The sequence below is a fragment of the Hevea brasiliensis genome, chromosome 8 (assembly GCF_030052815.1).
Source record: "Hevea brasiliensis isolate MT/VB/25A 57/8 chromosome 8, ASM3005281v1, whole genome shotgun sequence".
In the NCBI taxonomy this organism is placed as follows: Eukaryota; Viridiplantae; Streptophyta; class Magnoliopsida; order Malpighiales; family Euphorbiaceae; genus Hevea; species Hevea brasiliensis.
The window spans coordinates 28,878,582-28,950,670 of NC_079500.1; positions in this window are offsets into that span (position 1 = coordinate 28,878,582).

A 72,089-nucleotide genomic window follows, 5' to 3' on the forward strand; every position below is an offset into this window, starting at 1 on the left:
AATTCATATACCATGGATAAAGGAGAAACTCTGAGACTTGCCATAATCTTGCGACTTAAGGCGTCAGCCCCCACATTTGCTTTCCCTGGCTGATAGTCTATTAAACAATCATAATCTTTAATGAGTTCTAACCATCTCCTCTGCCTCAAATTCAATTCTTTCTGGGAGCCTAAGTACTTCAAGCTCTTGTGATCTATGTAAATATAGCATTTCTCCCCATACAAATAGTGTCTCTAGATCTTCAGAGCAAAAATAATAGCTGCTAGCTCCAGATCATGTGTTGGGTAGTTCCTCTCATGCGGTTTCAGCTGGCGTGATGCATAAGCAATGACATTCCGATCTTGCATCAGTACACAGCCTAACCCATTGTGAGAAGCATCACTATAAACTGTGTATTCTTTACCCGGGGTAGGTAAAGTAAGAACTGGAGCTTCAGTTAAACACCTCTTCAACTCATCAAAACTTTACTGGCATTTATCTGTCCATTGAAATTTCACATCTTTCCAAAGCAGCTTGGTTAGTGGAGAAGATAACATAGAAAACCCTTTCACAAACCGACGGTAATATCTAGCTAAACCCAGAAAACTATGAATTTCTATGATATTCCTGGGCGGCTTCCAATTAAGGATAGCTTCTACCTTGCTGGAATCTACCTTGATCCCTTCAGCTGACACAACATGTCCCAAAAAGGAGATTTCTTTCAGCCAAAATTCACATTTTGATAATTTGGTGTATGGCTGTTTCTCCCTTAAAGTCTGCAGTACAATCCGCAGATGTCTGTCATGCTCCTCTACATTCCTCGAATATATCAAAATGTCATCAATAAACACCACCATAAATTGATCGAGATATGGTCTGAAGATAGTGTTCATCAGATCCATAAAAGCAGCTGGAGCATTTGTTAACCTGAATGGCATTACTAGAAACTCATAGTGGCCATACCGAGTTCTGAAAGCAGTTTTTGGAATACTCTGCTCTTGCACCTTCAACTGATAATAATCAGATCGCAAATCAATTTTGGAGAATACAGCTGCACCCTTCAACTGATCAAACAGATCATCAATGCGAGGCAATGGATATCTGTTCTTTATTGTCACCTTATTCAACTGCCGGTAATCTATACATAAGCGGAGAGTACCATCCTTCTTCTTAACAAACAACACTGGTGCTCCCCAAGGTGACACACTAGGGCGGATGAAGCCCTTTTCAAGTAATTCTTGCAACTGTATTTTCAACTCCTTCAACTCTGCTGGTGCCATTCTGTATGGCGTTATGGAGATTGGATCCACACCAGGCATAACATTAATTTCAAACTGCACTTCTCTTTCCGGAGGTAATCCTGGCAATTCATCAGGAAACACATCTGGAAAGTCATGTACTATAGGGATGTCCTTCAATGCTGGACTCCCTACTTGGGTGTCTACCACATGTGCCAAGTATGCTTCACACCCCTTTCTAATCATTTTTCTGGCTAGTGCAGCAGAAATGATGTTTGATGGTAATAACTGCCTCTCCCCATGTATTACCACATCACTGTACTGAGGGAGGCCAAAAGTGACTGTCTTCAGCCTACAGTCAATCATAGCATGATGCCTAGCTAACCAATCCATGCCCAAGATGATATCATAATCTCTGAAGGGCATTTCAATGAAATCAGGCAGAAAAGTGTGTCCTTGGATCACCAAAGGACAATCTCTATACATTCTATTAACCCTGACCTCCTGTCCTAGCGGACTTGTTACTAGCACCTCAAAGTCCATTTTTGTACATGGAACAACAATGCAATCAATGATGCTAGCACTCACATAAGAATGGGTAGAACCCGAATCAAATAACACAAACACATCTTGATTAAAAGTTGAGAAGGTACCAGCCACAACATCAGATGTCTCGGCCTCTTCTCTCTGTCTCATTGCATAGACTCTGACTGGAGCACTGTCTTGCTCTGAATGTTTCACTGTGCCTTGGCTGCCTGCTGGGCCACCTCTACCCCTGCCTCTACCTCTGCTGGGTGGTTGTGAACTTCTGGTGACAGGGCTCTGAATTGACCCCTCTGCAGTAGTAGGAGGTTGTCCAACTCTGAGACTACTGGTGCAGTCCTTGGCAAATTGTCCTGTGCTTCCACAGTTATAACAGGCTCCAATAGCCTTATAGCATATCCCACCATGATATCTTCCATAAGTTTCACATTGGCGGGAAGGGTAGGAACCTCCGGTACTCTGCTGACCAGATAGAGGAGGTTTCTGTCCTGAATATCTTCCCCTACCCGACTTCTTGCCACCTCTGCAATGTCCCCATGATTCTTCCTCTTTCCAGAGGGACCACTGGAACTCGATCTACCGATTTTCCCTCTTTCTCTGTCTTCTCCGATTTCTTTTTCTCAGAGCCGCCTGCACTCAATTCTTTCCAACTCTAAGGCTTGAGAAACAAGTTCGAGAGAAGTTAGTGTTTGAATCGACCACTTGTAATCGATATTGGGCTTCAAGCGGTTTCAAACCTCTTGCATCTCTCCTATTTGGTAGCAAACTGCATAATGGCTCAGTGAAAATTCCCTTTCATACTCACCACCGATCTGCTCCCTGTTTGGACTTAGGAATTCTTGTAGCTTCCGGTCTACATAAGCATCGGGGACATATTTCGTCAATTCCCGAGAAAGTCATTCCATGTTAGCACTGCAGTTCTACTGCATCGTGGGGAATGGTTTTCCACCAACATAAGCATCCCCAGAGCAAAGATACCGAGTATTCAAATCGAGCTCCTCTATGCAAGGTGCAATTTCTTGAATACCCTATCCATCCTTTCTAACCATTCGGCCTCTAGAGGATCTCTGTCCCCTTGAACTCAGAGCCCCATACTTCATCAATTTGTCATCTTGCCTAGTAGGAGATCGTGGTTGTACCACCGTGTGTATTGGGACTTGAGTAGGCACATTACCGACCATTTGTTGGAACATTGTAGCCATCTCTGAGAGAATCGAGCAGGAATCATGCATCAGAGGGGTCTTTGAACCACTGACATTGTGTAGGCCTGGGGCATCCCCTTGCACCTCAGCCTCAATAGATTGATCGACTGAACGATCACCCTCTTCCATAGTCAATGTGAGGATTTTAAATCTCTTGAACAAATAACACAAGGAGATTTCCTCCCGTTAGTGCATATTTATAATGTAATGTACTATATGTATCAAACAATGATATTGAGCAGTTGTACTATGAAGAAAGAATATTCAAATAACAGGTGAAAACAGAATTTAAAAACCAGGCTCTGATACCACTTAAACATGTCACACCCTACCCCTCTATAAGGCATAACATGATCCCGTAGTATACCTAATGAATTACCAACTCCATCTACTGATAACCCATTAAATACACTACAAGGGATTTTAAAAACTTTTCTTACTTCTTTTACAGTGGTGAGCACTATTTACAGGTGTTAAAAACCTTTTTGAACTGAAGTGATAGAACTAACACATTTGAATTATTTGGAATTTCTGTAAAAATTTTGGCAGAGTGCCATCTGTATTTTGGATAAAACAGTTCTTCAGAAAACCTGTAAAAAGCACTTCAATATATTTCCAAATCTCAACTCCAACATATTTCTCAACACAACATATTTCTCAACTCAAATCCATAGTGATTTTTCAAAGACTGAGATACAAGAAATATAATACAATTTTTACAAGCCAAAATAACTCATAATTATTTTACAACTTAAATGTACAATTTGAATCTACAACTGCTCAAAACCAAGAACACTATGTACATACAGTGGTCATACATTACAGTACAAAATGCAAAATGTGGTATACTCATTATACCCGATAATCTCTCGCTGGATGTACTAGCAGCCTAGTCTGCTGCCCTGTCTGTCTGTCTACTGCGGCGACAAAGAATGAAAGCTATCACGAGACAATGTCTCAGTGGTGCACAACATTAACTAAATACAACTTTAAATCACAGTTCATAAATCATATAAATAATAGATACGTAAAACCATAGTTAAATTCAAGACAATGAATGTCATAAGGAATTTAACACAATATCACAATAAATCTCAATAATCAAAACGTAGTTAAATTCAAAAGATAGTGAATGTCAATAAGAATTTAAACTCCATTTCACAAATCATCAAAGCTCATAATAACACAATTTAGTCAAATAATTTACGAACACAGTGTTGCCAATTCATACACAACTTAAGCCATGACACAAAATTTCCGATCAATGCCGCGTTGTACACCACGACAAAGCAATCACAACCCCACTAATCGAAATCAATGAGGAAGGGAGCTAGCTATATAATGAGTACTCATCCGATTACCTCAACTGGTAAACCAGAGAGGGAGAAAAATAAACGATCACGACTCCATAAATGGAGAAGGAAAATAAACGATCATAACCCCATAAATGGAGAAGGAATGATATGATACTGTCATGCTAAGTGTGAACACAAAATCAATTCCAAACATTTTATTCAAATGATTCGTGAGAATCCAATAAATTTCTAAAGTCATAAATTCATTCACAAAATGGCAACACAATTCATAATTAACTTCAAATTTTCACAAATCACACTAAATTAATTTTTCCACAGTTTCAAATTATTTACAATGCTTTTCAAGCAATAAGTATCCATTCAAATACATTTCCATAATTGAAAATAATAATATACAAATAGTCATAATTTATTTCAATTGAAAATTTTAAAAGAAATAACTGTTGTGCACAAACCTCTGATAACTGTCTCCTGGCCTTGACTCAGTGTTTCCTTCCCTTTCCCTGAGTCTTTGCTAACAGAGAAACACAATTTGAAGTGTTTAAGTACTCATTTAAACTGTCTCTAACAATAATGCTTGATAATTAATTCACTGAATTCTAATATTTGCTTAGTCAACCTAAGATGTTGACCCTCGATACATTCTAGGTAAATTAGGTTTTAATGTTATTAATATGTCACATTCGATAGTATTTTAGAGTTGGTACATGTTACCAAGTTCATTTTCGTGTATACTGCATTTTCTTGCAATTTGCTGGATTCTGGAATACTAGTTTGACCTAGCCGGACAACCTAGTTCCCTCGATTTTCGGGTTTTGGTCAAAACTACAAACTTGTAGCTCTATGTCTTGTGGAACGTGGAGCAAAATTTCAGGTCATTCTGAGTTATGTAGACCAAGTTATGGTCATTTTACTATTGCTGGTCAAAATGCATCAAAATTGGTCACTTTAGGTCATTTTAGGTCATTTTAGGTTCGGCTAGTTTTTGGACCCGAACTTGTGCAAGCTGTTTGACTTGCTTATGGTCATTTCTGGCTTTGGTGTCTTCATAAGACTTGTAGATATGGGTCTTAACTATTCATGGTCAAAATTTCAGGTCAATTGGACCTGTTTTGAGTGAGTTATGGCCTAAACACTAATCACGCCCAAATGGTCAATTTTCAGGCCTCAATTGCACTTAATCCGGATTTGGTTATTTTTCAAGCTACCTTGCAAGCAGAATTTTGGCAAGCTTCCTTCATGAAAGTTGGCACATTTTGTGCCTAGTTTCACCTCCAATTGGTCTCATACCAATTGGAGCCACACACTTAAAGTTATAGGCCTAAAACACAAACTGCCTTATTGCATTTCTTTCATACACATCAAGGATCACTCCTAACACTTACCAAACTCAATATTCAAGTCAATTCTGGTTGTATTATGACCTAAACATAATTCACAACATATTATAGGTCATTTTGGCAGTTTACAATTACATTCAATGTGCACCATAAAGTGCAGAATTTATCAACTCATTTACAATAATTTAAGCATTTAACCATAACACTTTTACATGTCCAACTTCACACCATCATACATACACTCAAACTGCCATAACCACTATTACAATTCCATATTATTATTCCATAAACCAAGCATGAATTCCAGCATTCTTCAAGAATTAACAAACTGCCGCCATGGTACCTTTACATTCCATTAATTTTCAAGCTTCAAATTTCAATTTACATTTACATATACTAATTATACATCACCCAAACAATTTTCTACACAATATACATTTAATCAATCATTTAATTCACCATTTACAAGCAAAAATAAACTGTCTTTAAAGTGTTTCCATGGTTACCAAAAGTACACTTCCCCATTCAACATCAAACTTCAAAAATCTCTCTATAAATCAAACACCCATAACATCCTTACAAACTTTAATTAAACAATAATAAAAAACACAAACTTACCACTTTGGATGTGACACCTCTTACCCGTCTACAGTGTAGCCGAGCAAGTTATGCCACTCAGTGTGTCGGAACACCAATTCATGTTTCAATTTCAATTAATCCTTTTTAATTCATTTATTTATAATTTTTGATAAATCTAAATTTTTCCGCAAATTTTATAGAAAATCCAGCAGAGTGCCGGCTATAAATTGGAAAAACAGTTCTTCTGAACCTGTTAAAAACACTTCCAATAATATCATCACATTATTCTCAATCAACCTCCAATATATTCTCAACAATTTCACAATTCACTTCAGTATCTCAAAAATTCAATTCAATTCAAAACACAATCAACTCAATGAAAAATGCTCAATTTATTATTGAACATATTTCATAGATACTTACATCAAAAGCTTAATTACATGAATTTATAATATACATTACAGAAGGTTACAAAATACAAAATATCAAAATATCATAATATCAAAGTGGCCTAATGTCCTACCAAATGCACTGCAATGTGAGGTGACTCTAAACTCTGAGTGCAGATATGAAGGCTCACCCTGTATGAGGCCTGCTGGACTCCCCAGCTATGTCTCCAGTACCTGCGCATGGCAAAAGCGACGCGCTAAGTAATTCTGCTTAGTGGTGACAATATAAAATAAAATAAAATCAAATCAAATCAAAACATGTGTACAGAATGTATATTTACATTTTTGGGTGAACTAAGTCTCAAATGTTTATTGCAATATTATTCAATTGAAGTTTGGTAAGATTTATTAATACTGCCCGAGTAACGTATACTAGTTGACTGGGCTGGATAAACGTAACTGCATCGGGTACTAAGTACCTCGGACCATCACACCATCGGTCACATTGTGTCTCCCGGTGTGCAACAGAACAGCTAATAAGCTGTGATAATTATCGGGGATTAAACCCGAGTATAACAACTCAATTTCATAGCCAAAGGCTATTATATCACAGAATGGCATGGGAAGCCATGAAATACAGAATGGCATGAAACCATATGCAGTACTGCTAACAGAACCCTATTGGAATGCCAACTTATCCAAACCAACCACATTAGGCCTACTAGGGCATTTAACACTTTCATTTATGTAATTCTTTGAAATTGAATTTTTATGATTACTATTTATTTCATTGGTCAACCAAAATGTTGACTTTTGCATTAACAATAGGTAAATTAGTTTAAATATCATCAACATACCACATTTTGCATTTTAAACTTGTTGGTATTGGTTGCCAATACCATCTCTAAGTTTAATGTGAATTGGATAAAATTTTCAGTTTTCAAGCTTTGGATTTACTGTTCCATTAGTCATTTTTGTAGTGGGAATTTGGAAAAATGATCAACATGAAAGTTGTTCCTCATTTTGTCTAGTTGAATTTCCTTTTTTGAATCACTCTATTTGGAGTTTTGTAACTCAAGTTATGGCCTAAAAACCATAACTGGCCGGATTGGGCAGAACCCAAAATTCTGGGTAAAATTGTTTTTGCCAGATTTTGTAACTCAAGTTTGGTTGACAATTTGACTAGGTTATGGTCATAATTTGGGTCAGGTTTCTTCATGAAAGTTGTTTTTCTATATCTCAACTTGTTTCTGGTAAAATTTCAGGTCAATTGGACCTTGCTACATTGAGTTATGGCCAAATGACCAAATACTATTCATTTGGTCATTTTGCCCAGGCAGATTGCAGGTCACCCGGATTGGAGCAAGGTTTTGGTCCACTTAGTTTGGTCTTATGGGCATGGTTTCTTCACCAAAGTTGTGCCATTTTGTGTCTAGTTTCATGTCCAATTGGCCAAACACCAAATGAACCTCTACAATTCAAGTTATGGCTGTCTAAACAGGCTGGACTCACATCCAAACCTGTAGGTCACACAAGGCAGCCACTCCAACCTCAAATCCCACAACCCAATTCACTTCATTTTTTATTCAAACCAAACCAAATGGTCACTAATTGACCATTAAAACCTAATCCCATCATCACAAGATCAAAGTCTCATTCTTCAACCCAAACCCTAACTCAACATTTCAAAACCATGCATTATCATTGCATTTATCAATTCACTTATAAGATACACATTAAGGGTAGCCATACTAGCATGTTAGCTCTCCAAAAATCATCACCATATTACCCTAACCATGGCTGCCAAAATTTAGGTTTAGCATACCAATGGTGTTTCATCAAATTTCTTTGTCATTTACACCCATTTATAGTTCTTAAACATAAAATTTAAGTGAAATTCAAGCTTTAGGTCACTAACCTCTTTTAGCTCAAATCCCAGCCAACCAAAACTTTAATTTTTCTTCAAAATTTTGCTGGCCAAAGCTTCCTCAAGGTGTGGGGTGAATTTTTTGTGAAGACAACTAGGGCTTTTGGTGGAAGAAAGCTAGGGAAATGGAGGTTTAGAAGTTTGTTAATGGTGGTTATGGTGGAATGCTTCACGGCAAGAGGAAGAAGAAAGAAAGAAAAGTCTGATTTTCTTCATTTTCCAGCCCATTTGACCTCTTTTAAGTTAGTTTATGCCATGTGTCACCATGTAATTGGGTGAAGGCACACTAATGACATCATGTGATGTCATAAATTCCCATTTAATTCATTTTTTTTCTTTTCTTTTCTACTCATTTTTAATTCAATTTTTAGTAATATATATTCACATTTTATTTCATAATAATTATTTAATTAACTGGACAAGTCGGCCAAAAATCATCTCTGAAGACGAAATGACCAAAATGCCCTCCGTTTGGCTTAACGGGCCAAAATTGTCTGTACCGATTGAAAAATTTTTCTAAGCATTTCCTTGGAATTCTAATTTCATAAGAACCTCAATAACCCTTCTCTGGAGTCCCAATAATTATTTTATAATTTTTCCCCCGAGTCTAGGGCTCCTAGTTGCGAGAACTGCAACTTCTCACTAGATTACCCATCGCTAGGGCACCGGCTCATTTAACTTGGTTGTATTTTATTTCTAAAATTTTTACTAAATTTTTTTTATTAATATTTGAGTTAATTATGGTTCCTCACTTTAGTTTAAATATTTTTCCGGACATTCTAGCTGTCTGGACCGACACTGGTCACCGGAACAGTAGAATGTACGGAGTTGCTACCGGGAGGGTGTTACATTGGAAATTCTTCAAAACCTCACCAAAACTTCTTAAAATTGCTATCAAACTCTTCCTAGTGATGTGGGGATAAACTTTAATGAAGCAACCTTGGTGTTTGGAGGTGGAATGGAGGAGATGTGGGAGCTTGAATCACATGCGGCAATGGAGGATTTGGGAGCTCTTCACTACGGCAATGGTGGTTTTGAAGGTTGAAGATGAAGTGTGAGTGGAGTAATCTGCCCACTTAATGCATATTATAATCCTTAGTGGTCCACTCACATAAATTAAATTATATTATATGTTTTAATTGATAATTACTCCATTTACCCTCCATTTTTGATATTTACATTAGGTACCCCTAAATTAATTTTTCATTATATTTTTCAAGTGTAATATTATTTATTTTTAATGAAAATTTAGGTCAAAAGACAACTCGGGATGTCAAATGACCACAATGCCCCTGTTTGGGTTGCATTCCCAATTTTTCGGTAACACTGGGTTTTATCCGTTTTTCGATTTCTCACTTTTCTTTATACTAATTATTTAATTTTTCTTTGATATTTCTAATGATATTTATACTTTAATAAATATTTATTTGAGTCCTAAAAATATTTTTCAGGGTTCCCCGCAGTCCAGGGCTAGTCAACGGTCCACGCCGTGACTTCCCAGTGCGGTCACCCATCGCTAGGGTTCTCGGCTCGCTTAACTTGATTGCATTTCTTTACAATTATTTTTCCTTTGTTTTTCTTGTATTTTCTTTTCTTGTATTTCATTATTTTATGTCTCCTCACTCATATTGAAGTGTAGTTCTAGGCATCCTAGCTGTCCGGACAACACTGGTCACTGGAACAGTAGAAAGCACTACCGAACATAGGGGTGTTACATGTGACACATTGGTGTGTGAGTGCTCTAAATTATCGTTTGTGTGAGTATTGTTTGAATTTCGTTGAATATGTTTGTATCTATTGCATTTCATACTTAGAGATGCATTAGCCTTAGATAGTTATAGAAATTGTATTTAAAATCGATATCTTACTCTATAAGTCGAATGCTCACTCCTGTTCAATAATTTTTCCCTTAGTGACAGGAGGGCTCTTTGAGATTAATCTGCTTTTTTTCTCACAGGTTTACCAGCAAAAGTTTTATTATGATTTTATTTCCTTATTTTCTAATTTAGAACTCCGCGTGTGCTACTAGTATTCTAATCTTGATTAGGATTGTAATAATTTATTTCTTTGAAATTGTAAATATATTATATGGGTATGTTGGAATGTTTGAGATGAGTATTTATCTTGGATATGGGAGCTGAGCTCCCATTTGATTATTTATTATTTTAAGGATTATGAGGGTGAGCTGAGCTCCCCAAATTGAGTTATTTTGTGATTACAGGTCAGGTGAGTTAATACTTGTTATACCCCTCATCCGACTACAGTGTAGCCGAGCAAGGCATGCTACATTTGGTGCTGGAGCACTCTATTTTATCTTACTTTATTTCTTTAAAAATTTTGTTCTCGTTATATTTTAATATCAATTATCTTTCTATGGAGAAACCAGCGGAGTTTTCCCTGTTTCTATTACCATTTGGCGTATTTCAATATTCACCTGTTTGAAAATTTTAATAATATTTTAAAATAAAAATCTCATCCATACTAATCATAATCATCTGATCAGTTTAAATATTCTCTATATAATTCAATTTCACATTCATTTCTATACTTTATCATTCATGCTCCATTCACACATCAAAATTCTCATATTTTCATTAATTTACATAATTTACAAAATCATTACATAATCTCATAATTTACATGATGTATAAATTGATTACATATGAAATAGCCAAACTAATGTGAGGCCTATCTACATGCATTGCTGTGGAGATGACAAACTTATATACTTCTGACACTTCTACAGATCAGAACTCCAAAATCTCTGTTTAATATTCGCTGGGCTTTACCTTCAGTACCTGCGCGAGGAAATAAATCCATCGCACTAAGCATTGCTGCTTAGTGGTGCAATAATATAACAAGAAAATAATATATACAAAATACAGATGGAAATAAAACCTAACTTGCATAATCAAGAATTATTTTCATTTCATATGGAATTCCTAATATTAATTATCTTTTGTCATATTATAATATTCTTTGGAATCGCTTGTTTCCTAAATTTCATGTAGTGATATACAAAATATGAAATATATTAGTATATTACATTTCTATTCATGTTCTTTCAGAAGATGCAGTTGTAATTATTTATTTAAATGATATCTATTTTGCTAATCTTTTTATCCTTTCACTCAACATTTCCTAGGTGATTGGATCATTTCATAGTAAATAAAATTTTAAAACTAATTCTAGTTTCTTTCTTATTCATTCATTTAATTTACATTATTCTTAACAAATTTCACTGCCCAAATAACCTATGACAGGCTGACTAAACTGGATAACGGGTCATTGGCACTGGACACCGCGGTGCCTCGGGCTGTCATACCATGGGACGCTAAACGTCAACCACGTATGCAGTCAAAATGGCTAAAAAGCCATGATAACACATAATCGGGCATAAAAGCTATAAGTACGGGCATAAAGCCATGAATGCGAGCATAAAGCCATGAATACAGACATAAAGCCTTTCGCAGTACTGCTAAAACAATACCCTATTGACATACCAATCTATCCATTCTGACACATATGTATAGGCAATACAAGGGCACATAATACCATTAAATGTTCATAAGTTTCATTATTTTATTATAGGTTCTAATTATAATTTTTAGCATTTTAATCTTTTTCTTAATAGAAACATAAATCTCTAAGTCTAATATTTACATAATTTATACGTTCATCATAATTTATATAGTCATTATATTATCCATATTGATCACAATTCAAAACAATGGTTCACATGTACCATTGTATTCAAAACATTTTTCCTTTCTCATTTATACATTCGAAAATCTACTTATGTAATTACAAATTTTTATATTTCAAGTTGAATTATTAATATTTTATGAATTCTATTTGTGATGGGTATATAAGCCCTAACTACCTATTCCCATCAATTAGGTGACTTACTTTTCATGTTTCAAGCAACCCATGAACATTTCATGGATTTCAAATTTATGGCCTTAATTTCCCTCTAATAATTTTGACTAAGATGCATAATCCACATTTGTCATACAATTCTAAGCATTTAAGCTTATAATTGATTCTAGGTCTTCATCTTAATTTGCTAATCATTTTGATTACTATTCATCTTACTAGTCAACCAAAATGTTGACTTTTTCATACTTAATGGACATGTTAATTCTAATTACACCAAAATCCCACATTTTGAGTTTTACATTTGTTAGTATTAATTCTCAATTGCAATTTAAAGTCCCCTAGATGCATTTCTAAATTTTCAGTTTGATTACTTAAGTTTACTGTTCTATTGGACAATTCTATAGTGAAAACTGGGCTAACTTTTCTTCATCAAAGTTGTTCCTTATTGTGCCTTCTTTAATTCCCTTGTTGATTCACTGCATTTGGAGTTTTTAGCTTAAGTTATGGCCATTTTACCATAACTGGCCGGATTGACCTGTACCCAGAATTTCTGGTCAAAATTGGTTCTGCCATATTTGGTATCTTGAATTTGATGGACAATTTTATTAAGTTATGGTCACAATTTAGAGTTATGTTCTTCACGAAAGTTGTTCTAAATTGTCTAATCTTTCCATTGATATAAAATTCAGGCCATTTGGATATTTCTACACTGAGTTATGGCCAAATGAACAAACACTGTTTATTTGGTCACTTTTACCAGGTCCAGAATTGGTTACCCGAATTTGGCCAATTTTTAGGCCATCCTAAGTTTGTTTTCTGGGCAAGATTTCTTCATCAAAGTTATGAAATTTTATGTCTAGTTTCATTTCCAATTGGCCTTGAACCAATTGGAGTAACATAGCTCAAGTTATAACCCTAGGAATACACTGGACTCAAGTCCAGTACTCTAGCACAATGGGGGCAGCATACCACTTTCACTTTCAAGGCCACAATTACTTCCAATTTAGGGTCAAACTTCATCAAATTGTCACTAATTGACCATTAGAACTCCAATTAACCATTCAAGCACAATATCTCCAATTTTCATACTAACCCTAATTGATCAAATCTCATTCTCATGCAAACTAAAAAAGATTCAACTCCATTCAACTCCAATTCATATGTATACATTAATTGACATTAATATACAAACTTAATTGCAACTAAACCATCCAAACCCTAACCCTCTCTTGGCTGCCACAATTCATACATACTCCTACATAAGTGTTTTATTCAATTTTTTAACAATTTCTCATTCACTTTAACTTCCTAACATGGAATAAAAAGATAGATGTAAGAGTTAGCACTAACCTTATGTTGATCACTCTTCCAAGCTTGTAAAAACTTCTTAATTTCTTCTTTCAATTGCTGCCTAGAGGTGGTTTATGGTATAAGGAGGAGTTTTAATGAAACAACCTTTGGAATTTATGGTGATTTTTCAAGAGAATTTCTAGTAAGAAGTTTGCATGAAAATGGTGTGAGGAGAGAGAAGGGAGAAACGGCTGAATGAAGGAGATGAGATGCAGATTGTTGTTTCATTTAATCCCATTTTATCTCTTTTTAATAACTTTAAATTTGCTTGTTGTGTTGTGATTGGTGGAGGCCGTCTTAATGACATCATGTGATGTCAAAATTCCAATTTTCTTCATTTTTCTTTTCTTTTCTTTTCTTTTCTTTTCTACTCATTTTTAATTAAATTTTTATCAATATTTATTCATATTTTATGTCATAATAATTATTTACTTAACTGAACAAGTTGGCCAAAAATCATCTCTGAAGATGAAATGACCAAAATGCCTTCCGTTTGGCTTATTGAGCCAAAATTGTCTATACCGATCGAAAAATTTTTCTAAGCCTTTTCTTGGCATTCTAATGCCATAGAAACCTTAATGACTCTTCTCTGGAGTCTCAAATATTATTTCATAAATTTTCCCCTGCGTTTAGGGCTTCTAGTTGTGAAAACAACAACTTCCCACTGGGTTACCCATCGTTAGGGCACCGGCTCATTTAACTAGGTTGTATTTTATTTTTAAAATTTTTCCTAAATTTTTTTTACCATTATTTGAGTTATTTATGACTCCTAACTCTAGTCTAAATATTTTTTTTAGACGTTCTAGCTATCCAGACTGACACCGGTCACCGGAACAGTAAAATGTACAGAATTGCTACAGTGAGGGTGTTACAATACTCTCTATTGGATAGTCTAATTTATGGTCAGACTTTGTTCATTTGTTTTCTTAAAATTAGACTATGTTTATGGGCTTTATGGTTGGGCTAGGAATAGTTAGGCTTACTAGGGGCTTTGGAGGCCTTATGTTGACCCAAGTCCTAGTGTCAGTCTAGCCTAGAATTTGGGTCATGACACCTATAGCAAGATTTTCATGACAGCTCAAAGGATGGTGGAATTACCATCTCATTGCCCAACAACAAATGGAAATCTTAGGGTCAATCAAAACTAATGAAGATGGAAGACCCACACTTGATGAATTAGAACAAAGAATTCTAGATGTTATAGCCACCCTAATTGTTACAATCCTTGCATTTTGTAGGTGATCCTTCTCATCTCAAAGATAAAAACACTGAGTTACTTTCAAACCTTAGATGCGAAAAGCTCAGTAACTTCCAATACTATAAAAATACCTTTCTCATTAGGGTAATACTTAGGAAAGATTTAAACCAGCCTTGTTGGAAAAGAAAAATTTCTAGTAGGACTTCTAACCCTTTTAGGAAAAAAATTCAGAAGTAAAATAACAAAAGCTTTTGGAAGCCTAATCCCTTACAATTTACTAACCTATGGTGAAGTAATTAGTCTCACCTAAAAAGAAAGTTTAAAGATTTATCAGGATTTGAAATTACATAAACACTTGAAGTGGGAAATCAGGAAAACTCATGAAGAACTAGGATCTTTCTGCAAATAGTTCAATATAGGTATAAAAAACCCAACTTCAAATTGTGGAAGAACTTATAGCAGAAAACCTATAAAAAATCATCCCACAAAAAACCTTCAAAACTCTAGCAAGACTCTTATTGCAACCAAAAAAAAAAACCAGTAAAAAAATTCAAAAAAGAACTCTAGGACTAACAAAACTAATCCTAGATCTAAAACAGACTTCTAAAATATCACCTGTTACAAATATGATAAGAAATGCCATATCTCTAAATATTGCAAAATAAATAGCAAATTGCAAGAACTTAAACTAGAAGAAGAAGTAATTAGCAAAATAACCTCTCTTTTAGTCAAAACAACTGAGAATGAAACCAGCTCTTCAAAACTCATTGAAGACAATGAACCCTTACAAGTAGACGAGTTAGTAACTTCCTCTTTTAGTTTTAACTCTAGTTCAAAATCTGAACCGGATACAAAACAAGTCAACATGATTTCAAAGGACCAAGAATTTATATTAGAAGTCCTAAAACATATTGAAAATTCCCTAATAAAAAGAGTTTTTTGACAAACTCCTCAAATCTTTTAAAGAAAAACCAACACAAATAACTTCCCTGCTACCTTCTGTAAGTATAAACACTTATGATCTAACATCCATACTTGAAAGAAAGAAAACTTCAAAATAACTAGTGACCACTAAAAGTCTCCAAGAAAAGATAAAAATAAAAGTTAAACTCAAAACTTTGAAAGAAAGACAAATACAAGATTCAAAAATTCTCCAAACTTTACTTTTAAAAAAAACTTAAGAAGAATCTGAAGATGAAGAGGAAACTCAAAACTTAGAAAATTGGGAAAATGTTCTAGAAGATTTTCTCTTTGCCTTAAAATAAATTACTTATAGAAAATATTTAGTACAAATTACAATTATTTTTTCGAGAAATTTCAAAATTAATACAAGTGCCCATTTTGATATAGGAGCATATGTAAATTGTATGAAAGAAGAAATTGTTCTAAAATGATTTCATGGAAAAACCAATGAAAAGCTTTCAATTGCAAAAAATTCAAAAATGTCTATTAGCTACAAGACTAAAGCATCTATAGTTAATAATGACTTTTTTATTAAAACATCTTTTGTTTTAGTAAGAGATATATATCATAGTGTAACATTAGGGGCTACTTTCATTAACTTGACAACTCCTTACAAAGTTAACTATGATAGTATTTCTTTCAACACAAAAGGAAAAAAAAAACCTTATTTTCTCTTTTATAGAAAAACCAAAAACTAAGAATTTCAATCTTATAAAAGCCTACTCTATTTATGAGAATGAGATTAGTGTTTTAATAAAAGGAAAACAAAAACATTTGCAGTTTTTGAAACAAGCTGTTTCCTTACAAAAAATAAAACATCAGTTACAAAATAACTTGATAAAACAAAAAAATTTCTGATTTCAAAAACCAAATAAAAAATTATATTTGTTTTGATTTGCCAATAACTTTTTGGAATAGAAAACAACATATGGTTGATTTACCATATGAAAATGATTTTGATGAAAAATAAATCCCTACAAAAGTGAGACCAATCCAAATGAATACTGATCTTGAACAACATTACCGAATGTAAATTCAAGGTCTAGAATCAAAAGGATTGATTACAAAACCCAAATCACCCTAGAGTTGTACAGCTTTTTATATAAACAAAAATTCAAAAATAAAAAGAGGAACTCCAAGATTAGTGATCAATTACAAACCTCTAAACAAAGCTCTTAAATGGATTAGGAACCTTATTCTAAATAAGAAAGACCTTTTACAAAAATTACACTCTATATTTGTATTTTCAAAATTTGACATGAAATCAGGATTTTGGCAAATACAAATTGATCCAAAAGATAGATATAAAACTACATTCACAATGCCCTTTGGATAATATGAATGGGTAGTCATGCCATTTAATTTAAAAATTGCTCCATCAGAATTCCAAATGATTATGAATGAAATTTCTAATCCATATTCTAAATTTTGCATTGTCTATATAGATGATGTCCTCATCTTTTCCAATTCTATTGAGCAACATTTCAAACACTTCAAAACATTCTTCCATATTTCCAAAAAGATTGGATTAGTTATCTCTAAATCAAAAATTTCTCCTTTTCAAACTAGAGTTAGATTCCTTACATTATATCACCCAAGGAACTATAAAACCCATTTGAGAGATTTTTAGAATTTGCAAATAAATTCTCTGATAAAATCTTAAATAAAACTCAGTTTTAGAAATTTTTAGGAAGTCTCAACTATGTCTTAGATTTCTGTCCAAATATTAACCATCTAGTAAAACCTTTGCATGATAGGTTAAAGAAAAACCCTATTCCCTGGACAAAACAGCACATAAAAGTTATTCACTAAATCAAGAAATAGATCCAAAATATTCCTTGCTTATATCTCGCAGATCCTTCAACTCCTAAGATAGTCAAAACAGATGCCTCAGAGTTAGGATATGATGGTATTTTAAAACAAGTCAAAATGGGAGGGAATGCATAGTATAATTTCATTTTTCACATTGAAATGATTGCCAAAAGAATTATTTAACTATTTAAAAAGAAATTCTTTTCAATTGTTATATGCATTACAAAATTTCAAGTGATTTACTCAATTAAAAGTTTTTTACTTCACATCAATTTTAAATTAACAAAAGAAATTTTACAAAAAAATATTCAAAACATTACCTCTAAACAAACTTTTGCAAGATGACAAGCAATCCTTAGTATTTTTAATTTTGATATTAAGTTTATTAAAAAAGATATAGATTTTATTCCAGACTTTCTAACCAAAGAGTTTCTTTAAAACAAAGCCTAATGGTTCAGAAAAACAAAGAAAAAGCCACAGTTCAAAACCCAGAAAATCCAAACACAAAACCAACTTCTTTTAGCCAACCTATCAAATCATGGATTGATATGGTAAATGAAGAAGAGGAAGCCCTTATAAACAAATCACCAGAAAAACAATTGCAAATCCAAGAATGGATAGAATCACTATCCAAGTCTCCAAAACTACTTCTGGCATTACAAAACATCTCACAGGTTCAGACTCTATAGACTCAGCAAAGTATGATTTTTAAACCTATTTCAAAAATTTTGGAGAAAGGAGAAAGTTCCTCTCCAAAAATCTTTTCTCAAAATAGTTTGCTAAACAATTCTCAAATTGTTTTGTACCAAAAAAAAAATTCAAAAAAGGTTTCTGAATATTTCTTAAAACCACATTTTCAAAGCATATTGACCATAGAGGATGAATTTTATGACAAAAACCTCTCTGTAGCAATTTCAAATATTTTTCCTCAAGGTTGGTATTTTAAGCCATGGGATTTAACAAAACCCAACCTTACTACATGACAATTCTTGAAGTAACTGAGTCAGTTAAATTCAAACACTTTTTCAATGATAAAAACCATGTTGAACCCAGCTTATTCAACCTGCCAGATTCAAAAAATCCTTCACCCTATAGAATGCTGCCAAAACCTTTCAAAATCCAAAGTTTTCCCTCTAGTTTCAAAACTTAGTTAAACCATTGCTCATCCTTCAACTATTGGGATTATCGGCAAGCCTGATTTTAATACCTTCCTCATGCAAAACTATAAGAATAGCCACTCTTAGTTATTCTATTTCATAACCAATATTGATATTACAAAAATCCTTCCTAGTTTGTTCAATAGTGGAATTACTTTGGAGCTATTTTAGACCTTTTCACACCAAAAATACAAGAAAGTTTCACCTTGTTTAAACAGTATTTCAAACCCTCAGAAAAAGAGAAAAGGTTCTCACTCCTTTTTTTCTGCACAAAATTCTTTCTACCTTGGGTCCTTGTTTGGTTCCTTGAGTACCATTAGCAAGATGATATCAATATCCTAGCTAGGAGATTCGAGGTAAAATTATGGGACTCCTTTAATGTCCTAGAAAAATTTTTAAAACTAACTGTTCAAGACTGGCTCAAAACCCAAGACCTCTTGCAAGGACCATCAAGTTCAAATTCAAACTTCTTGGCTCAAAAATCTCAAGCTTCAGCCAAACTTACAGTAGCAAAAGCTGAAAGAGAATAATTTGCAATTATGAAATAACTTCTACAAAGTAGGTCTGATTCGTTTGTAGCAGATTTAGATTTAGAACCCATTATTAGCCTCAGTGATGAAAATGAAGATAACTGTTATGGAATCTTTTCTCAAATTAGATTATCTTTTTCCCAAAAAAAAAAAAAAAAGAAGTATAAAAGCATGCTTGAAGTATATATAAATATCAGAGCTATTCCTTATATATATATAATTTTAAAAACTAATTGGTATTGATCATTTAATAAATTACATTAATATTTTTTTTTTAAATATAGAAATATATAAAATGATTAGAATTTTATTATAATTAGTTTACTATAGATAAGAGATTACTAATGCTATTTATAAAAGTAACATAGTACTTATGTTGTTAATAATAGTACAAAAAGAGATTTAACCCTAAATTTCTATATTTAAATAGTATATCCAAATAAATCATAAACTATATAAATAATAGAAAAAAAAGGGTAGTTTAAAATATATATATATATATATATATATATATATATATATATATATATATATATATATATATTTAGGACTATCAAACTAAACAAATAAAAAAATTTAAAAATACAAATCAACTTTAATTAATAGTAAAATAAAATAATATAATTTGGTATTATGATAATGAGCAAATAAATTTAATTAGTTATTGAAAATCAATGCATTAACGATAATATTATATCAAATATAAAAAATAATAAAAAAAATTAAATTACGAGCATGTACAACAGACATAAACAACATGCAATCCACATTAAAAAAAAAAACTAGTATATATAAAGTATGAATGAGAGGCAAACTTATGAATCATCAAAATGCTTACTTTCTAAAATTATTTACAATATTACAAAATACATGTCACGACCCAACCTATGGGCCGGACCGACACTAGGATCTGGGCCAGCCTAAAGCCCCCGAGGCCCGTAGTAAGCCTAACTATTCACTTAACCCAACTCTAAGGCCCATTTGGGCCCAATTTCAAGAAATCAACAGGACAGAGTTCTGCCATAAAATGGACCTTTCAACGGGGAGTTTTTGACTCACCCGACCTGTAAACAAAATATAATATCAATTGGGGAGCTCAGCTCACCCTCCACATACTCATCATCATAAAAATAAATGGGAGCTCAGCTCCCTCATCCAATCCATCAATCATGCATAGAATATTTTTACAAGTCCACATAACAATTATATTACAGACCCAAATCATTTAAATATTTCTAACACATGCGGAAAAATCTAGGAGTAAATAAAATTACGCAAATATTGAATAACAACCTGCGAAGAAGAAAAGCAGGTTAACCATAATAAAATCCTCCTGTAGCCTGAAAAAAATATTGAACAGGAGTGAGCGTTCGACTCAGAGAGTAAAATATCAATTTTAACCATAATCTCTATAACTATCTAAAACTAATGCACCCTGTAGAGTGAAATGCAACATCAACAACATTTTCACATCATAACATTAAAAAGGTAATTTGGAGCACCCACGCACCCAGCAATATCAATCATATATATATGGGAGCTGATCCCCTATACAGCTCTCTTTATTCCAATTGTGCCAGCGAAGAACTCAGCTCGGACTTCCACTTAATAACCAAATCGGGGTCCCAGCGAAGAACTCAAGTCGTGTCGACCCCGAAGGACCGGGTCCCAGCGAAGATCTCAAGCCATGTCTACCCGTCCTATCCATAGTCCACACCACATCACACGCACTCCAACGCACGCACACTGCTCCAAATTACCATAACAACATACATGGCACTTTCACAGTTATGAATGCAACATAAATCATGCCTAAAGTTTACCTACATAGATATATGCATATAAGTGATGCATGGGCATGCTTGAACATAAAATAATAGTGAAATTACAATTAAAATTAATATTTTACTCACAGACTTGACAACGGTCACTGTGGCGGCTGAGCGGAGGAAGAAGGCTGTCCCGGCTCACCTGACAATTACATTACAATTATTTAATACAAATCAAGAAAAGACCAATTACGTCCTAGGTTGTACCAAAAATCCGGCAGAGTCTCCCCTATACCTAAGACCTACCCAACCTGCAAAAGGGCTCAAAACGCACTTCTATATTCACAATCCATATATTCACAACTCAATCACATCACACAGCCCCTCCTGGGCCCATCAAATCAATCATCCATCATAATATGTAAAATTTCAATTTAGTCCTCATAATTGATCATTTTTGCAAAAACTACACAAATAAGCTCTAAAAATTCTAAAACTTTGCACCGCGGTCTTTAGCAATATTACTAGGCTATTGCAAAAAGAATCGTAATTTTCTGAGCTACCACGAATATTTTATGAATTTTTAATCCTATTTAAGCACTAGAAAATTACGAAAAAGTAAGGTTCGGGTTTACCTTTGCCGATTCTGACTTCGGGAACGCGTTCGGGACATCTGACAATGGGGGTTTAGCCAAAACTTTGGTCCAATTCGGAGACTTTTCCAGAACAGTGCATGCGCCGAAATTTACTGAGACCAGTCAAGCACAAATTTCCGCAAATTGAGGATACCTACATGAAGCCCACAACACGGGGGTTAGTACATAAATTTTTCAGAATTTTCTAAGCTCATTTAATGCTCGGAAAAATACTGCGAAGTTCCGTGGGACCCACCGAAAAACGGTGTCGGAAAAATTCGAAATTTATGTCGCCGCGAAGCTCTCGACGAGTGGAGCGCTCTGGTACTCTCGGTTTTCTCGTGGGATTCACGGTTTGTGAGAAATCTAGCCCGAAAGTCAAAATGGGCTAAAACTTCCCGGGCAAAAATTGGACAAACCGCTCGATGGATTTCGGTGTTCTTGGTGTCTATGGAAAGCTCTCGACGAGTAGATGATTTTAGACACAAGACCCGGTCCAATTGGTGGCCGGATAGGTCGGATTTTGGCCGGGAAGTCCAGGCGTCGCGCGCGCTTTGCGCGTCCGTTCAGAGGCCGTTTTCCGGCGTTTCAGGCTGCGGCCGGCCGTGGGGGAGGACCTAGGTGGGGCGCCGGCGAGGTAGGAAGGCAAGGGAGGTGGCGGCGCGGCAAGGGGAGGAGGGAGGAGAGAGAAAAGAGAGAGAGAAGGGGAGGAGGTCGGGACGCGCGGAAGAAAAGAGAAGAAGAAAAAGGAGCCGGTCCGATTCGATTGGTCCGATCCGGTTCGGTTCAATTCGGCCGGTTCGATTCGGAATACAAAATTTTGAATTTTTACTCTGCCTTGGGACCGAAAACGAGGTCCAAAAATTTCGAAAAAATTTCAGAAAACTCAGAAAAATACGTAGACTCCAAATATATTTTTATTTTTGCCACGTAGTTTTTAAAAAAATTTTTAAAAATCATCAAAGTTTATATTTTTGGAAAATCGAACCAGATTTTTAAAATCCAAAAAATCTCAAAAAAATTCCTAAAATTTAAATAAAATTAAAATACCATAAATGCTCATAAAATAATAAAATTTGAAATTTTGGGGTGTTACAATACAAATAAAAGGAATTATAAAAAAAATAAAGAAACATGATTATTATATACCATATATTCTAATAGGATTAAAATTTAAATTTATATATTTTATATATTATAATTAAGTAATAAATTTTAATAATTAATTAAAAATCAACCTTCATAAAACATTCTTAATATATATATATATATATAAACATATTAATATATACAAACATAAAACTTATTTAAAACTTTTTTTTTTAAAATATGAATTTAAGATTTCTTAGTAAAATCTATGATTTTTTTTAGAAAAAAAAAACATAAATTTATAATTTCTTAATTAATTATTTTTCATAAAATTGATCAACTTTTTTTGAAAAAAACTTCGAAGCCAATTGTTTTTAGGAAATATGAATTTTTTTTCTCAAAATTTTATTTGAATTAGGTGGAAGTTAAGTACAAGTAGGTTAAGAATTTTAAATTTATATTAACTCTAAAATTAATTTATACAATAAAAAATTATATAATTATAAATAATATAAATAATGAAAGGTATTGTTGGCATTCCAAATATTCCCCCCTTCCTACATTTATATAATATATAGATTATTATTATTATTCTTATTTTTATTATTATTAAGCAGTTTAACTCAAATATTAAGAAAATAAAAATACTGTAAATTAATACAAGTACAAATCAAAAATTAAAACTATCATAAAATAATTTTTATTTTGATTGGAAGTAAAAAAATTTTTTACTCAAAATATTAATTTAATTCGAATTGTATACCCAATTTAAATTGATTCATAATTTAATTAAATCCAAACTTAATTTGAATTTGATATACTCAATTTATTTTTATTTTTTTAATAGAAATTTCACTACTCAATTGATAATATATTAATTCACAATATAAATTTAAATTACAAAAATTATGTTAAAATTTCTTTTTGAGTTTAAATTTTAAATCATCATCATTATTACCAAATTTTAAATTTTATTATACTTTTTGGTAATAGCAAAATTTTTAAAATAGAATTTACACTTGTATTTATAAAATAAATTTAATATGGCTTAAATTTTCCAAAATACTAATATGATTGTAATAGTTTATTTAAATTATATGAAAATCTTCTCCAATATGAGTTGGTCCAGTAGTTGATTTAGTAGTTGAAGGCATATAATCTCATCTAGCAGATTTAGGTTCGAATTCCACTCCTTCAATTCTCTATTTAAAAAAAAAAAACCTAAAAATTATATGGAAATCCATTTCATATATAGTAGAATTCAGAATTATAAAACATAGATAAAGTTTGTCAAAGAATTAATAATTAATTGACTGATTAAAATTATGCAAAAGAAATACAATATTAAATTTATGTATTCACAACAAATTTAAAATTATATTTTAATTATAAAATTTCTATAATAAATCTCACCTACTCATTTACATATTTGGTATTTTCTATTTCATAAAAATTCAATATTAAACTTAAATTACTAAAAGAATTAGGATATAATAGGCAAATATTTGTTTTAAAAAAAATTAAAGTTTAGAAAATTTAATACAATGAGCCTAACTTTCACGTAGTATTTTCATCCATTATATTTTATATATATATATATATATATATATATTATTTTTATTACATTTAAGTTAGTAATTAGATTAACATGGGCAAATTATATTTATTATTTTTTTCCAAAAAGTAAAAGTATAGAATTTGAACAATTTTAATTTAATGAGTTAATTTACATTTATTATTAATTTATTCTAATTTTTAATGTCTTCATCCATTATTATATCTTTTATTATATTATATTTAAATTTGTAATTAAATTAATATTATATATTAATAAAATAACGTATAACTTTCAAAAAAATTGTTCCAGTAAAAATAATTTTTAATTTATTAAATATTATATTATATAACACTATAATAATAATATATCATATATAAAAAAATTAACAAAAAATTATATATATATATATATATATATATATATATATATATATATATATATATATATATATATTTAAATAATGAGTATGCATGTCAGGCCCAACGTGCAATGCACATGGCAGAAAAAATTACTTTTTTAAAATGATTATAAATATGTAATAAATAAAATAGTCATATATATATTGATATAAATATAAGTTTTTTATTTTATTAAATATTTAATTTTTAATAATAATTTTATAATTATGCTAATAAAAAAGTTAATAGTAATTTTATGATCATGTTAAGATATTTTTGTCTACCTAATTATTCTCCTCCACTTTTATATATATATATATATATATATATATATATATATATATATATATATATATATATATATATATATGTTAAAAAATTAAAATAAAATATAATATTATAAGTTTTTAAATACTTAAAACCGTTAAAAAATAATTAGTAAAAGTAAGATTTAATGTTTAAGGTTTTTTTTTAAATAGTTTTATTATAATAAATTAAATAATTTGAATGTATTAATAATACTTTACAGAATTCAAATTATAGAATTATTATATTAAAAATTATAATAAATTTTAATATAAGTAAAATTATTATTAAAATAATATTAAAATTTTAATTATAATAATTATTGTAATATTAGAAAGTTATTAGCAATGACGATATCATCTCAGGGTTGCCCTAGAGAGACTTTCGTGGAAGAAATGGACCAGGAGTTTATCATCATCCGTCCTGGCAGACATCTTGGTAATGTAAGTAGCCAGGTGAATGCGAGGGTCTGAGTTCCCGGTGTATTTGTCGAAGTCCGGGACCTTGAATTTGGGCGGTAACACCACATCTGGTACCAGTCTCAGTGACGATACATCTACTGAACCGTACATATTCAGTCCCTCTATTGTTCTTAATCTTTCTTCTAAAGTAGATAACTTTCCATTCTCTCTTGTTTTACTTTCTCCTACTGGATGAGCTATTCTCCCAGTTGGGAAATAAGGGACAGGGTGAACCGGAGGGATCGGGATTGAGAGGTGTGGCTCGGTATTTGAGACAACCGAGGAGTAAGGGAAAGGTAGGTCATTATTTAGGAGGGTTAAATTGACAATGATTGTCAGATCCGGAATAGGTAGCTGAAAAGTAAAAGAGGTCGAAGCTTGGTGAGAATCAACCATCGTTGGGGGTGGGGGAGGTAGTGGCAAGTTTAGTTCTGATGCAGGTTTATTTTGGAACATCTCCCTCATCAGTTTCATGAGCTCTGAGACTTGGTCTCTTAATTCAGAAACTTGTCCTTGTAGGTTCTGGACTTGTTCCTGATCTTCCATTAGTTTCTTCGTTCGTGATCTTGTTTAAGTACACTCGTCTTGGTCGAACTGCTTGTTCGGTCAGGCTTGATTTGCTTGAAGCAATGTTGATTTCCTGTGTGAAAAATCATTAAATGAATTTCAAATTTCGTTAAAAATTAAATGTCCTAATTTGAACAAAGGATATAGTGGCATCTGAAAGCTAGGAATGGGATCTGCAGAAGAATAATTGCATCAATTTTATCATGGCATCGCTTGATAGTCTGACGATGAATGACCGGATCGAATGCGCGTCTATGATACTTATCCATATGGCACATTTATCTTTTCGCATAACTCCAGCGAGTATAGTTCCTACGGGAGTCATAGTATTCATTCACAATTTGCTAAACAATGGCCCAAAGCTATTTTATTAATCAAATAGTTCATACATAGCATTATTTACATTGGTCTAGGCTCAGGGAGACTCTTTATAATGCAATGACATCTTTTGAGATACTCATAAAGTCTTTCTTCTTGTCTGGCAGGGTCGAATATCTTCAGGGCATATTCGGATTCTGGCAAGAGCTCTTGTTTCCCTCGTGCTATCATTCTCTCCAGTTGGTCAACATTTTCTCTCAGCTCTTGATGGAGAGTAGCTTGTCTTTCTTTTTCTTTTCTTTCTTTAGCACACTCCTTCAGAATATCATTGATAAGTTGTGCTTGCTCTTTCAGTTCAAGCTTCTTCTTTTTACCCTCTTGTTTATACTCTTCCATGAGTATCTCTTGGTACTTCATTTTCTCTTGCAAATCGTTATTCTGAACTCATGCCTCCTTTATTGCGCCTTGGAGAAAGATCTTTTCCCTTTCCCCTTGCATTTCTTGCTCCTCAAACCTTGCTTTTTTAGTCATTGCCTCTCTCCTGAGCCTTTTTACCTCTCTTTTGAGGACCTGCTGTTGGTCCTCCAACTACCTTATCTGTTCTTGTAATTGCTGGTTCTCGGTATCCGATTTTTATAGGGAGGCGACCAAACGAGCATTAGCTTCTTCTGAAAGGATGTTCTAATGAGGGATGCTACCTCCAGGTTCAGTTGGCTTGGCAATTTGGTGTCCTTGATCCCTGCTGGCCCTCCATTTAAGATAATCTTTCGTGGTACTCGGACCTTTAGGAGATCTTTCCATCATAGTGACGTTCTCCCAGGATTTGCAGAATACTTTCAATTCTTCCTCGCTGCCAAGTTCATGATAGAAATGAACTTGATGGTATTCCTCAATGCTGAGCGCTGATTGGGTTGAACCAAACTGCCTCATTATCAAAGCCGGGGCGTAATTTGTGTATCCGGTCACTCCAATCAAAGACACCGAATGACTATTCTCTGTACTGAACAAAATTGGCCGACCTAACATCCACAATTTCCTCCAGCAGTAGTTGTGACTGTTGAAGTCTAGAATCTGGTCTTGCCATTGTAGCTCGTTCTTTGGACTGATCGCTAATCTAGCCATTTTCTCAATAAGCGGCTGGCTAGGATACCAAGTTAACCCCTTAGTCTCCAAAGGACACCTGTGACTGAGGATCCAGAGGTATAACAATTGAGAACAGCACTTAATAGATCCCCTGCCTTATTGTCGACAATAAGTAAGAGTTAATAGAGTTTCTGCAAGGATCGCCGGTACTGGGTTAACCTTCTGCTTTTCTACTGCCCATAACATCTCCGTGACACTGCAAGTTATAATTCCCAAAGGCCCAGGGAATAAGATCAGGCCATAGATCCCCAAAGCTAGTGCTAATGAAGCTCGCTCTCATTGTTCATCTCGGATGTACAGGTCTAACTGCTTCTTGAGGTAGGTCCAATACCATTCATGTGTGTTCCCTTTGACAGTTTCTCTTGCCTTTGCTTCCTCTGGGGGAACTCCTAACATATGCCCGAACCGTTTCCAAGTCTGCTTATGCTCGAGGTGTAGGTAGATCTGATTCTGTGCCACGTAAGAAATCTCCAACAGCGCCTGATATTCTTCCATAGTGGGGGTTGTATTGATGTCGTTGAAGGAGAACACCCCATACTTGGGATTCCAAATTGACAGCATGGCCTTTAGCGCCAGAATTTGAACTTTGATCCGTATCAAGGTCGCGATCCTTCTATATTTTTCCTCGAACTTCGCCTTGACGTGATCAGGAAGCAACTTCCAACTACTAGATAGACCCTCGAGACTGGTCATTCTGACTTCGACCTTGCTTGGGTCTAGTGGAGGTAACCGGCCAGCATCTCCCCTGGTGACATCACTTTATGGGGATACTGAACTATGAGGAGGTCCGGACCACGATTTAGCATTCTATTCTGGTCTAGGAACTTCTTTTGCTGACTGACTCGAAGATGCCATGTTAAAATTGACATTTATTCTTTTACAAACCCTGATTCTGTGATGCTTCTGGAGAAAACTCGTTAGCAGGACAAATTCAGGTAATTTTGAATTATACTGTTGGCGGGGTGATCCCTACACATCTATCAAAGTAGGAAGATGTGTAGATCCTCCTAACAGTATGATCCAAAATTACCCTCAAAAATAAAAATAAAAAAAAACATAAGAAAACAAAAACAGAGTAGGGTGAGAGCAAGTATGTCCCTTTTGTCCTAAAATAAGGAGAATCCTAGTACCGGGTAAGTGCTATCTAATTGAATAGTTCTATCTTATGAGGTAGTTTGTTACGGCTTCCAGCTACTGTGATAGTTTAGCTCAAGGTCTAATTTTCTAAAAGCCACAGGTTCCCAAATTGCCTCTATTATAAACAGTAGAGCCTCATTCCATCACCATGATACTAACGGGAGAAGTCCATGGGTATCACAGTAGATGGAATGAGTTTCAATCTGAGCAGAAGCCTTCACGAATACTAACGGGATAAAACCCACGGGTACCGCTACGTGACTCCCTCCTACTTCCCTAAAGGGTGTGAAAGCCCGGGTATAGGGCTGAAGTGTGTGAGGACATTGTGAAAGTACTCAGTGTGTGAAGGGAAGTATTTACCTCTTCCCTTCGTGGGGGAATCTTTTTCTCTTTTTTTTTTTATATTCTTTTGACGAAAGTTGCTGTGTGAGAATAAGACAAGCAAAAATGGTCAGGACAATAACAAATCAATATATCAAGATTTTTGAATTTTGCAAATTGCGATTTCAATTTATATAAGCATAAAACTAAATCTATTCTTGGACCTCTAAACCATAAAAAAAACCATGTCCCCAGTGGAGTCGCCAAGCTGTCGCAAGGTATTTTGCGGTCGCCTGGACGAAAGCTCTTCACTGAAGTGGGAAAAGTGAGGAGTCGCCACTTTAATTTTGAGGGAAATTAAAGAAAACCATTTGTGAAAATAAATTTAAAAGAAACCACTTCGAAAACAGAGATTCTAGGTTCGGGGTCCATATACGGGCGGGGAAGGTGTTAGGCACCCCGCCTCGTCCCTCAATGAGGGTAAACAGATTTAATGTTATGCTCTTTCATAAATTAAAAGGGTAATTAGGGGGGTTGGGATAGTGATGATGTTAATCCTTTGTGCAAAATAAAGGGATGTTTGATATTTCACTTATCTTGGGTTGCCCAGGAACACAAGTTCGTGAGATGGCCCTTTAGTGAATAAGTGTTTGAGTGAGGTTGTCTTGTGTATTGGGGTCATGTCATTTAGTTTGAATTTTGTTAAGAGAACTCGGGCAGGGAACTTCTCCCGATCTCTAGATATATTTTATTAAGAGTTTTGAGCGGGAGATTTCGAATAAGAACTCTCCTCCGATCTCCCTATTTTAATTTAGGCGAGAATTAGGTAAGAACTCTCCCTCGATCTCTTAGGGTGTTTGGTTTAAAATTTGATGAAGGATCTCGGATAAGAACTCTCCTCCGATCTCCGCATTTTTATTTGAATGAGGATTAGGTAAGAACTCTCCCCCGACCTCTTTGGTTCAAAAATTCAAATAGAGGATCTCGGATAAGAACTCTCCTTCGATCTCCACATTTTTATTTGAATGAGGATTAGGTAAAAACTCTCCTCCAACCTCTTAAAGTATTCGGCTTAAAGTTTTAATGAAGGATCTCGGATAAGAACTCTCCTCTGATCTCCGTGTTTTTATTTGAATGAGGATCGGGTAAGAACTCTCCCCCGACCTCTTAAAGTGTTCATGACATAAGACCGAACTTTTCACCGATCTCGTATATGACTACCTTGTCCGAACTTTTTGGCTGGCTACATCCGATCTCTCTAGGTTACTAGTCTGGGTTCTTATCTCAATTCCCGCTCTATTATGCTATTTCCTAGACTCGCTTAGTAGCCCGACCTCATGACTTTTCTCCTAATCCCTTATTCATTCTTTGATTATTTTTACTTATTCAAAAGAAACTATCACGTTAGGATATTGCTACTAAATTACCTATAAGTTACCCACAACCGGAACACCTATATTTGAAGGAAATAAAAAACTAAGGACAAATAAATAACGTGAACTTATGAAGGGAAAAAGTAAACTCAAGAGAATAAATATAGGTCGGAGGGATCTATATGGGATCCTTAGTATGATTGGATTTAATGAAAATTTCGAGAATAGAAGCAAAGAAAGTAAAACGCGAGCGGTCGGCAAAATGACAGTCTAGGCACTTACCTGTATGAGGTCGATGCTATCAAACTGACTCTGGAGATCACAAGTATTGTAGAGTTGAAAGTTGGTGATACAAGGACCAATGCTTACTTCGAGATTGCAAAAACCAGGTTAAGATGCAGTTGAACCGAAGTGATAGAAACTGGGTCAGAATGAGATCAAGCTGAAAGAATAATGTGTTGATGTTGGGGTGATGAAGACGAGACTGAACAGAAATGGTGTGGTAGAGTGACAAACAAACAGAAAATGAAGGATTTCAGGGTTCGAAAACTCTATCAATGGAGATACTCAAGAAAACTAGTTTCTAAAGTTTCTCAATTTTTATGCAAGCTTAGAATGGCAAAGCAGCAAAACTGAATTAAATTTCAGAGCCTTTCTACTATAATCACAACCACCCTTTTTTTGTCCGTCCCTTCTACATTATTGCATGTAGGTATTTATAGGGAACGGGTGCTACTAATGAAGGGTCAGGATCTCCCCTTGGAGAGATGGAAGGTTTGGATTTAAAAGGACATAATCCGACGTCTGACAATTAAAGGGAATCAAAACAGACGGCTGGGATCCAATTCAGAATATCTGTCCTTTCTCTTCTTAATCCAACGGCTCAGGGTCTTGCCTGTCAGGACAGATCCAAAAGCTGAGAATAAAAGGCGCCGGACCTGTCGTCTGCCTTTTGATCCAAGGGCTCCGGGTTCGTCCTTACAAGTATAATCAAGGGTGGAGATTGAGATGTACAGAACTGCCATAACTGTTTTTGGCGTCTGTCAGCAATGTGGGCGATTCTGCAAATGAGGCGTGCGGTGAAGATTTGCTCACGCCTGCAACGCTTTAACTACCTCGGCTTTGATTATGTAGAGAGTTATTGGAAGTCATCTCATCCTCTCTGTGCTTTCCGATCTCTATTACTTCCGCTCTCTCTATTATGACCCTCTTCTTTTCTTATCTGTCTCATATCGGGCCCCTCATCGCTTCCCAATCTCTCCCATTCCAGAACCTTCCTCTTTATCCGATCAGCCTTGGTCAAAGCAATTAATTCTTCGGTTAACGATGCATCCGCTTTGGTTTCTGTACGCAATAAATGCTCAGGCCCCATATATATGCACCAGCGAGAAAACTCCTCCACACTTCATTTCTCCTCCTTCTATTTCCCCATCTCTCCTGTTCTAGCTTCTCCGATGACAATTCCGATTATGGTGACTGCTTTTGATTTTTTTTCGACTGTTTTCTTTGCTCCTCAACTGAAAATTTATGATCCCGGCGATCGAAGAAACATGAGAACAATATCTAATGGCAGTGAAGGAACAGGACTAATTTACCGATCAGGATCGAAAATAGCGATCATGCCGATCTCGAATCGGTCCACCAGTATAATTGGTGTACCGATCTCGAGCAAGAGTACTGCTAATTTCCATCTTAATGTTGGTGACCGCCTCTTGAAGTTCATTTGGCTCCTCCCCACATCGAGCATCTAGACTGCAGCTCGGTTCTGGTCGATGACATCGACGATGACTCCACTCACCATCATGAGAGTCATAGTCACTCCATCTGAGCTGCACATCTATCCAATGCCTGTGGCTGGCTTTCTGATCAAACACATCTTTTGATTCAGTCACAAGACTAGGCTTTGACACAGGTCCTTACTAGGTAGGATGTAGTGCCGATCTTTAGAGATCGCCCAAATGATATAATTTGACCTTTTAAAGGTTCTCTTAATGATGTAATCCGATCTCTTGAGATCGCCCAAATGATGTAATCTAACCTTTTGGAAATGAAATGAAATTTTATTTGAAGGTCATTATTTAATTATTGCATTGGTTGTTTTCCGATCTCTGATGTGCATATCCGATCTGATCTTTAACTAAATCGTCATTAGCCGATCTGCGGCCCTGAAGATTCGCACAATCCGATAACCCTAACTAGCCGATCTCATTTTATTCGATTTTATTATTGTGTTTCTGGAACCTTCTAACGACATGTCAAGAAAGCGGGTCGATTCCGCTAGCTGAAGTGCCACTTGGGACTTTGTGAGTATTAAATGCTCAGACGGATATAAATAGGGGGAGGGTCAGTCAGTTGCTCTCTTATGTCACTTTCAGCACTTTGCTAGCAACTTCAAAATTCTCTCGTTCCTTCAAGTTTTTCCAGCACTGATCACATTTCGATAAGGGTTTTAATCCTTCTCTTAGTTAAACTTCTTTTATTTCATTGAAAATGAGTGGCGCCGAGGGTCAGGGAGCTACGAGCCCGCCTTCTGTCCACGTTTCGTGGACCTCGGAAGAGGGCGATATAATTAGATCGGGTGGTCAAACCAGCACGGCCCTCATTCTGGTAATCGGTCCGGCTGCCAGACCGAGGCGAGGGGGATCTTTAAGGAGAGACAACTTGCCCATTGATGAGCTGCCTTTAGTTCTGAGTGAAACGGATCTTCAAACTATAAGCCAGGAGTACAATCTGCGGATCGACTCATTTGAACTAATCAAATGCCACGGCGATCACCGGGCCGATCACTTCTTTGATGAGGGCGATCTCATCATGGTGTATGAAGAGCAACTGAAGGCTGGGCTCCGTTTTCCCTTAGACGAATTTTACAAGGCCGTTCTAAAATTTCACCATGTCTCGGTAGCCCAAGTACATCCGAACTCCTGGCGGACTCTAATAGCCTTCTGGGGCCTCTACCGAGCTAAGGGATTGGAACCCACGGCTAAAGTCTTTGCTGAGCTACATAGGTTCGCTCGCAGGAAGGATGATGAGTTCTGGTTCTTCCAAGCTAAGCCCAATTGTTCTCCCTTTACCGATCTCCCCTCTTCATTAAAGAAATCAGAAGAATCGATTCTTCATTTTGAGGAGCAAAGTTCGAAATGGCTTTGAGGGCATTCCATGGAGTTGGCAACATTTGGTCACTCCGATCCCAAAAAAGATCGCTCTAAATAAGGACGAAGACGCCGTGGTGAAAGAGTTGAAGTCTCAAGCGTCCACCCAGAAGTTCTCTTGCTTTGATGCGGTGATGGCCGAACTGAAGTATTGGATGATGCAGCTAATCACCGATGATGAATACAAGCTTCAGCTCTCTGACCTTGGCCCTGGTACCTTCTATATCTCTGATCTCTGAACCTTAGCGAACTCACTTACTTTTTTTTGTGCAGGTATAGTGGGCGGCGATGCTTCAAAAGAGAGCCAGAAGCGAAAGAGGGAGGTCTCTAGGAAGGTACGAGAAATGAAGATCGCCGCGGCATCACAGACGCTAAGGCGAGATTCAGGAGAAGCGCCGGGAGACTCGTCCCATCCTTCGGGACAACTGGTCCCAGAAGTAGAGGTAGCTCCTTCTCCCCCTCGATAAGAGGAACCACCACCTCCACCTATTCCTTCTAGTGCGAAAGGTGGGCCTTCTCAACCTACTGTGAGGACCCTGTCTCGAGGTGCCTAGGTCCTCATTCATTCCCTAGAGAAGAACCGATCAGTTCAGGAGAATCCGGGCTTGGCCAAAGTTCTGGGAGCTTCCATCTGCCTCCAGGAAGACAGAAACAGGCTGACCCGGGGTAGCATTAATGATCTCCTGGCTCAGACGATGAGTTTGAGCGTAGAGAGCCTGGTGAATCAGCATATAATCAGGGAAAAGGCTCATCTTTTGAGGCAAGAAATTCTAAAAGCGGTCCAGGATGCAGCTTCTGCCCAAGCCCAACTTTCATCTGCCCATGACTATATTGCTGAAATCGAAGGTCGGATGAAATCTTACGAGAATAAACTAGCCGAACAGGCTCATGAACTTGGGGAAGCTCGGTCGCTCCGAACTGTCGACGTCGCTCGCCTTACTGAGAAACTCAAAGTGAAGGAAGAAGAGGCTGTGACGAGGGAAGCTGGTGCTTATGTGAATGCACATAGCGATCTTCTGGCCGAGCTCGAGAGGCGTTATCCTGGGGAAGACTTCTCCTGGATGGTGGATCTTGCTCCCAGAGACGAAGAGGGGAGTGAGGAGGAAACCAAGAAAGAGAGAGAGGATGAGCGAAATGTTAATGTAAAACAGGCTGGGGGTGACCCTCCAGTCGAATGACTTGTACTTTTATTTTGAGATGAAATGAAATCCCTTTTGTTCAATTTGTTGATGAGATCGGAAAGTATCCAAATTGTATGAGTGCTTGATTGTTTGAATGTATTAGGACATCAAACTTAAAAGCGATTATTAATCTAAGTATAAGAGGTCGGAAAAACATTGTAACCATGAGATCGGCCTAAGCCGAGACCAAACACCGGATAGAACTTTAGATAATTAAAATTAGAAACTTGATTTGAATACTTAAGATCGGAAACACCATTAATTCGGATTGAAACCTTAACTTTATTAAACGATTTTCCACAATATTTATACGGGAGAGATCGAAAATAAGATGGGATGGCATGGAGACATGATATTGGTTTGATCTTACTTTGACGAGAGATCGGAAATGAGATTGGATGGCATGGAGACCTGATATTGGTTTGATCTCCTTTGTCGAGAGATCGGCAAGCATTCGACTAGATGCGGGATCGGTTTATTTCCTGATCGAGTCACTTGTAACCGAAGAATGTCGGCTGGGGGTTGATTTTCAAAGTTCATTGACTTCGGTGATCGGCCAAAATATAGTGTCAACAGTATTGATCATTAATAAATTACATTAATGTTTTTTTTTTTTCAAATATAGAAATATATAAAATGATTAGAATTTTATTATAATTAGTTTACTATAGATAAGAGATTACTAATGCTATTTATAAAAGTAACATAGTACTTATGTTGTTAATAATAGTACAAAATGAGATTTAATCCTAAATTTCTATATGTAAATAGTAGATCCAAATAAATCATAAAATATATAAATAATAGAAAAAAAAAGGATAGTTTGAAAACATGTATATATATAGTCTAATATATTTAGGACTAACAAACTAAACAAATAAAAAAATTTAAAAATACAAATCAACTTTAATTAATAGTAAAATAAAATAATATAATTTGGTATTATGACAATGAGCAAATAAATTTAATTAGTTATTGAAAATCAGTGCATTAACGATAATATTATATCAAATATAAAAAATAATAAAAAAATTAAATTACGGGCATGTACAACGGACATAAACAACATGCAACGCACGTTCAAAAAAACTAGTATATATAAAGTATGAATGAGAGGTAAACTTATGAATCATCAAAATGCTTACTTTCTAAAATTATTTACAATATTACAAAATACAAATAAAAGGAATTATGAAAAAATAAAGAAACATGATTATTATATACCATATATTCTAATATGATTAAAATTTAAATTTATATATTTTATATATTATAATTAAGTAATAAATTTTAATAATTAATTAAAAATCAACCTTCATAAAACATTGTTAATATATATATAAACATGTTAATATACACAAACATAAAACTTATTTAAAACTTTTTTTAAAACATATGAATTTAAGATTTCTTAGTAAAATCTATGATTTTTTTTAGAAAAAAAAACATAAATTTATAATTTCTTAATTAATTATTTTTCATAAAATTGATCAACTTTTTTTGAAAACAACTTCCAAGCCAATTGTTTTTAGGAAATATGAATTTTTTTCTCAAAATTTTATTTGAATTAGGTGGAAGTTAAGTACAAGTAGGTTAAGAATTTTAAATTTATATTAACTCTAAAATTAATTTATATAATAAAAAATTATATAATTATAAATAATATAAATAATGAAGGGTATTGTTGGCATTCCAAATATTCCCCCCTTCCTACTTTTATATAATATATAGATTATTATTATTATTATTATTATTATTATTATTATTATTATTATTATTATTATTATTATTATAATTATTAAGCAGTTTAACTCAAATATTAAGAAAATAAAAAATACTGTAAATTAATACAAGTACAAATAAAAAATTAAAACTATCATAAAATAATTTTTATTTTGATTGGAAGTAAAAAAAATTTTTACTCAAAATATTAATTTAATTCGAATTGTATACCCAATTTAAAGTGATTCATAATTTAATTAAATCCAAACTTAATTTGAATTTGATATACTCAATTTATTTTTATTTTTTTAATAGAAATTTCACTACTCAATTGATAATATATTAATTCACAACATAAATTCAAATTACAAAAATTATGTTAAAATTTATTTTTGAGTTTAAATTTTAAATCATCATCATCATTATTACCAAAATTTAAATTTTATTATACTTTTTGGTAATAGCAAAATTTTTAAAATAGAATTTACACTTGTATTTATAAAAAAAAATTAATATGGCTTAAATTTTTCAAAATACTAATATGATTGTAATAGTTTATTTAAATTATATAAAAATCTTCTCTAATATGAGTTAATCCGGTGGTTGATCTAGTGGTTGAAGGCATATAATTCCATCTGATAGATTTAGATTCGAATTCTCCATCTCCAATCCTCTACTTTAAAAAAAAAAAAGAATAAACCTAAAAATTATATGGAAATCCATTTCATATATAGTAGAATTGAGAATTATAAAACATGGATAAAGTTTGTCAAAGAATTAATAATTAATTCACTGATTAAAATTATGCAAAAGAAATACAATATTAAATTTATGTATTCACAACAAATTTAAAATTATATTTTAATTATAAATTTTCTATAATAAATCTCACTTTCTCACCTACTCATTTACATATTTGGAATTTTATATTTCATAAAAATTCAATATTAAACTTAAATTACTAAAAGAATTAGGATATAATAGGGAAATATTTGTTTTAAAAAAAATTAAAGTTTAGAAAATTTAATACAATGAGCCATTATAACTCTCGTGCAATTTATTTTGTCATTTTAACTTTCACGTAGTATTTTCATCCATTATATATATATATATATATATATATATATATATAGTTATTTTATTTTTATTACATTTAAGTTAGTAATTAGATTAACATAGGCAAATTATATTTATTATTTTTTTTCCAAAAAGTAAAAGAATAGAATTTGAACAATTTTAATTTAATGAGTTAAGTTACCTTTATTATTAATTTATTCAAATTTTTAATGTCTTCATCCATTATTATATCTTTTATTATATTATATTTAAATTTGTAATTAAATTAATATTATATATTAATAAAATAACACATAACTTTTATAAAAATTGATCCAGTAAAAATAAATTTTAAATTATTAAATATTATATTTATATAATACTATAATAATTATATATCATATATAAAAAAATTAACAAAAAATTATGTATATATATAAATTTAAATAATGAGTACGTATATCAAGCCCAACGTGCAATACACATTGCAGAAAAAATTACTTTTTTAAAATGGTTATAAATATGTAATAAATAAAATAGTCATCATTGAATAGGATTAGAGTTTTATATATATTGATATAAATATAAATTTTTTATTTTATTAAATATTTAGTTTTTAATAATAACTTTGTAATTATGTTAATTAAAAAGTTAATAGTAATTTTATGTTCATGTTAAGATATTTTTGTCTACCTAATTATTCTCCTCCACTTATATATATATATGTTAAAAAATTAAAATAAAATATAATATTATAAGTTTTTAAATACTTAAAACCGTTAAAAAAATAATTAGTAAAAGCAAGATTTAATGTTTAAGGTTTTTTTTTTTTAAATAGTTTTATTATAATAAATTAAATAATTTTAATGTATTAATAATACTTTACAGAATTCAAATTATAGAATTATTATATTAAAAATTATAATAAATTTTAATATAAATAGAATTATTATTGAAATATAATTAAAATTTTAATTATAATAATTATTGTAATATTAGAAAGTTATTAGCAATGACGATATTACATGGGTTAGTCTCTCGTTACCAAAAATATTAGGGATGTAGATTTTATTTCTAAATAAAATACTTTTAAAGGGTGACAGATTTTCACTTAAAACAAAAGAGAGGCAAGTCGCCTAGGCGTGAGAAAATAAATTTTTATTTTCAAAATGGAAAGTCATTTTCACTTAAAAGTAAAGGAAAGCGTTTTTTCAGAATGTATTTTTTTTTCTCTTACTTTTTTTTGTGTATCCAAATAAAAAGTCAATATTTTTTTTTTATAATCACATATAAGTGGAGATAAGTCTCATGGGTAAAGTAACATTATTTTTAGTTTATTAAATACTTTCTAGATTGAAACATATTGCAGATTTTTTTTTTTCCTCATATGTTGCTAATTTTTAGTGCATATAAGGTTATTCGGCTTGGCTCTATTGAATATCTGTAGATCTGTTGAATTAATTGTGCTTAATCTATAGACATATTTTTCTGTGGTAATGCTACATGATACTTGTAAAGAAATTGTCAAATAAAATTGTGAATATATGTCAAGTGTGTATTAAAATTATTTTCTCTTTGTGTTTTATTTTAAATAGATTGTCACATATAAGTATTTAATAATTATTTTTTTAATATTATAATTTATTTATTTATATATATAAAGTAGACATATTTTTCTATGGTATGCCACATGAAGCTCCCTATGAAGAAATTGCACATAAAATTATGAATATATACTAAGTATGTATTAAAATTCTTTTCACTTTCTTTTTTATTTCAAATAGATTGCCACATAAAAATATTTAATAATTACTCTTTTAATACTATAATAATATTATTATTGGATAACCATATATTTATAATTTTTTTCTTTTGCACTATCTTAAATTACTAAATAAAAATAATATTTAAGTACATTATATTTCTTTAGTATATTTAGAGGATAAAAAAAATTTTGATATTTAAAAATTTAATCAATTTAAAATTATTTATAATTTTTAATTATGAAATTTTTATTAAAAAAATTAGGAGATAAAAAATTTAATTTATATAAAAAATAAAAATAAAATATAAAATAATTAACAATAAATTTAAAACATCATTTCGAGGCAATTGCCTAGTTTGTTGTAGAGGTAAACATAAAGCCCATCAAAGCCCAATTAGACCGAACTTGTAACTTTTAGAGCTTTCCAGATGGGTGTTTGGTACGTATTAATAAATCAACTGTGTGTATATAAAATTGAACGTAAGATTCGTTGGTAAGCCAAATAGAAGTAGTATTCCAAATAATAATAAATTCAAACTAACATAAAATATATTTAATTAAATATCATACTTATAAATACAATTGTTTAATTTCAATTGCACTGCATAATACAAATCAAGTAAAAAGATTTTATGTTTATTGTTTATATTTTATAATTAAAATTTAATTTATAATATGATATAAATAATTAAAAATATTTAAATTAAATAATTTAGTTTGTAATATAATATAAATAACAAATAGTTAAACATAAGATTATTAAACCAAATCGAAATAATATTATAAATAAAATTGAAATTGAAATAAAATATATATTTAATCAAATATCATTTTTATAAACACATTAATTTAATTTAATTCAAATAGAATTAGAATTTTTCTTTCCACCATATATTGGCACTAGAAAATTGCTCCTACTAATTCACGTGACCATCAATAATTTTAATTTATATACTTTTAAAATTTAATATATAAAAAAATAAAATAATATCTTAAATTTTTATTAATTATTATATATTTTATTTTTATTGTTTTTATCTTTCAAAATTGTTAATAAAGATTTCATAATAGAAATAATATATATGTGTGTGTGTGAAGATATTGTAACTTACCTTATAATAATGACTACTTATTATAATATTAAGAAGCTAACCATTAAATAACTTAGAAGTTATATAAATAATTAGGGAATTAATAACTTAATTATAATTTAAAGTAATTAAAATTAAAAATATAGAAAATTAATAGAGAAAGCCATGTGGCACATGGCAATATAATAAACAATGCCACATGGTAATACCATAAAATAGAATGCCACGTTGCAGTAACATAGATTTAGGTTTAATTACAATACTAAAATAATAAAAATAAAAATACTTATAAATAATTAAGTAGCTGTAATTTAATAATTATATTAAAGGTCTTTTTTTACTATTAAAAGTTCGCCCTCTCATTCGTGTGTGTGTGTGTATATATATATATATATATTTGCAATTTCTACTCTTATTAATATTGAAAATAATTAATTCGTAATTGATGTTGCCATGGATTTCCTAGATATTGGATTTAACCTGATTGAGAGTCTCCTGAAAATCAAAGAACGGGCGAGGGCCAGTGATAGTTGATAACTACTTCGACGCTCAAGTCAATAATTGGATTATGAATCGAGTATTTAGTATAATAGAAGTGAGTATTTTGTTTGCATACCTATTTCTGGAGCTTTACATTGTTTATATAGTGATTGAGATAAAATCTTGGCTAGATCTTCACGATTTCCTATTTGAGTTGTAACGGTAATCATCATTAAATTATGTTAAGAATTAAGTGTAATCATTGGCGTGGTCTTCACTTGGTCCGAACTCAAAGAGAGTGTAGATCTCTCCGATTAGTCCGATCTCTTCGAAACAAGTCAAAACTTTCTCAAAGCTCTCCTTAGCACTTAGTCTCTTTGGGTGTTAGTCTGTGAGATCAGATGGGCAAGCTCTGCCCTGTTTTGAGCTCGGATGGATAGGTTGACCAATTCTAAGCTTGGATGGGCTAGCTCTAACTGGGTTGGTTTATTAGCCTTTTATATCATAGTCCCCCCGCCAAGTCTGAATTTTTAGGTTTGGAAGATGTCTTTTTAAAACTCAATGAGCATTGATGGCTTCTCTCTCGACAGCTGTAAAGAGATAAATGACTATTTTTGGCGTTCAAGGAGATGGTTTTGACAGCGATTTGAATTTTTCATCATTTAATGCTCCCCATTATATATATATGCATCTCTTGTGCCAGTTTTGCTTTCATCTTGTTCTCTAAATTCTCTCGATTTTTTTTGGCTGGCGACTTTGTGACTATAGCGAGACTCTAGCAAAGTTTCTTCTACAATAAAAAAAGGTAGTGTCTTTTGCTTCTTATCTATTTTCTTCTTCTTCATTGCTCTTTTTCCCCTTTTGAGAATGAGTGACATCGATAGTCAAAGAATGGCAAGTACCCCGTCTGTTTAATTTTTGTGGAGCTCCGACAACAACGTGGGAACTAATGGGAGGGGTGAGGTGGATGAAACGTAGACTGAGTCAAACCCTTATAACTCTACTGGTCCTAGCAAAAAGATGGCTCATAAGCTGAGAAAAGAATCACTGTTAGTGGATGCGGTTCCATCAGTTCTGCTATCCTTCGATTTAAACCGAATAAGCAAAGAGTTCAATCTCTCAGGGGATATGTTTGAGCTGATCAAGTGTCATAAGGATTTTCGTGCCAATGATAGTTTTGAGGAAGGAGATCAGATTGTAGTTTATGAGGAATAGTTAAAGGCCGGTCTACGATTTCCCTTAGAGCAATTTTATAAGGATGTGTTAAATTATCATCGCATTTGTATAGCTCAGCTTCATCCAAACTCTTGACAAACTTTAGTGGCCTTCTGAGGTCTGTACCAGGCTAAAAATCTAACTCCTATGGATAAAGCCTTTGCTAATCTTCATCGCTTCTGATAGTAAAAAAATGAAGAATATTGGTTTTTTAAAGCAAAGCCGAACTGTGGGCTTTTCATTGAACTCTCATCTTTTTTAAAGAATTAGAAAGACAAATTCTTTATGTTTTGGAGCAAAAATCCATGTGGGTGTTTCAAGGAGCTAGAATTACCTGGCTGAGAGGCCTCAGAGAGACATTATCCTAAATCTGGATAAAGAGTTTATGGTAATGGAGTTGAAAAGTCAAGCCAACACTTGTTAATTTTTAAATACCAATGTTGTGAGTGACAAACTAAAGTGGTGGTTGGCCAATGTTGTGGCTGGGGAGAGCATCCCACTATAACTTTCTGATCTTAGGCCTGGAAAGGGAAAATCCCCTAGTTCTTGCTCTCTTAACTTAGTGCAAACTCACTAACTACTTTTTGTGTGCAGATATGGTGGGGACTGAAGATGAGAAAGTTTCAAAGAAGAGGAAAAGGGAGCTTGCTAAATGGGTTCTCCAGAAGAAAGAAGTTGCTACTTAGGCTGCTGCTGCGAAGGTGGGAGATTAGCACTTGTAGAAGAGGGCCCAAGCTGAGGAGACTGTCTCATTGGATTAAATTTAAAATGTGCCCATTGACATTGGATTGCCAATAATTCAATATCAGCCTTCTAGTCAACCATCGATTCCTACCACTTCAGGGGGTGGTTCATCTGAGCAACTAATCTCCAAGGGTGCTCAAGTGCTTTCCCAGTTTCTGGAGAGGAATCAGTCTGTGAAAGGCAATATTGACCTGGCTAAGGTTACTGCTAAGACCCTATGCCTTCTGTAAGATCGAGCTCAGATGGGTCTAAAGAGTATTGATGATCTCCTCAATCAATCCATGAGCTTAAGCCTGAAGGTAGTTGCTACCCAACATATGGTGAAGAAAAAGGTGAACTACCTCAGGTGGGAGATGTCAAAGGCCTCACTGAAGTTATACCCTTCAAAAATAACTTGACCATTATTAGTGTTAGGGTGCAGGAGCTGGAGGAGCGAGTGCGATCTTCTGAAGAGAATGTGGCTTGGCTACAGAAAGAGCTAGAGGATGCCAAGGCAAGTCAGACTGCTAACCTAGCTAAATTTTTTGAAGAGCTTAAGGCAAAAGAAAATGAAGTAATTGAAAAGGAGGCTAGCTCCTACGTGTAAGCCCACAGTGACCTTCTTGTTGAGCTGCTAAAGCGTAACTCGAATGAAGACTTCTCCTGGCTTGAAAAGCATGCCCCTGGTGCTGAAGCTGAGAGTGAGAGTGAAGATGAGGAGGCTAGGGGCTTTATGAGTGTAAATGATGATATACAGGCAAGTGGGGATCCACCTGCTGAATGAGTGTACTTTCCACTTTTTATTAATGAAATTTGAGTGTTGTTCCAACTTTTCTTTTTTGTTTGAGATTGTTTATACTAACCTACTATTTTTTATTCAAAAAATCATCCTCTTTTATACTATCTCGAAAAGTTCTTTAGAAATTCGAACCTTCAATAGGACAACTGATTGTTATTAATGATAGCTTAGCATCGTTGAGTGAGATTTTGACAAGAACCATGCCTTTGTTAGGATTTGTGCCTTGGATGAGGTCTTTGCTCCTCAGATGTAGTCTTTATGCCTCGGATGAGGTCTTTGTGCTTCCAATCTTTCTCGAAGATCAGTGTTATGTGTGTGGATTCGATGTCTTTTCTAAAATTGGGTGATTTGTTAAAAACTAAATCTAAACTCATTTATTGATAATGTCTTTTCAAGTTGCAAACATTCTATGCCTGTGGGAGTTCATTCCCACTTGGGTATGCGATCTTATAAGCTCTTGGGTGGATAACTTTTAAAATTATATATGGTCCTTCCTAGTTGCTACCTAGCTTACCTACTTTTGATGTGCCTCCTAAAATATCCAGTCTTTTTATAACTAGATCGCCAACAGTAAAGAATCTATGTTTTACCTTTTCATTATACATGCTTATCATTTTTTGACGATATTCAGCCATCTTGATGAAAGCTTGGTCTCTTACTATCTCTATTAGATCAATATTGAATTGAGGTTTTCATTCTTCATTGCTACTTCTGGATTCTCTGTTTGAGAGCTTAGGATGCTGATCTTTATGGGGATTACTGCCTCTGAGCCATATGCCAAGGAGAAAGGAGTTTCACTTATTACAGATCTGGGAGTAGTTTGGAACGTCCATAGTACAAATGGGAGCCAAGGAGAAAGGAGTTTCACTGATTACAGATCTGGGAGTAGTTTGGAACGTCCATAGTACAAATGGGAGCCAAGGAGAAAGGAGTTTCACTGATTACAGATCTGGGAGTAGTTTGGAACGTCCATAGTACAAATGGGAGCTCTTCTGGCCACCTATCATGCCATTGGATTGTGGATGATTTGTTAAAGTAAATAAGAGATCGATTCCCCATTCTATGCAAAATCCTTTGAATTTATGTCCTTCAAACTGAGTTCCATTGTCTATGATGATGACTTACTGGCAATAATGAGTTATGTTGCTTTTGCTTTGGGCCATTTGGTGAAGTAGTTTATGGCAACAATGATGTATTGTCCAGATCCAATAGCTATTCGATCAATGTCAACTTCTCTGTAGGAGTTCAAGGGATGAAACCGTGCTCCTAGCATTTCCTGCATTGCTGAACTAGGTTCTTGGCATCGTCTACTGCTATGGGCCAAAAGTACCCTTGCTGGAATGCTTTTTTAGTGATTGTCTGAGCTCCTTCATGGCTTCCATACAGTCCCTCATGAATATCTATTAGGACTGCTGCTCCTTCTTTGGGTGAGATGCATTTTAGCCATGGCTGTGTAAAAGACTTCATGTAGCAGAATGTTGTAACCTAATGATTTTTGCATTGTCTTCTTTACCTTCAATGATTCATTGGTCAATGTTTCGTGCTCCAGATAATTGAAGATCGAGGACATCCATGTTGAACCGATGTCGATTGGGAGGATCTCTTCCTAGTTAATTGTTGGTTGACTTATTTCTTCAAGGTGGACCAGTTGAGATAGGTGCTGCTCCTCTGCTGTTACCATTTTGGCTAGGGCATTGGTGTCACAGTTCTCTCCTCTAGGGACTTATATGATTGTGACATCTCTAAAGTTATATCATATCTGGGCTATTAGTTATTGTATTCTAGCTTCATACTTTCCCAAGTTTAGGTCCTGACCTTGAAAGTTACCTTGACATTGATTCACTACCAACTGAGAGTCAGAATATATAGTGACATTAGGGGTTCTTACCTCCTTGATTATGCGTAGGGCAATCAATAGAGCCTCATACTCGGCTATATTGTTTATAGCTTGGAAGTTTAGCTGTGCGACATATTTAAGTTTTATGCCTTGAGGGCTTTCCAAAACAATCCCAATTCTAGATCTACTAGTGCTTACTGCTCTATCAACCCAAACGTTTCATGTTGCCTTTTGCTTTGTTTCTGCTTTCAGCAATAGTGTGAGTCCAACAATGAAATCAAAAAGGACCTATGCCTTTAAGGCTATTCGAGGAACATATTTGATGTCGTAGGCTCTCAACATTATTGACCAAATGGATAAATGACCTGAAGTGTCTAGCCTCTGTAAGATTTTTCTTAAGGGGTAATTTGTGTGTACTTCAAGGGTGTGGGACTGTAACGCCCTCACTTTAGATAGTCTGTGCGTTCTACTATTTCGGTGACTAATGTATATCCGGACAGTTAGAATGTCTGGAATTATATTTAGACTAGAGTGAGGGGTCATAAATAAATCAAATAATAGTAAGAAAATTAAGAAAAAATTTTAGAAATGAAATACAACAAAGTTAAATGAGCTGGTGCCCCAGTGATGGGTGACCCTAATGGGAAGTTGCGGTGAAGACAACTAGTAACCCTAAACCAGAGGGGAATCCTGTCAAATAATTTTTGGGATGCCAGAGAAGAGTTACGGTGCCCTAGGTAGCATTAGAATGCCAATAAAAAGTTAGAAGAATTTTTAAGATCGGTACACACAGTTTTGGCTCCTTAAGCCAAACGGAGGGCATTTTGGTCATTTCGCCTTCAGAGATGATTTTTGACCAACTTGTCCAATTAAGTGAATAAATTATATGACATAAAATGTAAATAAATATCGATGAAAATTTAATTAAAAAAAAACAAAAGAGAGAAGAAAGAAAATAAAAAGAAAAGAAAAATAAATTCTAATTATGATGTCATAATTCACTAATTATAATTTCTATCCAATAGGCATTAAAGAACTACTTAAGGAAGAAGTAAAAAATGATTAAAAGAAAAGAAAAATGCATCTTCTTCTTCATTAACCTCTTGGCCGAAAATCATAGAGAGAGAGAGAGAGAAGAGAGAAACCCCATTGATGCTTGATTACAAGCTTGAGTTCACCCACCAAACCACCTCAAAACCCTAGATTATCTTCACTAAAATTTATCCTTACAAGTAGAGCAAGACTTGGGCAGCAAAATGAAAGAGAAAAAGTGGAGTTTTCAAGCCCTGTGAACTGGCTAATTCAAGATTAGTGCATATACTTACCTTCCTGTCTCTTAAATTTTTGTTAGAAAGTTAAATTAAATGAGAAATTGGTGAAAATTTGAACAAAGCATATATGTGGGAGTGTGCATGAATTTCGGCAGCTCTGATGTATGAGGGTATGATGAGTTTAATTGATATTAAACTTGCCTAGAAATGGTTTGAGATATGTATATATGTGATGGATAGGTTGATGGAGTATAGGTTGCATGAGATGAATATGGAAGTTAGGGTTTTGACCTCAATTTTGGGAATTTTGTATTGTGACTTGAATTTGATGATGTTGAGTTTGACTATTGACTATTAGAAGTGCTATGAATATGAATTGAAATTTGGAAGTTGGGTGTAATTGAAATTGAGAGTGTTGTTCTTATGCAGGGAATTCTAGACCTATGAGTCCAATGTGTTTAAATGAACATAAGTAGAGCTAGCCAGCTCCAATTAGTGTGAGGCCAATTGAAGATGAAATTTATGACCTTAAACCACATTTTTCATGAAGATACCCTGCCCAGAAAACAAACCTAAGTTGCCCTAAAATTGACATAATCCGGGTAACACACATACTACCCTAGAAAATTGACCAAATGAACAGTGTTTGTTCATTTGGCCATAACTCAATGTAGAAATATCCAATTGACTTAAATTTTATATCAATGGAAAGATTAGACAATTTAGAACAACTTTCGTGAAGAACATAACTCCAAATTTTGACCAAAACTTAATGAAATTGTCCATCAAACTCAAGACACCAAATTTGGCAGAACCAATTCTGCCCAGAATTTTAAGTACAGGTCAATCAGGGCAGTTATGGTAAAATGGCCATAACTTGAGTTACAAAACTCCAAGTGGAGTGATTCAAAAAGAGAAATTGAACTAAACATAATAAGAAACAACTTTGATTAAGAACATTTGACTAAATTCTCACTGTAGAATAGCCTAATGGAACAGTAAACATAGGACACAAAAACTGAATTTTTGAAAATAATTCTAGGAGGCTTTGAATTGCAATTGGCAATCAATGCCAACAAACTTAGAACCCAAATTGTGGTATAATTATGTATCAAATATTTGTATACATATTATGTATAAAAAAAGTCAAAAATTTGAGTGAATAGTGATATGTAAATAGTAATCCCAAAGACATAAGAAATAATTAAAGAAGCCATTATGAGTACTAATATATAAATATAGTGTAATTAGTGAATTGAATAAATGAATCAATTGAATGTAAGCATGAGACATTAGTTCTCATTATTGTAGAAAGAAAAAATACTTTGTGTACAATGGTGTAGAAGGATAATTGATGTGAATTGCGATCATATGAATGATCAAATGAATGTATAAATTATAATTGGAATTTGTCACGAAATAATGAAGTCATAAAACACAATATATTAATATTTAATGGTACTATGTGCTCATGTATTGCCTATACAAGTGTGTCAAATTGGATAGATTGGCATGCTAATAGGGTATTGTTTTAGCAGTACTGCGAAAGGCTTTATGCCTGTATTCATGGCTTTATACTCACAGTCATGGCTTTTATGCCTGATTATATGTTATCATGGCTTTTAGCCATACTGATATGTTATCATGGCTTTTTAGCCATACTGATATGTTATCATGGCTTTTTAGCCATTCTGACTGCATACGTGTTTGACGTTTTGCATTTCACATCCCATGGTATGACGGCCTGAGGCACCGTGGTGTTCAGTGCCAATGACCTGTTATCCAGTTTAGTTAGCCTGTCGTAGGTTACTTGGGCAGTGAAATTTATTGAAATGAGTTAAGAATAATAACAACTGAAAATATTAGCAATTAAATAAAAGAGTAAGAATATTTAAAATAAATTAGATTAGTTATTTAGTAGAAAGAATTGAAATGAATTGGAACGATATTAAAATTTAATTATTATGAAACAATCTGCGATAACCTAGAAAGTATTGAATGAAATAATAAAAAGATTTGCAAAAGAGATATAAGTATAATACTATTGTGAATTTAGGAATAAATTGCTTCTTAAGAGGAATAAATTAGAATGAAAGATAGTTGATACTAGAAGTATTATATTAAATTAGATTAAATTCCAGAGTATCCAAAGTATCATATATTTCTTTTTTTATTTGTATATTATTTTCTTTATTATATTATCGCACCACTAAGCAGCAATGCTTAATGCAATGGATTTGTTTCCTCACGCAGGTACTGAAGATAAAACCCAGTGGATATTAGACTGAGGTTTTTGGAGTCGGATCTGCAGAAGTGTCAGAAGTGCTCAAGGTTGTCACCTCCTCAGCAATGCATGTAGATAGGGCTCACAAAAGTTATTTTATGTATTTATAATTAGTTATTATATTGAAATGTAAATTATAGAATTGTAATTAATTTGTATATTATGTAAATTGTAAATTATGTAATTAATGGAAATTTGAGAATTTTGATATATGAAATGAGCATGAATGGATATGCATGGTAATGAATAAGAATCGAAATGTATGGACACTATCAGAAATGATGAGTATGAATGAGATCTTTATTTGAAAATGTTATTGAAAATTTCAAACAGGTGAATAGTGAATCATGTCAAACGATAATAAAATAGGGGAAACTACGTTAGTTTCTCCAAAGAATATGAATTATTTTAAAATATAACGAGTTCAAAATTATTAAAGGAATAAGGTAAGATAAGAAAGGGTGCTTCGGCACTGAGTGTGACATGCCTTGCTCGACTACACTGTGGTCGAGTGAGAGGTGTTACATTTATTGGTATCAGAGCACGGTTTAGGCGTTCCTAGGCATCGATAGATAGAATAAGATTGTGTGCATAACATGCATTATATTCATATGAGTCGAGGTGGCACTAATACAGATCTGTTTTCTTTGATAAGGTGAAGAAATAAGGAGATAGCAATTCCTCGACTACTGACGTCAGGTAAATTTTGAGGACGAAATTTTTGTTAGAGTGGAAGAATTGTAACACCTTCACTTTAGATAGTCCATACATTCTACTATTCCATTGATCAATGTCTGTCCGGATAGCTAGAATGTCTGAAATTATATTTAGACTAGAGTGAGGAGTCATAAATAATACAAATAATAGTAAGAAAAATTAAAAAAAAATTTTAGAAATGAAATACAACAAAGTTAAATAAGTTAGTGCCTCAGTGATGGGTGACCCTTATGGGAAGTTGCAGTGAAGATAGCTAGTAACCCTAAACCCAAGGGGAATCCTGTGAAATAATTTCTGGGATGCCAGAGAAGTGTTACAGTGCTTTAGGTAGCATTAGAATGCCAAGAAAAGGTTAGGAGAATTTTTAAGATCAATACAAACAGTTTTGGCTCCTTAAGCCAAACGGAGGGCATTTTGGTCATTTCGCCTTCAGAGACAATTCTTGACCAACTTGTCCAATTAAGTAAATAAATTATATGACATAAAATGTAAATAAATATTGATAGAAGATCAATTAAAAAAAACAAAAGAGAGAAGAAAGAAAATAAAAAGAAAAGAAAAACAAATTCTAATTATGATGTCATAATTCACTAATTGTAATTTCTATCCAATGGCGTTAAACAAATACTTAAGGAAGAAGTCAAAAATGATTAAAAGAAAAGAAAAATGCATATTCTTCTTCATTAACCTCTTGGCTGAAAATCATAGAGAGAGAGAGAGAGAGAAGAGAGAAACCCCATTGATGCTTGATTACAAGCTTAAGTTCACCCACTAAACCACCTCAAAATCATAGATTGTCTTCACTAAAATTTATCCTTACACCTAGAGCAAGACTTGGGCAGTAAAAAGAAAGAGAAAAAGTGGAGTTTCAAGTCTTGGAAATTGGCTAATTCAAAGTTAGTGCATATACTTACCTTCCTCTCTCTTAAATTTTTGTTAGGAAGTTAAATTAAATGAGAAATTGGTGAAAAATTGAAAAAAGCATATATGTGGGAGTGTGCATGAATTTCGGCAGCTCTGATGTATGAGGGTATGATGAGTTTAATTGATATTAAACTTGCCTAGAAATGGTTTGAGATATGTATATATGTGATGGATAGGTTGATGGAGTATATGTTGCATGAGATGAATATGGAAGTTAGGGTTTTCACCTCAATTTGGGAATTTTGTGTTGTGACTTGAATTTGATGATGTTGAGGTTGACTATTGACTATTAGAAGTGCTATGAATATGAATTGAAGTTTGGAAGTTGGATGGAATTGAAAATTGGGAGTGTTGTTCTTATGCAGGGAATTCTAGACCTGTGAGTCCAGTGTGTTTAAATGAACATAAGTAGAGCTAGCCAGCTCTAATTAGTGTGAGGCCAATTGAATATAAAATTTAAGACCTTAAGCCATATTTTTCATGAAGATACCCTACCCAGAAAACCATTCTAAGTTGCCCTAAAAATTGACCTAATCCGGGTAACACACACACTGCTCTAGGAAATTGGCTAAATGAACAATGTTTGTTCATTTGGCTATAACTCAGTGTAGAAATATCCAATTGACCTAAATTTTATATCAATGGAAAGATTAGACAATTTAGAACAACTTTCACGAAGAACGTAACTTCAAATTTTGACAAGAACTTAATGAAATTGTCCATCAAACTCAAGACACCAAATCTGGCAGAACCAATTCTGCCCAGAATTCTGAGTACAAGTCAATCAGGCCAGTTATGGTAAAATGGCCATAACTTGAGTTACAAAACTCCAAATGGAGTGATTTAAAAAGAAAAATTGAACTAAACATAATAAGGAACAACTTTGATTAAGAACATTTGGCTAAATTCTCACTGTAGAATAGCCTAATGGAACAGTAAACATATGACACAAAAATTGAATTTTTGAAAATAATTCTAGGAGGCTTTGAATTGCAATTGGCAATCAATGCCAACAAACTTAGAACCCAAAATGTGGTATAATTATGTATCAAATATTTGTACACATATTACGTATAAAAAAGTCAAGAATTTGAGTGAATAGTGATATGTGAATAGTAATCCCAAAGACATAAGAAATAATTAAAGAAGCCATTATGAGTACTAATATATATAGTGTAATTAGTGAATTGAATAAATGAATCAAATGAACGTAAGCATGAGACATTAGTTCTCATTATTGTAGAAAGAAAAAATACTTTGTGTACAATGGTATAGAAGGATAATTAATGTGAATTGCGATCATATGAATGATCAAATGAATGTATAAATTATAATTTGAATTTGTCATGAAATAATGAAGTCATAAAACACAATATATTAACATTTAATAGTACTATGTGCCTATGTATTGCCTAGACATGTGTGTCAGATTGGATAGATTGACATGCCAATAGGGTATTATTTTAGCAGTACTGCGTAAGGCTTTATGGCCGCACTCATGGCTTTTATGCCCAATTATTTGTTATCATGGCTTTTAGCCATACTGATATGTTATCATGGCTTATTAGCCATTCTGACTGCATATGTGGTTGATGTTCCACATTTCATGTCCCATGGTATGACGGCCCGAGGCACTGTGGTGTCCAGTGCCAACGACCCATTATCCAGTTTAGTCAGCCTATCATAGGTTACTTGGGCTGTGAAATTTATTGAAATGAGTTAAGAATAATAGCAACTGAAAATATTAGCAATAAAATAAAAGAGTAAGAATATTTAAAATAAATTAGATTAGTTATTTAGTAGAAAGAATTGAAATGAATTAGAACGATATTAAAATTTAATTATTATGAAATAATCTGCGATAACCTAGAAAGTATTGAATGAAATAATAAAAAGACTTGCAAAAGAGATATAAGTATATTACTACTGTGAATTTAGGAATAAATTGCTTCTTAAGAGGAATAAATTTGAAGGAAAGATAGTTGATAATAGAGGTACTATATTAAATTAGATTAAATTCTAGAGTATCCAAAGTATCATTCATTTCTTTCTTTATTTGTATATTATTTTTTTTGTTATATTATCGCACCACTAAGTAGCAATGCTTAGCGCGATGAATTTGTTTCCTTGCACAGGTACTGAAGATAAAGCCCAATGGATATTAGACTGAGATTTTTGGAGTTGGATCTGCAGAAGTGTTAGAAGTGCTCAAGGTTGTCACCTCCTCAGCAATGCATGTAGATAGGGCTCACAAAAGTTATTTTATGTATTTATAATTAGTTATAATGTTGAAATGTAAATTATAGAATTATAATTAATTTGTATATTATGTAAATTGTAAATTATGTAATTAATGGAAATTTGAGAATTTTTATATATGAAATGAGCATGAATGGATATGCATGGTAATGAATAAGAATCGAAATGTATGGACACTATCAGAAATGATGAGTATGAATGAGATCTTTATTTGAAAATGTTATTGAAAATTTCAAATAGGTGAATAGTGAATCACGTCAAACGATAATAAAATAGGAGAAACTCCGTTAGTTTCTCTAAAGAATATGAATTATTTTAAAATATAACGAGTTCAAAATTATTAAAGGAATAAGGTAAGATAAGAAAGGGTGCTCCGACACTGAGTGTGACATGCCTTGCTTGGCTACACTATAGTCGGGTGAGGGGTGTTACAGGGACTCGAAGTACAGTCTTAACTTTGTAATTGCTGAGAGTATGGAAAATGCTAATTTTTCTAAGGTCGGATAATTAAGTTCGGCTCCTTTCAGGACTTAGCTTGAATAGTAAATTGGTGTTTACTGTCTGTCTTCTTCTTTTACTAGAACTAAGCTTATAGTCTCCTTGGTCACTGCTAGAAAGAGATAGGAGATCTCGCCTTGTCTAGGTGAGTCCAATAGAGGAGGATTTGTTAAAAAAATTTTGAGTTCATCTAAAGCTACCTAACAGTCTTCTCCCCATTTAAAGCTCTTTCTTTCTTTAAGCACTTTATAGAATGGTAGGCAATTCGTTTCTGAGCATGACATAAAATGCCCAAGCACGATTATTCTCCCGTTCAATTTCCTAATTTCTTTGATGCTTCTCGGTGGCTTCATTTCCATAATGGCTCTAATTTTTTCAAGGTTGGCCTCTATTCCTTTTTCTAAGATTAAAAATCCTAAGAATTTTTCTATTTTGACTCCGAACGTGCATTTTTTTTGTTATTGAATATGTCGAATACCTCTACGATATCTTTTGGATGATTTCCCAGATTTTTGCACTTTATGATTATGTCGTCCACATATACCTCTACCATCTTACCAATTAGCTTTTCGAACATTTTTGTGACCATGCTTTGATAAGTTGCACTTGTATTTTTAAGACCAAATGGCATTATCTTGTAACAAAAGATGCCCATGTCCGTGATGAATGTTGTCTTCTCCTCGTCTTCAGGATCCATCTTTATTTGGTGGTACCTTGAGATGGCATATACTAAAAAGCATACAAAATGTCCTGCTATGGAGTCAACTGGCTTATTAATTGTTGGTAAAGGGTAATGGTCTTTTGGGCATGCTCTATTAAGGTTGGTAAAGCTAACGCACATTCTCCATTTACCGTTTGTCTTTTTAACTAGGACTATATTCGCTAGCCATGTTGGGTATTTGACCTCCCTTATGAGACCCGCTTTTAATAGCTTTTGGACCTCTTCTATAATGATTTGTTGCCTATCCACTGTAATTTTCCTTTTCTTTTGTTGTACTAGCTTGGTGTTTAGGTCAATATTGAGGCTATGAACCATGATTGTTGGATATACTCATAGCACTTCTTCCAAACTCCAAACAAAGGTGGATGATCTCTTGGCAAGCATTCTGATGAGATCATCCTTATTCAGTCCTTATAGTGCAGTGTCGATCCTGATTTTTTTCCCATGTGGAGCTCTATCTATTCTATCTAATTTGCTAACTCTGGAGAGATGTTGCTTTTTGATTTCTTTAGGAAATCAATTGGTAATGTGACCTTGCCTATTACTTTTATGGATCAGTTGTAGCATTCATGTGCTGATTTTTGGCTCCCTCTAACCATTGCTATTCCACCTGGTGCTAGAAGTTTCAAACACAAATAATCCATATTAATTAAGATGTTATTAATGTTTAAAATTGGTCATACCAAGATGGCATTGCAGGACAGTGGGATGTCCACTACTACAAACTCTGCATATATTGTATGCTTGTGGACTTCGTCACTTAAGATTACTGTTAAATTTATGGTTTCATCTATTGGCATAGTCTTGTCTCCTAGTCTGACCAAGGGGAATGTTACTTTAGTAAGATTTACTCTCTTCAATCCTTGTTTCTTGTAAACTTTCATTGTGGTCAAGTTGACCGAACTACCTATATTGATAAGAACTCTTCGTACTAGGTACCTGTTCAAGAAAATATTAATCACCAAAGGGTCAGATGAGGTCTGTTAATATTTTTGTAGTCTTTTGGCTCGAAAATGATTGGATCCTTGGAGATGGATTTTGTGTTGATGAAAAATATATTTTTTGAGCTGAGAGCCTCAACTACCCTTTTACCATTGCTTTTATGCCTTCCTGGTCCTCCTGCTATGACATTGATGATTCTAGTGGGCTCTTCTTTGTCGTGTTTTTTTAGCTCCTGTCTTTTAATTTTTCCTATCTTCCTTTTATCCTAGCAAACCTTTTGAGGTTTCTTTATCGAATGAGCCATTCGATTTCATCCTCTAATTGTCAACATTCATCTGTGGTATGTCCGTGATCATCGTGAAAATGGCAGTACTTCTTTTTGTCTTTCTGATTTGCGATTTCTGGTTTCATTTTCTATGCCCATTTGATTTTTTCACCATTCTTCTATATCCACATTAATACTTGGGCTTTGGATTCTATCAGTGGTGTGTAAGAGCTATAACAATCTCGTCGAGAGGTTTTGGAGTCTGAAACATAAGCTCGTTGGTCACTACATCTTTTTTCATATCTCCTTTTTGAGCTTTGGCCCACGCGCCTCTCCTTTTTCAAGGCTGTACTTTTATCATCCAACCTGATGTACTTCTTTGCTCGTTCCATCAGTGGATAAATAATCCCTGAAAGATTCTCCTTTTGCTTGGCAGATCTTCCTAAGGTCAGATGATAGATTTTTGGGAGGGATGTAGCTCACAAATTTTTGCTTGAATGAGCTTGCTAGCTATTCAAAGTTCTCTATAAAACCATATGGGAGACTTTGATACCACTTCTGGGCTAATGCTGTTAGCGTTGTTGGAAAAGCTCTGCACAAAATAAAATTATTAACATTTTGTAAAAGTATCATTGTATGGAAATTTACCAAGTGGCTCCTGGGGTTAGAGGTCCCATCATATTTTTTTAGAGTTGGTATTTTAAATTTTGGTGGAAAAACTTCTAATAATATTTCTTCACTTAATGGTGATCCACCTCCCATTCCATAATTATCATCGTGGGAATTCTTTTGGAACTTCGTGATTGTTTGTGAAATTTTCTGGCTAAGAGCACTTTGATTAGAGTCTAATTCATCATACTTAAAATAAACTTTCTTTGCCTTGCCCTTGCTGTTTCTAGATTTCACCACTCTAACTAGCTTTCCATATGGTATGGTGGTTACGAAAGGTGGAGGTGGCGGTATTATCACTAGTGTATCAGGGCTGCTACCCTTAATATTTTACTCGTATTCTATCTTCAATAATTTCAGCATAGCTTTTATTTCCCTAATTTTTTTTTATCATAGAATCAGGATCAGAGAAGCCTACTAGCTGGGTTTCATGGGCTGCTACATTTGGTTATGGGTCTACTGCCATTGGCAAAGTGTCCATGTCTCCCAAGATTTCTGAAGTTGTATTTCTAGAGTTTGAACTTGCATCAGCCATGAAACTATTATGAAATTAAAAATTTTTCAGAGAGAACCATGAACAAAGTTCTAATGAAAAAGTGGAGGAAAAAACAGCCAATGGTTTTTTCCACAAACGGTGCTAATTGATGTTGCCGTGGATTTCCTAGATATTGGATTTGACTAGATTGAGAGTCTCCTGAAAATCAAAGAATAGGTGAGGCTTAGTGGTAGTTGACAACCACTCTGATGCTTAAGTTAGTAATTGAATTATGAATCGAGTATTTAGTATATAGAAGTGAGTGTTTTGTTTGGATACGTATTTTTGAAGCTTTACATTGTTTATATAGTGATTAGGATGAAATTTTGGCTAGATCTTCATCGGTTTCGTATTTAAGTTGTTACGGTAATCATCTTTAGATTATGCTATGAATTAGGCATGATCATTGGCGTGGTCTGAACTTGAAGAGAGTACTGATCTCTCTGATTTGTCTGATCTCTTCGAAATAGGTCGAAACATTCTCAGAGCTCTCCTCAAAGCTCAGTCTCTTTAGGTGTCAGTCATTGAGATCAGATGGGTGAGCTCTACCTGATTTTGAGCTCAGATGGGCAGGTTGATCAGTTCTAAGCTGGAATGGGTGAGCTCTAGCTGGGTTGGTTTATTAGCCTTTTAGATCAGTAACATATAGAAAATAATTATAAAATTCTAATTCAATAATTAAATTTATTTTTAAAATTATGAAATTTAAATTAGAGCATTAATTAAAGTTAAATAAACAAAAATATTAAAACTATTACATTGGAGAGAGTGAACTTAATTAACCAGGAATGGAGTCTAATCCGATTTAATTATAACTGATATGCATCGCTTTCCTCCCTTTTGGGTGGGGGAAGGCCCTCCTCTTACTAGAGTTTGGGTTGATCCCTCCTACCTTTGGTTGGGTGTGGTTTGTGTTAGCAAGATCGCAATGCTTCAAGTGAGGGTCTTTGTGTAGATCTATGTTACGTCTCTATTTGAGGGCTAAAGTAGAGAGGTGGATAATTGAGTGGCTTTCAAAGGTGGTTTTCTGTCAAAGGTTAAAAAAGATGTTGGTGGTAGGTTTCAATTGTCATCCAGCACCCCCTTTTCTAAGTTATTCTGTTGTCGTCATGTGTTGATGCCTCTATATTTCTTCAGTTCAAGATGCTTAGTTGGAGGAAGGGCTCGTGCTATAGGGGAGGTAATGATACAGCTGCTAGAGTATTTCCTTTGGTTAGATGAGTTTTTCTGTTTTAAATCCTCTCGTGATCGTTTTAATCAGACCTTGGTAGTTGGCTTACATGCCATTGTATTGCGGTGCTGATGATGCAGGTTAGTGCTTGTGGAGCTTTTTTCTTCAACATTACCAATGGTCTGTGGTAGCAGTACCTTGAAGGAGTAGCTAAGAGCTTTATCTATGAAAGCATCTAGAGACTTACTTGGAGCCATCTAGTAGGCTAGATCCATCAAATTGTGCTTAAAGTTTTTTTGTTTCTATACTTTGTTTGGATGGATTTTGGGCCTCTAGCCAAACTTATGCACTGCTTTCTAATTTAATGAAATTCATATTTCATGATAAAAAAAAGTATAGATAACCCATCCAAGATGTTTGAGGCAATTGGTGTCTTAATTTGTAACACCCTCCTTCTAGCAACTCCGTACATTCTACTGTTCCGGTGACCAGTGTCGGTCCGGGCAGCTAGAACTTCCGAAAAAATATTTAAACTAAAGTGAGGAACCATAATTAACTCAAATATTAATAAGAAAAATTTAGAAAAAATTTTAGAAATAAAATACAACCAAGTTAAACGAGCCGGTGCCCTAACGATGGGTAACCTAGTGAAAAGTTGCGGTTCTCGCAACTAGGAGCCCTAGACCCGAGAGAAAATTCATAAAATAATTTTTGGGACTCCAGAGAAGGGTTATTGAGGTTCCTATGGCATTAGAATGCCAAGAAAATATTTAGAAAAATTTTTCAATCGGTACAGACAATTTTGGCCCGTTAAGCCAAACGGAGGGCATTTTGGTCATTTCGCCCTCAGAGGTGATTTTTGACCAACTTGTCCAATTAAGTACATAAATTATATGACATAAAATATGAATTAATGTTGATGAAAAATTAATTTGAAGTTAGTAGAAAAGAAAAGAAAAGAAAATGAAATATAATGTAAATTATGACATCATTATGATGTCATTTAAAAATCCCCACCAATTACATTTAAACAACCATTTAATTAACTAATAAAAAGAGACAATTGAGACAAAAAAAAATCAAAAACACTATCTGCCTTCTTCTCCCTCAAACCAGCCGAATTCTTCCCTAACCCAAACCTCCATTAACACTTCATCAAGCTTCACACCCCACTAAGTTTCACCATAAACTCACTTAATCACTTCACAAAAACTCTTCCTTGCATCTTAAACTCTCTCTAACCAGCAAAAAGAAGAAGGAAAAGAAAGTTTTTACAAGTTTGGGAGTTAGCTCCAACAAGGTTAGTGCCATCTTTCTCCTTCTTCCTTTGGATATTCATGTTAAAACATTAAGTTAGGCTAGGAAATTGTGGAATTGAAGAAAATTAAACATGCTAGGGTAAATGGTGAATTTCGACAGCCTATTGGGGGTGATGATTTTGATGGTTTTGATGGGCTTAGAGTGGACTAGAGATAGTGTTTAAAGTGTATATATATATATATAATGATTAGTGTGTTTAACTAAGGTGTGTGGTGTGAATTGATATGGGGAATTAGGGTTTTGGAGAGAAACTTGGACTTTGCTTATGAAATGGTGAATGAACATTTTAATGGTCAATTAGTGACCATTTGAGGTAAGTTGACCATAACTTAGAGTGAATTATAGCATTACAAACTGATTTGGTATGTTGCCTAGTGAAACCAGTAGGGTGGCTGTGAGTCCAGCCTATTTGGACAGCCATAACTTGGGCTGTGTAGGTTCAATTGGTGTTTGGCCAATTGGACATAAAACTATACACATAATGGCACAATTTTGGTGAAGAAACCATGCCCAAAAGACCAAATTAAGTGGACCAAAAACTTGCCCCAATCCGGATGTCCTGCCACCAGATTCTGCAGAATGACCAAATGAACAGTGATTGTTCATTTGGCCATAACTCATTGTAGAATGGCCCAATTGACCTGAAATTTTTACAGCAACAATTTAAGATATAGACCAACAACTTTCATGAAGAAACCTACCCCAAATTATGAGCAGAACCTATCCAACAAGGCAGTTGCAATCACTATTCACTGCACTGTAGATATGGTCAGTTCTGAAATTTTTCAATCCGGCCAGTTGTGGTTTTTGGACCATAACTTGAGGTACAAAACTCCAAATGGAGTGATTCAAAAAAATAAATTCAACTAGACAAAATAAGAAACAACTTTCATGTTTATCATTTTCTCAAATTCCCACTGCAACAGTAACTAATGGAACAGTAAAGTTAGGGTATAAAAACTGAAAATTCTGCTCCATTAGTTTTAAGCTTAGAAATTGTATTGGTGATTAATGCCAACAAGTTTTGAATGCACAATGTGGTATGTTGGGAGTGTTAAAACCAATGTACCTATTTTCTATGCAAAAGTCAACATTTTTGTTGACTAATGAAGTGAATAGTAACACCAAAGCTTGAAATTCAAAAATTACAAAATTCAAAAGTATCAAATGCCCTAGTATACCTAACAAGATTGGTTTGGATAGTTTGGCATGCTAATAGGGTTCAGTTAGCAGTACAGCACATGGAATTATGCCATTCTGTGATTTTATGGCTTTTAGCCATTCTGACATTGTGTTGAGACTTGGCCTTGTGCCTAATGTTATTTACAGCTTATTAGCTGTTCTGTTGCACACCGGGAGATACATATGTGACCGATGGTGTGACGGCCCGAGGTACTTGATACCCAGTGCGAGTTTACCCGTTTATCCAGTCCAGTCGTCCAGTACAGGTTACTTGGGCAACCAAACATAAAAGTGGCCAAATTTAATGAAATAATGAATATAACAAGTACAAAATAAGTAAGATTACAAATACTCATCGAAAATTTATTTGAAATGAAACATCAATACATTCACTGCATATTTACTTTCTGTAATTTATTTTTATTTTATTATTAGCACCACTAAGCATTATTGCTTAGCGCGTTGTTTTGCCACGCGTAGGTTCTGGAGATACTGACCGAGAGCCCAGTAGACCACAGACTGGGTGAGACCTCCTGCAGCTCTGCATAGTGTCCGTGTCACCTCACCATCCTCAGTGCATTGGTAGGATACTAGGTTTCATTTTGGTATTTTGTAACTATCTTTTATTTTCTATTGTGTAAATGAGACTTATATAATGTATTTTGATGTTAATATAAATAGTGAAAATTGTGGTTATGAATGGAAAATTTGAGTAATTATTTATTGCTTATATATATGAGTACCATGAGAAATGAATGATTGAGAAATGTTGTTGAAAAATATTAAGATTTTGATGATATTGGAGTTTGAGAATGATTGAATATGATTATCGGAAGTGTTTTTCACAGGTTCCGAAGAACTGTTTTCTCCATTTTTAGCCGGTACTCTGCCGGATTTTCTATAAAATTTTCAGAACCTCAAATAAATTATAATTTCAATAAATGACTTAAATGAATTATATTTCACAAGTTATATTCAAAACTATGATAAAAATTAAATAAGGAAGAATAAAAATGATTAAGATAAAATAGAGTGTTCCGGTACACCGTGTGACATAGCTTACTCGAATATACTGTAGACGGGTAAGGGGTGTCACATAATTAATATTGGATTAATAATTAAAATTCTCCATCTGATGTCACAAAATGAACTTTTTACTTGCTATTTTGATTTCTCTATTTCAATTCTCCAATACAAATAAAAAGTTTTTCTTGCCAACTATTATTGGACAACAAATTATAGAACATATCTAAAAAATGTTCTCTTTCATTCACATAAGTATGAGATTCATTTTTTATAATTTATGAAAAGACTCATATTTTTGTGAGTGCAAACAATACTAAAATTTAGTGCTCTAGATGTACTCAATAATTTTCTTTATTGGATGGGTGTAGGCACCTTTTTTTTTTTTTTATCCCTTTGAATGTATACTTTGTAGAGCCAATAAGGAGTCCCGTGATAAAAATATCACTAGATGGTAAAGATTCTGAAACATTTTAGAGACTATGGAATGACTAGAAAATTAATAAAATGAAATCATTTTTTTAGGAAGTAATTCATTTTACGAATTTAATTGTGTTTTAGAAAAATAAAAGGTTTTGCGTGTAAAAATGGGTCTAAAAGTCTATGTTATTTAATTAAGCTTAATTTAATATTTTTAGGACTTCAAGTGGAACTGGAAAATAATTAAATAAATTGAATTAAATAATCAAATCCTTTGATTTTAATTTTCAGCCAAATTAAAAAAAGGGCCTAGGTAAACTTTTGAGTTTAATTATTTTTAAATTTTTTTCCTTTTTTTAATTAATAAATGAAAATATAATAAATATAATAAAAGGGAGATTATTTCGTAGAGGCTCCACTTAGGGATAATCCAAATTTTTTGTTTTTAGTTTTTCTTTTATAAGATAAAATAAAAAAGATATCAATTTTTTATCCAAAGATTAGGATACATTTTTATTATTTATATTTTATTTAGTTATTTTTCTTTTCTTTTTTTTTAAATTTTAAACCTAATTAGATTAAGTTTACTTAATCACCTTCCCTAATATAAATATATCATTATGATTACGGTTTGGGGAGAGGAAGGTGGCTGAAATTAAAAAAAAAAAAATTAGGTTAATTTTTTGCTCATAATTGGTGTGTGGGAGCGCTTATGATTAGAAGTTTTCTTCCTCTCCAATTGCACATATAATTTTTCTCATACATTCACACAATTGCACCTAGATTCATTTAGTTTAGGCTCATTAATCATTGTCAAATTATTTTAGGTTATTCCATAGCCTTCAAAGGAGCCAAGGCAGACATTCAATTCCAAAGAAATTCATTCCAAGAAAAGGTATGTTTTTGATTGGGTACATATATTCTCTCTTAGTTGTAATTTCATCACTTTTATTATTCATCCTTTTTCATCATGTAATTATTAGATTTAGACTTGAAAATAATTTTAGTAGATTCATTAGTTTTTTTTTTTTTTTTTTTTTGCACATAGAATGTCCTTTTGAATCATTAAAAAGTTGTTTTGTAGTTTAGATATTAATTTTTGAAGTTATGACTTGATTATGAATGATTGTTATGATGCCCAAATTTTTAAAATTTGTTTAGGGCTCAAGTCTTGCTTATTTTAGACATTTTTTTTCTTTTTGGTGCTCTTTTAAGATGTCTAATTTATTGTCATATTTTTTATATTTGCAAAATTCTTAGTAGATTGGTGTGAGTAATTTTTGCAAAATTATTGTGCAATACTATCTACATTTTGTTTTTGGTCAATCTAATTAATTTTCCTTACTTGATCTTGGATAGAATAGTTATTTTCTTTTTACCATGTTTTAGTTTGATATGTTGGGTAGCATTTGGTAAATTTTTATGATTTTTTCATGATGTTCTAATATTTTTCCTTAATTTTACAAAGTTGCTACCTAGTTTTAGGATTATTGCATATAGGATAATTTTGGTTAATTTTACATTTTTTTTCATTTTTCCATGTTAAAATTTGATATTTTTAGGACTTTAGGTATTTTTTCTAGATTTTTTCTCATAAGTTTTGTATTTTTTTTTATAGATTTTATAAAACATTCATATAAATATAAAGTTTTCGATCTAAGTTATTTTAGTCACAATTAAACTTCTTTTCTATTTTTTTAATTAATTTCCATGTTTTTTATTAATTAATTCATGATAATTATGCATATTAGATGTAACACCCTCCCCGTAGCAACTCCGTACATTCTACTGTTCCGGTGACCGGTGTCGGTCCGGACAGCTAGAACGTCCGGAAAAATATTTAAACTAAAGTGAGGGACCAAAATTAACTCAAATATTAATAAGAAAAATTTAGTAAAAATGTTAGAAATAAAATACAACTAAGTCAAGTGAGCCGGTGCCCAAGCGATGGGTAACCAGAGGTAAGTTGCGGTTCTCGCAACGAGGAGCCCTAGACCCGGGGGAAAAATTATAAAATAATTTTTGGGACTCCAGAGAAGGGTCATTGAGGTTCCTATGGCATTAGAATGCGAAGAAAATACTTAGAAAAATTTTTCAATCGGTACAGACAATTTTGACCCGTTAAGCCAAACGGAGGGCATTTTGGTCATTTCGCCTTCCGAGGTGATTTTTGGCCGACTTGTCCAGTTGAGTAAATAATTAATATGACGTAAAATATGAATAAATATTACTAAAAATTAATGTGAAAATGAGTAGAGAAAAGAAGAAAAGAAAATGAAAGAAAAACCTAAATATGACATCACATGATGTCATTTGGAGGGCTTCCACCAATCACAACCTAATAAGCCAAATTAAAAAGAGAAAAAAATGACAAATGAAGACACAAAATTTCTGGTTCTTCTTCTTCATTTGGACATGAATCTCTCCCTCTCCCTCCACCATTTTATCAAGCTTTGAACTTGATTTTCTCTTCATCCACTCACTAAAACCCATAAGTCTCTTCATCAAAAATTAATCCCACACCTAGACAAAGCTTTTGGCAGCCTAGAAAAGGAAGGAAAGTGAAGTTTTAGCTTGAAGAAATCTGCCCTACAAGAGGTTAAAGTGAGGTTAGTGCTATCCTTTCACTCTCACTCCTTTAATCCTTGTTAAAGCATCATTTTAAGTTAAGAAATTGTAAGAGTTTGAAGTAAGTTATATGTGTTAGGGCATCTTTAATTTTTGGCAGCCCTAAGGAAGGATGAGGTTGATTGTTTTAATGAATTTAGAATGGATAGAAATGATGTTTAAGGTATGAATATGCATGGATGTTGAATTAGTGTGCTAATTGAGGTTTATGGATAATTTAAATTGGACATTAGGGTTTTGAGAAGTGAAACTTGGATTTAGCTTATGGAATTGTGAAAGAACATTATAAGGGTCAATTAGTGACCATTTTAGGTATGTTGACCATGAATTGGACTGAAAAATAGTATAGCCAAGTGAATGTGTAGGCTGCCTTGTTAGTGCAAGTGAGTGATCAAAATTCAGTCCACTTGGACTGCCATAACTTGGGCTGTGTTAGTCCAATTGATGTTTGGCCAATTGGACATGAAACTAGGCTTATAATGGCACATTTTTTCTGAAGAAACCATGCCCAAAAGACCAAAGAAAGAGGACCAAAACTTGGCCCCAATCCGGATACCCTGCAAACAGCCCCTGCAGAAATGACCAAATGAATAGTAATTGTTCATTTGGCCATAACTCACTGTAGATTTGGTCAATTGACCTGAAATTTTTACAGCAACAAGTTAAGACATAGACAAACAACTTTCATGAAGAAACCTACCCCAAATTATGACCAGAACCTAACCCAAATGGCAGTCACAGTTACTGTTTAAACCTGCAACTCTGCAGATTTTCATTTGAGCAGTAATGTTTGGATGGCTATAACTCTCTCTAGAAAACTCGGATTTAGGCGATTCTTGAACCGATGAAAACCTAAGGCATAGTAGAACATTTCATATGAAGAAAGTTAGACCAAATTATGAACTTAACTTGATCAAATTACTGACCAAAGTTGGACCAAAAATCTGCCAGAATCCATGATAGCAGCATGAACAGTGCACGTGAACAGTAAACTTATTTTGGCCATAACTTGAGCTACAAAACTCTAAATGGAGTGATTTAAAAAAAGAAATTCAACTAGACAAAATAAGGAACATTTTCTATGAAGGAAGTTTTGTCAAATTCCAACAGTAAATCGACCAATGAAACAGTACAACTTCGGAGCACCAAAACCGAAAATTGGCAATTTTGCCAAAATGACCTAAGCTTTGAGAAAGTGACCAAAACCAACAAGTTTTAAATGAAAAATGTAGTATGTTTGAAGAGCCAAAGTCAATGTACATATTTTCTATGCAAAAGTCAACATTTTAGTTGACTAATGAAGTGAATAGTGACATGAAAACTTGAAATAAGCTTAGAAATGGATTTGGTAATTGATTCCAACAAGTTTTAAATGCAAAATGTGGTACATCGGGAGTGTTAAAACCAATGTACCTATTGTCTATGCAAAAGTCAACATTTTTGTTGACCAATGAGGTGAATAGTGACACCAAAACTTGAAATTCAAAATTTGAAATTAGAAATGCATCTAGGGGACTTTAAATTGCAATTGGCAATTAATACTAGTAAATGTAAAACTCAAAATGTGGGATCTTGGTGTAATTAGAATTAACATATCCATTAAGTATAAAAAGGTCAACATTTTGGTTGACTAGTATGGTGAATAGTAATCAAAATGATTAGTGAATTAAGATGAAGACCTAGAACCAATTCTAAGCTTAAATGCTTAGAATTGTATGACAAATATGGACTATGCATCCTAGTCAAAATTGTTAAAAAGAAATTTAGGCCATAAATTTGAAATCCATGAAATATTCATGGATTACTTGAAACATGAAAAATAAGTCACCTAATTGATGTGAATAGATAGTTAGGGCATATATGCCCATCACAAATGGAATTCATAAAATATTAGTAACTCAACTTGAAATATAAAAATTTGTAATTACATAAGTAGATTCTTGAATGTATAAATGAGAAAGGAAAAATGTTTTGAATACAATGGTACATGTGAACCATTGTTTAGAATTGTGATCAATATGAATAACATAATGAATGGATAAATAAACCATATTAATGTATGAATGAGACATTAGTTCTCATTATTGTAAAGAGGAGAAGTATTTTGAGTACAATGGTATAAAAGAATAATTGATGTGAATTGTGATCATATAAATGATCAAATGAATGTATGAATTATGATTGAAATTTATCATGAAATAATGAAGTCATAAAGCACAATATATTAACATTTTAAAATATCAAATGCCCTAGTATACCTAACAAGATTGGTTTGGATAGTTTGGCATGCCAATAGGGTATTGTTTTAGCAGTACTGCGAAAGGCTTTATGCCTGTATTCATGGCTTTATGCCCGTATTCATGGCTTTTATGCCCGATTTCATGGCTTTTATGCCCGATTATGTGATATCATGGCTTTTTATCCATACCGATCTGCATACATGGTAGACGCTGCGTCCCATGGTATGACGGCCCGAGGCAATCATGTCGGTGCCAACGACCCGTTATCGATCCACTGCCTAGTATAGGTTACTTGGGCGATCAATTAAAGTATTATTCAATTCAGCTAAGTTAAGTTAAGTATAATGAAAATCCAGTACAATTAAATTAAGTATTGAATGAATAAGCAAAAGAGATTAGCAAAAGAAACATAACAAAAATATAAATTGCGTAACTGCATGGACTTGAAATACAATACGATAGAATAAATTATATACCTGCTAGTATTACTGAAAAGTTATAAACTAAGCACTTCCAAAGAGGAACAAACTAGTATATAAGATCGTTGATACTAGAAATACCATACCAAATTAAATTGATTCTTGAGTATCTGAATTATCATTTATTTCTTTCTTTACTTGTATATATTATTTCTGGTTATATTATTGCACCACTAAGCAGAAATGCTTAGCGCGATGGAATTGATTCCTCACGCAGGTACTGAAGGTAAAACCAGTAGACTGTCGACTGAGATTTTTGGAGTCCAGATCTGCAGAAGTGTCAGAAGAGTTCAAGATTGTCACCTCCTCAGCAATGCATGTAGATAGGGCTCATTTTATACATGTTATTTATATTGTTCATTCCTAGCACATTGTAAATTATTTGTATATCTTGTAAAAAATAAACTCATGTAATTAACCTATGAATTATGGAAGCTATTCAAAGTAAGTATTTTAGTATGTGAATTGAATTTGAGTTATAATGAGATTATACTTGTGAATATTGAAATTGTCTTTGGTAGGTTCAGAAGAACTGTTAGTCCAAATTACAGCCGACACTTTGTCGGATTATCGTTAAAATTTTTGAAATTTCCAATTTAGTTAGATTTTGATAAAAGTAAAAATAGCCTAAATCTTCAATAAAGTTTTTGAATAAATAAATCAAGGACTGTAATGAAATCAGATAAAATAGAGTGCTCCGGCACACTGAGTGGCATAACTTGCTCGGCTACACTGTAGTCGGGTAAGGGGTGTCACATTAGATTTGCTAGAACTAGGATTAAATGATTGGCTTAGGTTAGGAGACTTTAATTGGTTAAAATTAATTCTAATTGTATGTTGGTTTAGTTTAATTAATTAGGTTAATCTTATCTTTTATTTTTTTATTTATTTCTATTTATTTAATTCAGTTTTTTTTTTAACTTGAATACTTACTATATATATATTTGAGTTATATATAAGCTAAAGCCCACTAAAGAAGCCTAAAACTGAAATTGTGAAGGAGGAAGATGCACAAATGGATTTTTGGAGGTCTAAAATGAAGATTTGGAATTGAAGGCCATTTGCATAAGGTTAACGGGCTCGAGGCCTTTTAATAATTATAGGTTAATTTATTTAATTTTTGTTTTTGGGATGTAAAGGCCATTTTAAGGTTTTAATCTCTATTCTCCTCCCTCTCACTTTAGTTTAGGACTTTAATTTTATTTTGATTATTTTGAATATTTTCAAAGGCTTTTGGCATGTAATTAGACTTAATAAAGATGCATAAAAGGGAACATGGTAATTAGTGGGCTTAAATACATAACCTAGAAGCATTGACATGTTTAGGACCATCCTCTTCCTCTTATGCATGTACTTTAGATTGAAATACTTAGGATTCTTTCTTCTATATGCTATTTATGACATGTAAAATGACTTGACATGTAATTAACCTAGCTAAATATGCACATAAGGCAAGGCAGTAAAAGGGTAACATCACTAAACTAGTAACTTGGCATGTTAGGAATTACTTATGCATATACATGGTTCATTTGTTTAAATTAATTGTGTGTGTAATATTAGATTTGCATAAATGTATAAACAAGGAACTAAATAAATAAACAATAAGATAGACTTTAGGAATTATTAGTAAAAGCTGGCCCTTATTCTAAGATAAGTCTAAGCAAAGAGAGTGCTTAATATTTTCCCTTTCTTATACTAACTATCTTAAATCTAGGCCATTGGGCTCATCGAAAAAGAAGGGTAGTAGATCTATACATGGGATGAGTTGCTACCCACATTCCTTCTTATGAATTTTTCCCAGATATTACTGGGGTGGTGACTTCTTCTGCCTTTGTGGCATTAATATACTAGCATCGGGGTCGTGTGATGGGAAGACGATGCTAAACCAAGTTTGAGGGTCCCACAGCTTGGTAACTCCACTAGGGACTAAGAATAGTTACTCCAACTTGATTCATTTAGTCTATTATTGTTTCTTTTATTAAGTTTCTTTGCTTTGCACACCATTTGCACATATAATAAAAGTGTAGTCAACCATAATGTGATGCAGCCTCGTGAGGATAAGATTGAGGAGGCCTCTGTTCCATTTGAGCATTGGTAAGTCAACTATCTCTGTAAACCATGGCGCATATATTAGGATATAAAAAGAGGATGAACACAATCATTTGCACCTTTGACTTTTTTAAGGTCAATAGGAGACATAATGCTTAAGCGCTCTCGCTTTTGGGGAATCTTTTTTGACTTGGGACAAAGATATAAGGATGGATTCTATCATGCTAGCCATAGAAACATATGACCTTAGGACCCTTATTACATGTGATGAATTTGGTTTATAAACGTATATGTTAGATATGTAAGTTTTAAAGGAAGATTGCATTGATTTAGGCTAAAACTTAAGTCCTTATGTTGCTTTTTGAAAAATTAAAAGCCCAAATATATTTTATCTCCTTAGAGGGCAAGTGGAAGCCCACTTACATATTAGACTATTAGGTTCATAGACCTTTTATTTATGAGGAAAGGCTCCATTTTAGGCTAATTCCCTGTTGATATGCCTAAAGTACCCCTACCTAGGACAAAGATTTTTTACTCAAAATTATCTATTTAAGAGATTTTCTTAGTAGGACTATATTTGTAACAAGGCCCATATGGTCCATTTTTATCAATAAACTTATTCTATCTTGTTTAATTTTAACTTTTTATTTCTTCAATTTTCATCTACTATGGTTCAATGTGCGTGCCATGTTAGGCCCAAATAATGTACAATTCAATAAGTTAAAAGCCCATTCATGCATAACCTTGTACATAAACATAACATATTAAACCTTTGTGTTAGACAACCATCATATCTCTAAAATGAACTAAGAGTGCTCCTATCCCTATAAACTGGACTTGTGAGAAAAATAGATTGTTAAGAAAGACCAAGCTTTTAGAAAGCCCTATTCAACCAAAATCTTTAAGAGTAGTTAGTACACCATCACCAATAGCCGAGAATGAGGACATTAGGATTATGCTCAAAGAAATGTTGGATGAGACCATCAATGGCAAGATGGAGGACATGATAGCTAAGTTCCTTAAGTTCTTGGGTAATCAACCAGTGGGGGAAAACAATGGAATTAAGGGGCCCAAGCCCACAATTGAAAATGCTTTATAGGAAACTAATGGAAAGGCCCAAGATTTATTTGATGCAAACTTTTGGGTTCAGGATGACCATTGACACAAAAGGTTATGAAGGTTAAGAAGGAGCCCAATAAAGAGTACAAAATCATGACTAAGAAGTTTGAGAAGTTGCAAGCTAGCCTTAAGAAGCAGGTAGAACTAGGAGGCATTAATCTTTTTGACTCTGAGGATTTGGACATCCATGTGGAAGAGGGCTTGCCTAAGGCATTCAAGATGCCTAATTTGCCTAAGTTTGATGGTATTGGTGATCCGAAGGCCCATCTGAGGTCCTACTTGATTGTGATGAGGCCATTAAACTAAATAAGGAGCAGGTGACTCAGTTCTTTCTAATGTCACTAGAAGGAACAACCTCATCACCATAGTATGGGCTTGAATCCATAGTCAGAAAAGATTATGATGAGTTAGTAAGAAGATTCTTTAAGTAGTACTCCTACAACATTGCTTTGGATGTAATCCTTAGAGACTTGGAGACCATTAGGTATAAACACAGTGAAACTTTCTTAGAATTCTTAATGAGGTGGAGGAAAAAGGCTATGAAGATGACTCATAGGCCCCATAGAGAAAGATCATATGTGCTTGGTCATTACGAACCTACTACTAGTTTACTATGAGAAGTTGTACTACCTCCTTATAGCCATTTTTGAATTGTTGTATGATGTGGGGGTCCTAGAAGATGGGATGAGTGAAAGAGTAATGCATATTAGCCCAAGAAGGGAGGATACCAGCCTTCAAGAAGTATAGGAGGAGAAAAGATTATGGACGTCTATGCTGTAACTAAAATCCCTAAAATCTTTTCCTGCCTAGACAAGCCCCTTTCCAAGGTATGTAAGTATCTTAAATCTCATGGCCTAGTCCAACCCTTATCTCCTAGACAAATTCCAAACCCTCTACCACCAAATCACAAAGCTAACTTCTATTGTCACTATCACCATATCCCAGGCCATGATATAGATAACTATTTTTTATTGAGGCATGATGTTTAAAACCTCATTGATGATAAGAAAATAGTGGACCCAGAATGAAGGCCCAACACCTGTACCAATTCAATACTTAAAACTCAATCTAACCATCGAAGAAAGAGAGAAATGAAGATTTTGGGCCTCGAGAGGTGAAGTTTGAAAGTAAAGAGATGCCCAAAATGATAAAAGGAGTTCAAGGAGAGATATGAGTAATAAGCATGAGAAAGACATTTGCAAGTTAGAAGCCATGTACTTGGAGTTATGCTTCAAAGTTCAAGTCTCTTTTTTTCTTTTTTTATTAATGAATCTGAGGTCTTTATTTTGATGTATTTGATGCCAACTTTGAGGCCATGATTAATAATACGTATTCTCTATTTGCTTTTTTGTTTGGTATTTGTATTGTTGGTCATGTGCATAATATCCATAATCACTTAAAATTCATTTCATTTGTTGAACTCAATCTCTATTTACTTGGGTACACCATAAAACCCTAAGGAAGTAAATTGGTATAGGGAAAGCTTCTCATTAGAAGTTTTCTTCCTCTCTAATTGCATTTACAATCTTTCCCACACATTCACACAATTGTACCTAGATTCATTTTGTTTAAGTTAAATAATCATTATCAACTTATTTTAGGTTATTAGGTTTTTAACTTTCCAAATCCTTCCAAGGAGCCATGGGAGACTTTCAATTCCAAAGAAATTCATTCCAACAGAAGGTATGTTTTTGGTTGTGCACCTATATTCTCTCTTAGTTGCAATTTTATCACTTTTATTATTCATGAATTTTCGTTATGTAATTATTCAATTTAGGACTTAAAAATAATTTTAGTAGATTCATTAGGTTTTTTCCACATGGAATAGCCTTTTGAATCACTAAAAAGGTTGTTTTGCAGGTTTAGATATTAATTTTT